The following is a 71470-nucleotide window of genomic DNA, read 5'->3' as shown; positions in this document are numbered from 1 at the left end:
TACAAGAATTTGATTTGCATATTATTGATAGAAAGGGAGCTGAGAACCCCGTTGCAGACAACTTGTCTAGGTTAGAGAACGTTCTTGATGACCCACTACCTATTGATGATAGCTTTCCTGATGAACAATTAGCTGTCATAAATGCTTCTCGTACTGCTCCATGGTATGCTGATTATGCTAATTATATTGCTGCTAAATTTATACCACCTAGTTTCACATACCAGCAAAAGAAAAAGTTCTTCTATGATTTAAGACATTACTTCTGGGATGACCCACATCTTTATTAAGAAGGAGTAGATGGTGTTATTAGACGTTGTGTACCTGAGCATGAACATTAATAGATCCTACTCAAGTGTCACTCCGAGGCTTATGGAGGACACCACGCTGGAGATAGAACTGCACATAAGGTATTGCAATCTGGTTTTTATTGGCCTACTCTCTTCAAGGATGCTCGTAAGTTTGTCTTATCTTGTGATGAATGTCAAAGAATTGGTAATATTAGTAGACGCCAAGAAATGCCTATGAATTATTCACTTCTTATTGAACCATTTGATATTTGGGGCTTTGATTATATGGGACCGTTTCCTACCTCTAATGGATATACACATATTTTAGTTGCTGTTGATTACGTTACTAAGTGGGTAGAAGCTATTCCAACTAGTAGTGCTGATCATAACACCTCCATTAAGATGCTTAAAGAAGTTATTTTTCCGAGGTTTGGAGTCCCTAGATACTTAATGACTAATGGTGGTTCACACTTTATTCATGGTGCTTTCCGTAAAATGCTTGCTAAGTATGACGTTAATCATAGAATTGCATCTCCATACCATCCATAGTCTAGTGGTCAAGTAGAATTGAGTAATAGAGAGCTCAAATTAATTTTGCAAAAGACTGTTAATAGATCTAGAAAGAATTGGTCTAAGAAACTTGATGATGCATTATGGGCTTATAGAACTGCATACAAAAATCCTATGGGTATGTCTCCATATAAAATGGTTTATGGAAAAGCATGTCACTTACCTCTCGAACTTGAACATAAGGCATATTGGGCTATTAAAGAGCTCAATTATGATTTCAAACATGCCGGTGAGAAGAGGCTATTTGATATTAGCTCACTTGATGAATGGAGAACCCAGGCTTATGAAAATGCCAAGCTGTTTAAAGAAAAAGTTAAAATATGGCATGACAAAAGGATACAAAAGCGTGAGTTTAATGTAGGTGATTATGTGTTGCTATTCAACTCTCGTTTAAGATTTTTTGCAGGAAAACTTCTCTCTAAATGGGAAGGCCCTTACGTTATCGAGGAAGTCTATCGTTCCGGTGCCATAAAAATCAACAACTTCGAAGGCACGAATCCGAAGGTGGTGAATGGTCAAAGAATCAAACATTATATCTCAGGTAATCCCATAAATGTTGAAACCAATATTATCGAAACCGTAACCCCGGAGGAATATATAAGGGACACTTTCCGGAACGTTTCAGACTCCGAAAAGGAATAGGTAAGTGGTACGGTAAGTAAACCGACTCCAAAACAGTTCTAATGGCAATTTTTATCTGTTTTGGAATATTTAAGAAAAATAGGAAAATAAGAAGCAGTCTGGGAAGGACACGGGGCTTCCACGAGGGTGGGAGGCGCGCCCTACCCCCCTGGGCGCGCCCCCCTACCTCGTGGGCACCCCGTGCGCTCTCCGGACTCCGTTTTATTGCACGATACTTCTTTCGGTCGGTAAAAATTCTTTATATAATCTCCCAAGGGTTTTGATCACCGTATCATGCAAATATCCTCTGTCTTTGTTTCGGGTTGTTTTCTGCCAGATTTGTCAAGGCCAAGCATCATGTCGTCCCCCTCCTCCAACAATGGCGACAACAATGCTTGGCTAATGAAGATAGAGCTGAAGAGAGAGGAACCCGGGGAGATCAACAAGGATGATGGGACTAAGAAGGCCATGGAGGAGCAAGCTCCTGCAGCAGAAGACATCCTTCCACCTCTCTTCACCCCGACTAAGATTGAAGCTTTCAAGATGATTGAGTTAGCTCGTATACAAAACAAGTATCTCACAAGTGAAAATATTTTGTTGAAGGAGCATATCGTCGCACTCAAGGGCATCATTCGCAAGTTGGAAGATCTCTTACGCTCGATGTGCGACTATCCACCATCACCACCATCTTCTCCGTCTCCAAAGATGGAGACATAATCACATGGGTATGGGCACTCCCCTTGGCAACTGCCAAACTTGGGGGAGTTGCCCCGGTATCGTATCACCATCACACTCCTATCTTTACTGTTTTTCTTAGTTCGATCCTTTTGGTAATATCTTGATCTAGTAGAATAAAGTTTTTGTGTGATCTAGTTTTAAGTTTTGCTTTATGATCCTTCTATGTAATTGAGTCCATGAGTTATACAATAAAGATTAGTGTTGAGTCAAGGGCTTGATTATCTTGCTATGATCTTGGGTGAATAATAAGAAAAAGAAAGAGTAAAAAGAAATAAAGAGCTCATATTTATCTTATGGAGAATAATGACTTCACATATAAAGAGTATGATGATTAAAAGTTGTTGAGAGTTGACAAACATGGTTTGGTCATCGTTGCAATTAATAGGAAGTAATAAAGAAAGAGAGGCTTCACATATAAATATACTATCTTGGACATCTTTTATGATTGTGAGCACTCATTAAAATATGACATGCTAAAGAGTTGATGTTGGACAAGGAAGATAGCGTAATGGGTTATGTTTTCTTATATCTGAAATAAAGTATATTGTCATGGATTATCCAACATGTTGAGCATGCCTTTCCCCCTCATGCTAGCCAATTCTTTACACCAAGTAGAGATACTACTTGTGCTTCCAAATTCCCTTAAACCCAGTTGTGCCATGAGAGTCCACCATATCTACCTATGGATTGAGTAAGATCCTTCAAGTAAGTTGTCATTGTTGTAAGCAATAAAAATTGCTCTCTAAATATGTATGATTTATTAGTGAGGGAGAAAATAAGCTTTATACGATCTTGTGATGTAGAAGTAATAAAAGCGACGGACTGCATAATAAAGGTCTATATCACAAGTGGCAATATAAAGTGACGTTCTTTCGCATTAAGATTTTGTGCATCCAACCCTTAAGCACATGACAACCTCTGCTTCCCTGTGCGAAGGGCCTATCTTTTACTTTTATCTTCTACCTTATGCAAGAGTCATGGTGATCTTCACCTTTCCTTTTTACATTTTATCCTTTGGCAAGCACATTGTGTTGGAACGATCCTGATATATATATATATATCCAATTGGATGTAAGTTAGCATGAGCTATTATTGTTGACATTATCCTTGAGGTAAAAGGTTGGGAGGCGAAACTATAAGCCCCTATCTTTCTCTGTGTCCGATTAAAACTCCATAACCATAAGTATTGCGTGAGTGTTAGCAATTGTGAAAGACTAAATGATAGTTGAGTATGTGGACTTGCTGAAAAGCTCTTACATAGACTCTTTCCGATGTTATGATAAATTGCAATTGCCTCAATGACTGAGATTATAGTTTGTTAGTTCTCAATAAAGTTTCTGATTCATACTTGACATTGTGAATAGATTGTTACTTTATCATAAGAATTCATATGACAATATTCATATATGTTGTTGTTATAAGAATGATCATGATGCCCTCATGTCCGTATTTTATTTTATCGACACCTCTATCTCTAAACATGTGGACATATTTTTCGATTTCAGCTTTCGCTTGAGGACGAGCGAGGTCTAAGCTTGGGGGAGTTGATACGTCCATTTTGCATCATGCTTTGATATTGATATTTATCGCATTATGGACTGTTATTACACATTATGTCACAATACTTATGCCTTTTCTCTCTTATTTTACAAGGTTTACATGAAGAGGGAGAATGCCGGCAGCTGGAATTCTGGGCTGGATAAGGAGCAAATATTAGAGACCTATTCTGCGCAACTCCAAAAGTCCTGAAACTCCACGGAAGTTATTTTTGGGAATTATAAAAAATACTGAGCGAAGAAAATATCAGAGGGGCCCACACCCTGGCCACGAGGGAGGGGGGCGCGCCCTACCCCCCTGGGCATGCCCCCTGCCTCGTGGGCCCCCTGGTGGCCTCCCGGTACCCATCTTCTTCTATATGAAGTCTTTCGTCCGAGAAAAATTCATAAGAAAGCTTGCGGGACGAAACTCCGCCGCCACGAGGCAGAACCAATCTAGGGCTCCGGCGGAGCTGTTCTGCCGGGGAAACTTCCCTCCGGGAGGGGGAAATCATCACCATCGTCATCACCAACGATCCTCTCATCGGGAGGGGGTCAATCTTCATCAACATCTTCACCAGCATCATCTCCTCTCAAACCCCAGTTCATCTCTTGTATCCAATCTTTGTCTCATAGCCTGAGATTGGTACCTGTAGGTTGCTAGTAGTGTTGATTACTCCTTGTAGTTGATGCTTGTTGTTTTACTTGGTGGAAGATTATATGTTCAAATCCTTAATGCATATTAATACCCCTCTGATTATGAACATGAATATGATTTGTGAGTAGTTACGTTTGTTCCTGAGGACATGGGAGAAGTCTTGCTATTAGTAGTCATGTGAATTTGGTATTCGTTCGATATTTTGATGAGATGTATGTTGTCTCTCCTCTAGTGGTGTTATGTGAACGTCGACTACATGACACTTCACCATTATTTGGGCCTAGAGGAAGGCATTGGGAAGTAATAAGTAGATGATGGGTTGCTAGAGTGAAAGAAGCTTAAACCCCAGTTTATGCGTTGCTTCGTAAGGGGCTGATTTGGATCCATATGTTTCATGCTATGGTTAGGTTTACCTTAATACTTCTTTTGTAGTTGCGGATGCTTGCATTAGGAGTTAATCATAAGTGGGATGCTTGTCCAAGTAAGGGCAGCACCCAAGCACCGGTCCACCCACATATCAAATTATCAAAGTACCGACGCGAATCATATGAGCGTGATGAAAACTAGCTTGACGATAATTCCCATGTGTCCTCAGGAGCATTTTCCTCTATATAAGAAATTGTCCAGGCTTGTCCTTTGCTACAAAAAGGATTGGGCCACCTTGTTGCACCTTATTTACTTTTGTTACTTGTTGCTCGTTACCAATTACCTTATCACAAAACTATCTGTTACCGATAATTTTAGTGCTTGCAGAGAATACCTTACTGAAAACCGCTTGTCATTTCCTTCTGCTCCTCGTTGGGTTCGACACTCTTACTTATCGAAAGGACTACGATAGATCCCCTACACTTGTGGGTCATCAGGTCACGGCGAAGAAGATAGGGGAGATCAAACCGCTCCTGGACCCTTGGGTTCCTTGTAATGATGTTATTAGTTGAGTCAAGAATGGTCTTGAACGAATCTGCCATGCTAGCCGAGGTGATGACGTCGCACCGATCAATGATTCCTCCACCACGTCATCTTTCAGATCGGGGCAAGAATAACGGGGTCATTTCCGGCCTGTTCCCTCCATGGAGAAGATGATCGAACAATGGCAGAAGGAAGGGTGGAGGCAAATGGAGGGAGGAAGAGCGTGCGACAGCAGTTCCAAATCGAGAGGGAAAGGTGAAGAGGCGGTGGACGGTTGCCACGGTACAAGAAGAGGCTAGTGGGGAGCGAACAATTGCCACAGAGGTCAGACACTGACAACAAGGCCGAGTGAACCGCATGCCGTATATCGCACACACCTTGATCTGGCTGACCGTTTCTTTTGTGTTGCCTAATCACAAACAGTTCATCCGAGTGAACCGTATGCTGTACATCACACACACCTTCATATGGCTGCCCATTTCTTTTGTGTTGCCTAATCACAAACAGTTCATCCGAGTGAACCGTATGCTGTATATCGCACACACCTTCGTATGGATGCCCGTTTCTTTTGTTCCTCCTCATCGCAAACAGTTAATTGAACTGAACCGTATGCCATGCATCGCACACGCAACTAAAATCCGGACCATGTTTGATGCATCCGTCATCACAAACATTTTGCACCTTTTTTGACGGGTTTTTTACACCACCGTTTGCGATTATTGCATCGCCCACAGTTTCATCGAAGGGTCTCTGATCGTAGTGTCGCGTTAGCAGCATCCTGCAGTAGTGGTCGTCCATTCCGTCGATGTCTTCGGAGGCGTAATCTAGCATGTCGGTTAAGTCTTTGACAGTGGCTACTAAGTGGGTGGTGGGTGGGACGCAAAATTCCCAGCGCTCAGCCCCTAGTTCAGACTGGTCGTGGTTCGGAAGTGATACTTCTGTGATGGCGAGGGATCGCATCAAGTCCAATGCCTCGCTTAGGGGCAAAGGCCGGACGGGGAGTCGAGGGCCTGCGGGGCTGGGCATGGCAGGTTCTACCAGGCTGTACTCGCTAGACGTAGACCTTGAGAGTCCGGGGTCGACATCAGAGGAGAGTTCGGCTCTCCGATGACAAGGAGAGTCCTGCTTGATCCCAGGCTCGCCGAAGACATAGTTGCCTCTAGGTCTTCGAGGAATAGCTCTGTGGTACGAGAGAGTCCGGTGGGTTCTAAATTCCCATCCTCGGACGAGGTGATCTTCTTGGGATCTACAGCCAGAGCAGGGCTGATAGTTGGTCTTTGAGTGGAGCCTGATGATGGGCCTGATGGGTTCCCTTCTTGGAGATATGGAGCGGGATCAAGTCTCCTCGGACATCGGAAATGTAACTCAAGCTCCCAAATCTGATCTGATGACCCGAGGCATAGTTGTCGATCTGTTCAAGGTGGCCAACTGAATTGGCACGCAGTGCGAAGCCGCCAAACACGAAAAATTGACCGGGGGAAGGTTTCCCCAGAAACAGCATCGTTGGTGATGATTAAACGAGCCATAGAACCTTTTGCTGATGACACGGTGGAACTCTCAATGAAAGCACCAATGTCGGTGTCAAAACCGGCCAATCTCGGGTAGGGGGTCCCGAACTGTGCGTCTGAGGATCGAAGGTAACAGGAGACCAAGGGGACATGATGTTTTACCCAGGTTCGGGCCCTCTTAATGGAGGTAAAACCCTACGTCCTGCTTGATTGACTTTGATGAGTATAGAGGTTACAGGAGTTGATCTACCTCGAGATCGTAATGGCTAAACCCTAGATGTTTAGCCTGTATGAATTCTGATAGACTCTACGGACTAAACCCTCATGTTTATATACACACCGGAGGGGCCTAGGGTTGTACTAAGTCGGTTTACAGAGGAAGGAAACTATACATCCGGACGCCAAGCTTGCCATCCACGCAAAGCAGAGTCCCGTCCAGACACGGGGGGGGAGGCCTTCCACCTTGTATCTTGACGGCCCATTAGTCCAGCCCACATCACACAGCCCGGACACCCAAGGACCCCTTAATCCAGGACTCCCTCACTACTCCCTCCTCCCATGGTCGGCTGTGCTGCCGCGCAGGCCTCACCGCCCCACCCTACTCCCATCGCTAGCCTGGCCATCCCTCTACTCACCCACACCTGTTGTTATTCTCCAGCGATGGCAGATGAACCAGTAAACCCTCGTACTCCCCTCCACATGGGAAACAACTGTCGAGTCTTCCCTGGCTCCATGTCATTCCCTTCCTAGGCCTCGCCGTCGTCCACCGCCCTGGTGCTCTCGGTGCGGCGTGGTCAACGAACGACATCCATCGGAAGTGGAATGTACGTGGAGAGGCTGACAGCTGGGTCCACGGCCGCACGCAAGGAAATGCCTCCTTATTACGCGCAAAATAATGATTCCTCCACCTGACAGTTGGGACCCACCGAAAGGGCCTCTATATTTCACGAAAAAAGTGTTCCCCTCGCTGACAGCTCGGACCCACCAGCTATATCTTCGCACGCAAGGAAGTGCCTCCTTATTACGCAAAAAAAATTGAATACTCCCCCCACTAGCTGGGACCCGCCATAGTGGGAGGCTGACTTGTGAGCCTACTAAGTTGACGGGGACGGAGGGCTTTGTCAACTTAGTCAATATGAACGATTCTAGCTCCAGTGACCGTACGATGTCCATCCAACGGCCGTAGTGCTTCTTCAACCTCTGGTCTTCTTGCTCCAGCCGCCCAAACCAGCGCCGGTCGTGCCGCGTGCTCCTGCCTCCCGTGGCCAGCTGTGCTGCCGCGGAGGCCTCACCACCCCGACTACTCCCACCGCTGGCCAGGCCATTCCTCTACTCACCCACACCCCCTGTTATTCTGCGGCGACGGCAGCCTCACACCGCAGCCGAACCAGTGAACCCTCGTACTCCTCTCCGCGTGGGCATCCAGTGCCGCGTCTTCCCCGGCTCCGTGTTGTCCCCTTCCTAGGCCTCGCCGTCGTCCACTGCCCTCGTGCTCTCGGCATGACGTGGTCAATGTGGTCAACGAATGACATCCATTGGAAGTGGACTGTACATGGAGAGGCTGACAGCTGGGTCCACGGTCGCACACAAGGAAATGCCTCCTTATTACGTGGAAAATAATGATTCCTCCACCTGACAACTGGGACCCACCGGACAGGCCACCGTATTTCGCGAAAAAAATGTTTCCCCCCTGACTGCTGGGACCCACCAGCTACATCTTCGCACGCAAGGAAGTGCGTCCATATTACGGGCAAAAAAATGATTCGCCCCTGACTGCTGGGACCCACCAGCTACATCTTCGCACGCAAGGAAGTGCCTGACAGTCGGGACCCATCTGGTCGAAGTGTACGTAGCATTGTCATTCTGGTCGCGAATGTGTACGTACATACGATCGGTCTGTCTGCAGGCTGCAGCGATGAACCGTGGCCGTGTAAGGAAGGGCACATGTCGTAGTATAGGCGCCCATGTGTTGTAGTAGAGGCGCGCACGTAGCATGTACACGTACGTACAGCCAGGTGCTACCTCTTGAGCACTGCGTTGGTTTCCCCTTGAAGAGGAAAGGGTGATGCAGTAGAGTAGCGTAAGTATTTCCCTCGGTTTTTGAGAACCAAGGTATCAATCCAGTAGGAGATCACGCACGAGTCCCTCACACCTACACAAACAAATAAGAACCTCGCAACCAACGCGATAAATGGGTTGTCAATCCCTCAACGGTCACTTACGAGAGTGAGATCTGATAGATATGATAAGATAATATTTTTGGTATTTTTATGATAAAGATGCAAAGTAAAATAAAAGGCAATAAAAATAGCTAAGTGTTGGAAGATTAATATGATGGAAAATAGACCCGGGGGCCATAGGTTTCACCAATGGCTTCTCTCAAGAGCATAAGTATTACGGTGGGTGAACAAATTACTGTTGAGCAATTGATAGAATTGAGCATAGTTATGAGAATATCTAGGTATGATCATGTATATAGGCATCACGTCCGCGACAAGTAGACCGACTCCTGCCTGCATCTACTACTATTACTCCACACATCGACCGCTATCCAGCATGCATCTAGAGTATTAAGTTCATAAGAACGGAGTAACGCTTTAAGCAAGATGACATGATGTAGAGGGATAAACTCATGCAATATGATATAAACCCCATCTTGTTATCCTCGATGGCAACAATACAATACGTGCCTTGCTGCCCCTGCTGTCACTGGGAAAGGACACCGCAAGATTGAACCCAAAGCTAAGCACTTCTCCCATTGCAAGAAAGATCAATCTAGTAGGCCAAACCAAACTGATAATTCGAAGAGACTTGCAAAGATAACCAATCATACATAAAAGAATTCAGAGAAGATTCAAATATTGTTCATAGATAAACTTGATCATAAACCCACAATTCATCGGTCTCAACAAACACACCGCAAAAGAAGATTACATCGAATAGATCTCCACGAGAATCGTGGAGAACTTTGTATTGAGATCCAAAGAGAGAGAAGAAGCCATCTAGCTAATAACTATGGACCCGAAGGTCTGAGGTAAACTACTCACACATCATCGGAGAGGCTATGGTGTTGATGTAGAAGCCCTCCGTGCAATGCCCCCTCCGGCAGGACGCCGGAAAAGGCCCCAAGAAGGGATCTCACGGGTACAGAAGGTTGCGGCGGTGGAATTAGGTTTTCGTGGATGCCTCTGTTGGTTTGGGGGTACGTAGGTATATATAGGAGGAAGAAGTATGTCGGTGGAGCAACGTGGGCCCCACGAGGGTGGAGGGCGCGCCCAGGGGGGTAGGCGCGCCCCCTGCCTCGTGCTCTCCTGGTTGCTTTCTTGAGGTGGACTCCAAGTCCTCTGGATCACGTTCGTTCCGAAAATCACGTTCCCGAAGGTTTCATTCCGTTTGGACTCCGTTTGATATTCTTTTTCTGCGAAACACTGAAATAGGCAAAAAAACAGCAAGTTGGGCTGGGCCTCCGGTTAATAGGTTAGTCCCAAAAATAATATAAAACTGTATAATAAAGCCCATTAAACATCCAAAACAGAATATAATATAGCATGGAATAATAAAAAATTATAGATACGTTGGAGACGTATCACCAGGGTGCAAGAAAGTAAATACAGCCACGTACGTACATACGGGTGGGGTATCGAACGCCTACTCGCGCATATGTATGGCCAGGGCTCGTGTACATGGCTGGGATGGAACAGAGAAACTGCATCATCATGTTCATCGGTAGCCAACCGGCTTGGACGGAACAGGCGATGGAAACGAGGCCTGGCGTACCGCAGAACGGAGGAAACGGCCTTGTGTTCGACCGGCCACGGTCGAAACGGGATCCTGTTCATCGAGAGGCGTTTGGCGTACCGCAAAACGGAGGAAACAGACTTCTCTTGGACCTCCTACGGTCGAAACGGGGTCCTCTTGATCGGGAGGGGTGTGGCGTACCGCAAAACAGAGGAAACGGACTTGTGTTGGAGCGCTATGGTCGAAATGGGGGTCCTATTCATCGGGAGGTGTGTGGCGTACCGCAAAACGGGACTCCACGGGCTACTGTTCATCTCCACCGTCGACCTCCTCCAGCCTCCACCTGCGACTGTTCATCCACGGGCTCCTGTTCATCCAGCCTCCACTGCTCCTCCACCGGCTACTGTTCAACCAGCCCTCTCCACGGGCTCCTGTTCAACCACCCCTCCACGGGCTACTGTTCATCCAGCCCTCCACCGGCTACTATTCAACCAGCCCTCCATGGGGTCATGTTCATCCAGCCCTCCACGGGGTCCTGTTCATCCAGCGACAACGACCTCTACTACCATGGGGTCCTGTTCATCCACCCCCCCCACCGGGAACTGTTCATCCAACCCCCCCCCCCCAACAACACTCACTGTTCATCAAGAGGCATCATCGATCGGCTTCAGTTAGCATCAGTAGCGAAGGAATCACTCGGGTTCAGTTAACAGCAAGGATCGATCGGGTTCAGTAACGTAGCTAGTGCAATCGCTCAGGTTCAGTTAGAGCCCAATGCCTTGCTCGGGTTCAGTTAGAGCGCAACGCCTCGCACACACGCGCGTACGTGTACGAGAGAAACGCGCAAACCTCTGTGCATCGCTCGGCCCCGACCACCCACCGTAAGCGGGAACTCCCCAATATTTTCCTCGCCCTCGCTTCTACCACATTTTTTTCTGTCATGGACGGCCCAAAGAATGTCATGCAGCTGCGTCTCCGGCCCGCCCAGGACGAAAAGCCCATTTTCTGTCATGATTTTTTGTCATAGAAGTAGGAGCCCACCACATCTATGATGATACCGGGTTTTGTCACAATTATCATCATAGAAGTGTCATAAGCATGACAGAAAAAAAATCGTTCGGCCCAAAATGTCACGGATGTGTCTTTCTTTGTAGTGCAACTCGTGATTCCTATTACAAGAACATGATCAATCTCATACATCACATATATAATTCATCACATCCTTTTGGCCATATCACATCACATAGCATACCCTGCAAAAACAAGTTAGACGTCCTCTAATTGTTGTTGCATGTTTTACGTGGCTGCTATGGGTTTCTAGCAAGAAAGTTTCTTACCTACGCAAAAGCCACAACGGTGATATGCCAATTGCTATTTGCCCTTCATAAGGACCCTCTTCATCGAATCCGATCCGACTAAAGTGGGAGAGAGAGACACCCGCTAGCCACCTTATGCAACAAGTGCATGTCAGTCGCTGGAACCTGTCTCACGTAAGCGTACGTGTAAGGTCGGTCCGGGCCGCTTCATCCCACAATGCCGCCGAATCAAGATAGGAATAGTAATGGCAAGCAAATTGACCAAATCATCGCCCACAACTACTTGTGTTCTACTCGTGCATAGAATCTATGCATAGACCTAGATCTGATACCACTGTTGGGAATGTAGTAATAATTCAAAAAAATCCTACGTGTCACCAAGATCAATCTAGGAGATGCTAGCAACGAGAGAGCGAGAGTGCATCTTCATACCCTTGAAGATCGCTAAGCGGAAGCGTTACAAGAACGCGGTTGATGGAGTCGTACTCGCGGTGATTCAAATCGCAAAAGATCTGATCCAAGCGCCGAACGGGCGGCGCCTCCATGTTCAACAAACGTACAGCCTGGGGACATTTCCTCCTTCTTGATCTAACAAGGGGGAGGAGAAGTTGAGGGAGAACTCCGGCAGCACGACGGCGTGGTGCTGGAGCTCGTGGTTCTCCGACAGGGCTTCACCAAGCTCAACGGAGTAGGAGGAGGCGTAGGGGGAGAGCTGCGCCAGGGGCTGAGGTTGGCTGCCCTCCCACCCCCTCTATTTATAGGGTGAAGGGGAGAGGGGGCCGGCCCTCCTAGATGCATGTAGAGGGGGCCAGCGGCCAAGGGGGGTGCTTGCCCCCCAAGTTGGTGGGGGGCGCCCCCACCCCTAGGGTTTCCAACCCTAGGCACCTTGGGCCATTGGGGGGCGCACCAGCCCACTAAGGGGCTGGTCCCCACCCATATTCAGCCCACTTTGTCCCCCGGGGTAGGTGGACCCTTGGAACCCTTTCCGTGGTCCCGGTACAATACCGATAACTCCCGAAAATTTTCCGGGGACTGAAACTGGACTTCCCGTATATAAATCTTCACCTCCGGACCATTCCGGAACTCTTCCTGACGTCCTTGATCTCATCCAGGACTCCAAACAACTTTCGGTGACCACATACAATTCCTATTACAACTCTAGCATCACCGAACCTTAAGTGTGTAGACCCTACGGGTTCGGGAACCATGCAGACATGACCGAGACACCTCTCCGGCCAATAACCTACAGCGGGATCTGGATACCCATATTGGCTCCCACATGTTCCATGATGATCTCATCGGATGAACCACAATGTCGGGGATTCAATCAATCCCGTATACAATTCCCTTTGTCCATCGGTATGTTCCTTGCCCGAGATTCGATCGTCGGTATCCCTATACCTTGTTCAATCTCGTTACCGGCAAGTCTCTTTACTCGTTCCGTAACACATGATCCCGTGACGAACTCCTTAGTCACATTGAGCTCATTATGATGATGCATTACCGAGTGGGCCCAGAGATACCTCTCCGTCATACGGAGTGACAAATCCCAGTCTCGATCCGTGCCAACCCAACAGACACTTTTGGAGATACCTGTAGTGCACCTTTATGGTCACCCAGTTACGTTGTGACGTTTGATACACCCAAAGCATTCCTACAGCATCCGGGATTTGCACAATCTCATGGTCTAAGGAAATGATACTTGACATTGGAAAAGCCCTAGCAAGCGAACTACACGATCTTGTGCTATGCTTAGGATTGGGTCTTGTCCATCACATCATTCTCCTAATGATGTGATCCCATTATCAACGACATCCAATGTCCATGGTCAGGAAACCACAACCATCTATTGATCAACGAGTTAGTCAACTAGAGGCTCACTAGGGACATGTTGTGGTCTATGTATTCACACATGTATTATGGTTTCCGATTAATACAATTATAGCATGAACAATAGACAATTATCATGAACAAGGAAATATAATAATAACCATTTTATTATTGCCTCTAGGGCATATTTCCAATAGGTACAACCGTGCTGGAGGTGGTGTACACCAACGACCCAAAGACCGTGGATCGAAACATCAAAAAGTATGAGGAATGGCTAAAGGAGGAGAAGAACAAGTTCGTCGGCCTCGACCTCGAGTACACACGTAAGAGCAGTTACATACGACAAGGGATCACCGTCATCCAACTTGCCATGCGCAAGCATGTGCTCGTATACCACTACTGCAGGTCCGAGCGCTCCCAGGCGTTACTTGACTTCCTGCAACGCAAAGTGGTAACTTTCACTAGCGTCGACACCAGGGCGACAAGACCATGCTTGCCCGTGCATGGATTAAAATTCCAGACGAGCACCACGTCGACATCCAAAGGCAATTCTGTATCAAGGGTGGTGGAGAAAGGGACTCCATGAGTGACCTTGCAGCAGCCATCATCGACCCCTCCTACAAGAACATGAAGAAATCATTCCCAAAGGAGAAGCACCAGTTCTGGGAGTGGAAGCCGCTTTCCCCGCTACACCTTGAGTACGCAGCAAAAGACGGGTATGTTAGCTACGAGTTGTACCGTAGAATCCTAATCATCAAGCATGGCCTACGTCACCTCCACTAACAACCAATGAAGGAAAGACTCCGCCCACGTAAGAACAAAGACGACGGATGTTCCAGCGGCTGGAAGCGCGGGAAGGGAAACAGTGGGTGGTAAATTGCGAGAAAATGGATGTCTAAATTAAACTAGTAGTAACTACTATTATGATAATTTAGGTTGAAAGAACCTATGTTCTAAATATGATTTGTTGTTGCTCAAAGATGTTGTGTGTAGTGTATTACTATTTTACGTTTGAACACAGTGGTGTGCTCATGTACAAATGCATAGTACGGTTTGCATGTCTAAATGCAAATTACTAAGTTATTTCCTAGTATTGAGCAAACATGTGTTGTAACTATGATTATAGAACGACAAATATATCACACGGTATTGTATTATAATTTTCAATTTTCATACTTACCCTGTACAAGATGCATCATGCATTTACAAGAATATGTGATTGTATCATTGTTAACTTTCTGTAAAATGCTTATTCAACATTGGCGTGAACAATTCATAAATACTGCAGAAGAACATTCGGTACACAGACACAAGGGACAAGCACTTTGTTAGTTTAACCACATTGAAAAAAAATAAAAATCACACAACAACCATTTTCACATCAAACACCGCTCTGTCCATTCAGAACTTCCTTGCTTATTGCACACAGGTTCCTCTACGTACACCCGTTCTGCAGGATGCCACAAACTAAACTGCTGTGTGCAACTGACCTATGTACAGCCATGGTTCTGCAGGATGCCACAAAACTAAACTGTTGTGTGCAACTGACTTCAACCGTGGCTCTCTAAATATCTATTCGAAACCATGCCTATGGTGCCACACGCCCGTGACCCTAGAGACTTCACACTTGTGCTTGTGGTGCCACACGCCCGTGACCCTCTCTAACCAAGTATTCGCACCGATGCCTCTCCTGCCAAACTCCCATGCCTCTAGAAAATTCACACCTTTGGTAGATCAAGAGGGTTGATACCCGTGCCTCCAGAAGCCACACAAACGTGCCTGTAGTGACTTCACCTTCGTGCCTGTACCGACTTCACTTCTGTGCCTCCGTTTACTCAATCCACGAGCCTCACATGAAACTCACAGTGACTCTACTTGCTCCGCACACGTGATCACCCGTGCAACTTTGGTGTTGCACACACGTTCCTCTCAGTACAACCATATGCTGCCGAATGCCACCAACCTATACATGTGCCTCCTGCCTATAGAGGCTTCACTCACGTGACTCTGGTGCCCACACACCCGTGCCTCCCGTAACACGCACCGTGACTCTACAGTCTATTCATGCGTCATCGTCCGTGCCTCTTTGCTGTTGCACAGACGTTCCTGTCTCTACAACCCATGTCAGAGGAAACATAGAAAAAACAAAGGCACACACGTGCCTCTAATCTATGTATAACTACCCCTCCAATTAACTAACATCCGTCCAGAAAACATCTAAAAAAGAGATGCACATCCATGCCTCTTCTACAAACGAAGTACAACAACGAACAGTTAGGTTCATATCGTTTCATATATCTAAAGAACATTACACGGTAGCATAGATTTTTAAACAAAATCCATTATGTTCAAAGCCTATAACTAATATCACTGCGGCAGAACATTGAAGATAACAACAAGCCTCCCATCACGCTCTTTGAAAGTTATGAGCGCCAAGCTGTTTACTTCAATAGACGATGTCTGGAGAAAATCACTGAATCCTTCCTTTTTGAACACCATTCTATTACCCAAGCCAATGAAGTAGCAGCAAGGTGTGCTCACATGTATATCATCATCACGAGACTCTGAAGTAACTTCAAGAGTTAAAACGTCAGTCCTGGGAAATGTCACAAACTCCTTCAAACTACTCACAACAATACCAGGAATAACCTAACAAAAACACCAAGCTATTAGAAAATAGAACAAAAATTAAAAAACTATAAATAGAGGAAATAAATAAATAAACATAAACAAAGAAAGGTAGTGGAAAAAAATATGACCATATGATGACCATTAACATTCATGAAATTAATCATGTGAACAAAAGGACAACAAGGTATGTACTCGTCATCAAAGAGTTGGCACGTCATGAAATACATCTGCTAATAATTGAGATAAACACCACGGGTGTAATAACAACTCCCAACAAGTCCCTTCTCGGAGTCGCTCAAACCATCAAGAGCTACAAAATAAAATTACACGCGTTCAAGGGAACAGAAAAATCATGTGAAATAAAACAAGCTAAACACTTCCTTAAAAATAAACCTTACCAATAGAAGGTAAAGGAGACAACACATCTCCACCCCGATAAAAGTCAACACTAATCAACGTTCCATAGCACTCAAGCCTAACGGTCATTCTATCACGATGACTAAGACCATAATCAATGACCAAATCTTTCCAGAAAGGACCATGGAATTTGCTCCTCACACGACCATGACTAAACAGAACACCATACAAAAAACCCTCACTGGAGTGAAGAACAAGATCAGTATGTCCTTCACCCCTCCTTATGGCTAAAGCCTTACACTCCTCGATGTAACGAGCAAGATGAGCTCTAACACTGCACGAAACAGACTGCAAAAACGAATGATCATGATCAAAAAAAGAAGACCTAGAATAATTTCCATTCAAAACAGCAACAACACAACCAAAAGATATAAGTATGGGTGCCAAAAATTGATCAAATATAAAATGTTATTCTTACAACACGACTCGAACAACGCCGATCCAGAACCATAGTGAACACATCTACAGAAGAATCAACAGACGAACATGGGCCACCCGGCATACGGCAAAAAGGACAATCCATACCTGCAAAGGACGCAATGATTATGAAACCGAGTTGAAATTTGACATCTGATAGTATTGAAAGCCCCCACCCATAACTACCCCATAAATCTCCATATCCCGGAAATAGAATGGGTACAGAAAGGGAAACAAAAATAAAACAGAGAACCAATGAATGCAACCGGTAGGAAACGACGACCGTGCGAACGGGGAAGCACCGTTCACGGTCAAGAAGGACCGTCGTAAGCAGGCGACAAGCGCGGCGGGGCCACCGTAAGCACGCGACAAGAGCGGCGGGCGCCACGGGCGGAGACGACGGCAACGAAGAACAGTCTGTGACGATGGCAACGAAGAACAGTCTGCGGCGACGGTTCAACGACAGCAAACAGAAACAGATTTCAAAACAGATCAAAAGTGTATTACAAAACACTAAAAATATAAGGACTAAAATGAAAAAAGAAAAAACCAGAAAGAAAAATCGGAAACCGGAAATCACGGGAAAAGTCTCACAAGCGCCACGCGCGTGACACTTGTCACGCGCGGAGCGCTCCCCGACTAATCGTTGCGGAGAGCGCTCCTCAACTAGTGATCTTGGACAAGATGCGCGTGACATGTACCAAGTAAATCGAGTAGCCCAGAAGGCCCGGTCAAAGCGGCAACAGCTGCGAATCAAAGCGGCGGAGGAGAGAAACGTGCAAAATTGTTTAACCAGTTAAAAAAAGCTATGCACAGAAGTAACCCAGTCACACGTGTCAAATTGACAAGAGCCGCAAAAAAATCAAAAAATCCAGGAAAAAGAATCCCTTACGGGCCTAGTATTCTTAGTATGCGTGCGCCGGAAGAATAGATATGGTGGCGGCCGGCTGCAAGACCTTGCCGGACGAGTGCAAGAGCCTGTGGCGCATCGCCGGGCCGGTGATCCTCACCGGGCTCTTCCAGTTCCTCATCGAGTTCGTCACCGTGGCCTTCGCCGGCCACATCGGCAAGGTCGAGCTCGCCGCCGTCTCCACCGTCATCAACGTCATCCAAGGCCTCAGCTTGGGTCTTACCCAGTAGCAGAATAATCGCGTTGCTCGTTAGTTAAGCTACTGCTCCCTCCATTTCAAAAAAGATGATTCAACTTTGTACTAACTTTAGTATAAAGTTAGTATAAAATTGGGTTATCTATTTTGAAACGGAGGGAGTACCTTGTATTTTTTTGCTGTAGCTTAGAGATGTGGTACTAACACTACTATACAGCAGCACTCATTCTTGTGGGTTGCTTGAATAACCCAGTGATTCAAGTTTTTTTAAGCATCAACCGTAGAACAATTGTTCTACAGTATTTTCTATTAATATATCAAATATGTACAAAATTACAAAGAAGCAAATCGTAAGAGTCTATCCTATTCCAGCTGCTCCCCTCGCGTCGCCTCCCCTGGGCGGCGCCAGGGGCCCCTCAACCCTAGTGCCGCAGGCCACCACTCGCGCCTCCTCCTACCGCCACTGCCGCCAGCGTGGGCCGCGGTGGCGGCAGGCCCGGCGCCGAAGGCACCTGGGTGGGCGAAGGCTGCGGGATCCCATCTGAGGCGGCAGGGGCGGCACCTCTCGTGGGAGTCCTAGGGCGGCGGCCCTATGCCGCGTGGCGGTGGCCACAGTTCCATGGCCGGCGGAGCGGCGACCCTGAGATGGACGGCGGCGGTGGCAGCGCCCCATCCGGCGGGGTTGGCTGATCTGTGCGGAGATGGTGACGGCTGTGACGCCCGGATAATCAACCTACAGTAACCTCTGCTAATAATGCCACGTCACCTCGATTACTGTTGCTAATCTCGCGTTAGTTCGAAACCGATTCAAATTCAAATTCAAAATAAAGGCAAACCTCAAAAGTTTTCAAATATTAAAACCAAAATGTTCGGGTTGTGCTAGTTAATGCATAGGTGATTAGGGTGAAGAAACCAACATTTTTAAAAGTGTTTGAATGCGCTAAAATAAATAAAACAGTGACTGAAACAATAACTTAAATACTTTTTAACTAATAAAGAATACAAGGTATTTTACTTTTGTCCCAAAAATTTTGTGAGAACGGTTGATTTTTACAAATCTAATTTAGGAGTGGGTTTCACTTTTTGTAAAACTATAAACTATTAATTAAGTAAAATAAAACAGAAAAGGTAAATAAATAAAAGAAAAGCAAACACAAAGAAAAATAAAACAGAAAACCCCCAGGCCAACTTGGCCTCGACCCAGCCAATGGCGTGCCAGGCCGGCCCACTTCCTCCCCTGGCCTATAACCCCTATGGGCGACCAAACCCTAACCCCCACCGACACCACTTCCCTCCCCACTCGTCCCACTCCTCCCCCTCTCCCGAACCAGATCGGATCGGGACACGACGACCCGACGCCGTCGCCGCCGCCCGGTGCCCGCGCCTAGCCCTGCGCCCTGCCGACGCCCTGGCTCCGTGCTCGAGCCCCGCACCGCCCGGCGACCCTGCTGCGGTGGACGAGCCACCCGCCGGCGACGACCCCCCTCCCTCGCGCCCGTGCCACGGCCTCCTCCTCACCGGACCCCGCCACCGCCCGTCGCCTCGTCCTCCTCGTCTCCTCCTCGCCGACGACGCGTCCTCGTCCTCCTCCCCAAAGGCTCCACCGAGCCTCGCCGCCCCCCTGCTCACCAACGCAGGTGAGGACCCCGGTCCTCCTCCTCCTCCCCGTGCCCTCACGCCGGCGCTCGTCCGCGCCACTCCTCCGCCCGCGCCAGGCAACGCCCTACTGCCGTTCGCGCGCGCCCGGCGACCTCCCGTGGCCGCGCCCGGAGTTTTGCTCCCCTGCGCCTGCTCCACTCCCTCCGCCGCGTTGTGCCACTCCGGCCGGCCGTGCCTCGCCGGCACCGAACGCAAGCCCCACCCCGTGGCTGGCCTGGGCCAGTGCCCAGTCGGGCTAGCGGCCGCGCGCCCGTGCCGCTATGGCCAGGGCCACTTACCACTGGGCCAGTGCCCCCTGGCCCTATGACATATGGGGCCCACCCCCAGAACGAAAAAAAAGAATAAAAATAATATAATTAATTAATTAAGATAATTAATTTACTTACTTAATCTCGTTAATTAATCTAATTAAGCCTAATTAATTAATCTAATCACTTAAATTAAATTAACTAATCCTGTTTAGTTAACTAAGTCGATGACATGCGGGACCCACACATCAGTTTGACTAGTCAACACCTCTGTTGACTGCTGACGTCATGCCGATGCAATAATACTAATTTCAAATTAATTTAATAATAATAATTTGGAAAATGATTTAAAACTTTAAAAAATTAATATAAAATAAACCGTAACTCAGATGAAAATACTTTGTACATGAAAGTTGCTCAGAACGACGAGACGAATCCGGATACGCAACCCGTTCGTCCACCACAAATCCCTAGCATAGCAAACTCGCAACTTTCCCCATCCGGTTCATCTGTCCGAAAACGCGGAACACCGGGAATACTTTCTCGGATGTTTCCTCCCTTCGCCGGTATCACCTATCCCTGCGTTAGATTACCCTAGCACCACGTATTGCCTTGTTATGTTTTGTGATGCTGTGTTTGCTCCGTATTTACTGTTTTCTTCCCCCTCTTCTTCTCCGTTAGACACCGAGACCGACGCCGCTGCTATCCAGTACGACTACGGTGTTGACGACCCCTCCTACTTGCCAGAGCAACCAGGCAAGCCCCCCCTTGATCACCAGATATCGCCTATTCTTCTCTATACTGCTTGCATTAGAGTAGTGTAGCATGTTACTGCTTTCGGTTAATCCTATTCTGCTGCATAGCCTGTCATTGTTGCTATAGTTGTTACCGTTACCTGCTATCCTACTGCTTAGTATAGGATGCTAGTGTTCCATCAGTGGCCCTACACTCTTGTCCGTCTGCCATGTTATACTATCGGGTCGTGATCACTAGGGAGGTGATCACGGGTATATACTAAATACTTTATATACATGACACATGTGGTGACTAAAGTCGGGTCAGCTCATTCAGTACCCGCAAGTGATTCTGATGAGGAGGCTGAAAAGACAGGTGGCTCCATCCCGATAGAGGTGGGCCTGGGTTCCTGACGGCCCCCGACTGTTACTTTGTGGCGGAGCGACAGGGCAGGTTGAGACCACCTAGGAGAGAGGTGGGCCTGGCCCTGGTCGGCGTTCGCGGATACTTAACACGCTTAACGAGATCTTGGTATTTGATCTGAGTCTGGCCATTTGGTCTATACGGACTAACCAACTACGCGGGAACAGTTATGGGCACTCGACGTCGTGGTATCAGCCGAAGCCTTCGTGACGTCAGCGATGGAGCGGCGCGCGCCGGATTGGACTGGAACGCCTGCTAGGCTAGGTCTGCTTCCGGCCGCGTACGCAACGTGCAGGTGTGCAATGGGCGATGGGCCCAGACCCCTGCGCGCATAGGATTTAGACCGGCGTGCTGACCTCTCTGTTGAGCCTAGGTGGGGCTACGACGTGTTGATCTTCCGCGGCCGGGCATGACCCAGAAAAGTGTGTCCGGCCAAATGGGATCGAGCGTGTTGGGTTATGTGGTGCACCCCTGCAGGGAAGTTTATCTATTCGAATAGCCGTGTCCCTCGGTAAAAGGACGACCCGGAGTTGTACCTTGACCTTATGACAACTAGAACCGGATACTTAATAAAACACACCCTTCCAAGTGCCAGATATAGCCCGGTGATCGCTCTCTAACAGGGCGACGAGGAGGGGATCGCCGGGTAGGATTATGCTATGCGATGCTACTTGGTGAACTTACCATCTACTCTCTTCTACATGCTGCAAGATGGAGGTGGCCAGAAGCGTAGTCTTCGACAGGATTAGTTATCCCCCTCGTATTCTGGCATTCTGCAGTTCAGTCCACCGATATGGCCCTTTACACATATACCCATGCATATGTAGTGTAGCTCCTTGCTTGCGAGTACTTTGGATGAGTACTCACGGTTGCTTTTCTCCCTCTTTTCCCCTTTCTATACCTGGTTGTCGCAACCAGATGCTGGAGTCCAGGAGCTAGAGATCTCGAGGATGATTCTACATGGAGTTCGGCTTCGAGGAGTAGTTAGGAGGTCCCAGGCAGGAGGCCTTGCCTTTTCGATCGTTGCTACTTTTGTGCTAGCCTTCTTAAGGCAAACTTGTTTAACTTATGTCTGTACTCAGATATTGTTGCTTCCGCTGACTCGTCTATGATCGAGCACTTGTATTCGAGCCCTCGAGGCCCCTGGCTTGTATTATGATGCTTGTATGACTTATTTATGTTGTAGAGTTGTGTTGTGATATCTTCCCGTGAGTCCCTGATCTTGATCGCACACATTTGTGTGCATGATTAGTGTACGATTGAATCGGGGGCGTCACAAGTTGGTATCAGAGCCGACTGCCTGTAGGAATCCCCCTTTCCAACTCCTTGGCCGAAGTCGAGTCTAGTCATTGAAAAACATTTACTAACATGGCTGTGTGGCTTACGGGCCCACGTCGCCATTGGGTGGTATTAGGATCTTTTACTCCTTGTCTATACTCTGGGACTTTGATCTCTCTTCTATTCGGGTTAAATGAATTTTGCTAATTCTAACATTAGGATCTCGTTATCACTTTCACCCGGAGAGCCCCTTATTACTGATGATCGTCTGCTGCACGTGAGGACCCTGAAGACACTTTCCGCTGTTAACCCGAGAACTTGTGTTCATCGCTTTTGCAATTCCCTTCCATCGATAAACTCCTATGGATAACCACGTATACTCGCCATTCATACAATGTTTCCCAGTTGATCTTGTTATTACAAGATACCCCGAAATTCTCTCTGTTGTTCCGAGAATCCTTTGAGCTTACTGCCTTGCTGTTCTTTGTCACCTGAATACCCCTACGGATAATTCTCGCACTTACCGAGTATCCGCTCACCCTCAGTTGATTCAAGTATTTCACAAAAGTGTTCAAAATACCATTCGATCTTCCGAAAATCCTCAGGAGCCTTTTTGCTCTTGAAATTCTTGCTTACTTGCATTATGATTAATCTTAAGTCTCGTAATCTTATTGGCATCTCTTGTCATTATCATTTTGAGTCCGTTGATTCAATTTGTTGCGAATGCTCGCAATCATCAATCAGAGCCTAGAATTCATCCTTCCGGCTCAGACGTCATTTGAAACGTGAACTGGTTATCGACCAATCAAATTGACGTCGATTGTACCCCTAAGTCTATTCAACTTATCCATTCTTAATCAGACCATTGGCTTCTTATCCCTTGATTTGGAAATGATAATTCCTTTGCATTGAGCTTTGAATTACTCAGTTGTTTTTATAGTCCGATGCCCTTTCGTTCCTTCTTCCTCTGATAGAGTACCGATACTCGCATCAGCTCCGTTGTAGACCACAAGACCCCTTGTTGGGTTATTATCCGACAGTGTCCTTCATATTCAATAACCTTGTGATCATTTCCATGGATATATAATGCCTTTGGTAATTTGTATCCTCTGCTTGATAACCATACTCTACTTTTGAGCTAGTGATTTTACTCTTGAAGTTTGAGGTATATGTTTCTAAGATGCCCCGATGGATTGAACCTATACCTTCCCTAAAAACCGTATGAACCCGAAGGTTTTCACAAGCCATACCCTTCTGGTATTTTACCAGATAATTTTCTACCATACAACTTCATCGAATGCGAGAAGTGAATGAAAGGTTATGCATTGGAGAAGTGGGAGTCGACCTTGAACTTTGTGTTCATGCCCATGGACACGATGTAGATCTTATCATTAAAACTTCTCTTAAATTAATTATTCCCTGGGTATAAGTTCATCTTATATCTCGGATCTGGCCTTTTTCAATCGTGATTTTGACCATGTTCTCCTTTAAATACCATTTCTCGTGCAAGTTTAAGCACTTGTCCTCTGCAGAGCAATACCCCCGTCCAACCTCTACTTTGGTCTGTCGTCGAGTATTACCCCCCTGGTATCTCGAGAATGCCAAGGAACTACTTAACTTCTTATGAGTTCTTCATCAACTAATATTCTTGCTGATTCCATTTTTCCAACGGGTTCTGAGTTGTTAGAACCCCTCAAGGACACCGATAAGTGAATCAATTCCGCACTCCGATTCAATAACTCTAAGTAATTTTTTTTGCTTACGAGTTTAATAATCCTTCAAGTCATTCCTAGCCTGCTCGGCTATGTCATTATCGTGCCGATTTTAACTGTGCTACCTGGACCTTCCCGGCGCACAAATTTCGACAGTGAGCTAATCTTGCGTCGATCTTCCTCGTCATATCATTTCTCCTTGAACAGCAAACTTGATTTCGAGTTTGTGTCCTACCCGTGGTTCCAATAACCTTTCGCTTTCATCATTCCTTTGACTTGATGTCATCGTCGATCAATTACATCTTCTTAAAAACCGCTCGACAAATTTGTCGTCATCATTGTCAACAATTTGACTTCTTCCAAGTTGTGTGTCGAAATTCAGGATGAGAAATACCATCCTTGCCCCTCGATGAATTGTGTTATCATCGACAACATTCTTGCCTCCCCCCAACACAAACTTGTTCATATTTTGTGTTGTATCTTGATTTCCCTGCAATCCAACTTATGTTATGTTCTACCGTGGAGTATTACCATCTTTGATGTCAAGAATGTCGTGAGCATTACTCCACCTCTTAAAAATTCTTGGTACAGTGATACTTCTCACCATCACCATTCTTTCTTGGTCCCCGTGTTGTTTCTAAACAAAATACCAACAAATGGTCTATGATGTGTAAAATTCAAAAATTCTAGCAACCCTATTTGCTTTGACGTTAATGGTCGATAGCTTCATTCTAAGTCTATTGCTTATTGAATCATCATTCAAACATTGATCGTGCTACCTAGTCCAGATTTTCGGGTGCACTTTTCAACCAATGTTTAATTGTGTATGTCTTCTTCGAGCATACATCATTATATCATTTGATCTGGCAAATGTTATCTCCTTGTTCACAAAATTGTGGAAATCCATCCTTTGGAAATCTCGATGATTTGTCGCTGAGTCCATCAGCCACCTCCTCATCCTCTCATTGGTTTACTGATGAACTCTTATTTTGGAACTCGCTCCCATAGTTCATTTCCCGAGGACCTTAAAATGTTGTCTCGTCAAATTGTGTCGCACCTTTTCTTCCCAGACATCCTGAGTCTGAGGTATCCTAACACCGACCAGATCTGAATCTCGGTCAGATATGATGGTTGGAACACTTTCCAAGAGTCACAACATTGGTCTTTATATGACCCGGTAAGGTGATGTCATGTCTAGCACACCTGACCGGAGGACCTATTGTTATAGTTTTCTTTTTAGCAAGCTTAGCGATTCTTCCATGAGGAAATTGTAACACTTATTCTATAAGTTGTTCTTGATGGATCCTTTGTGAATCCAAATTCTGATCTTACCCAATGACCATGTCAATGCTATCTCGAAGCATGTCTGTGGTACTCCGATTTTCAAAAAGAACATTTGTAGCACAATGCTAAATTTTTCTTTATCATTTATCCTAACACCGTTGTATGGGTAATATCATGAGATTCCTCCCCCTTACCTAATTGGTTTTCTACTTTCTATCATGTCATGGATATCATGCTCTGCTTGTCCTTGGGAAGGATATACCCCCGAAATATGTGTGTATACACATTTTCCTTTCCATTGTTCTGTTTAAACCTGATAATCACTTTTCCTTTCCATTGGTTTGTTTAAACCTTCTTGTGTTCTATATAATATAAGCAGTAATATTTCCCTGCTTATGTAAACACCTCGTTGTACCACTCGGTCAGTAAGACCCTGTTACTATTGTTAATGATATCCCGGTAGCCACCGATGGACGAGAACTTTGCCTATTGGTCCGCCTCGTTCAACAAGCAGGAAAATGGTTCTCTTAGTCCCTCGCCTTTGGTACCGACATTGTTGCCAAAATAAATGGCAGGCTACCCTCTGACATACCTTACTATCGTGACCGTGCAAGATGTCAGCACCCTTTCTACTTTTAACCCACGTGGTGGGCCCATAACCCACAGTTCCATAGGATCGAAACCTGACTCTCTTGTACACCCTGTTGCCAAAGTTATTCCTCGCGCTTGACCTCATATGTAATTCACGGGTCACCTGCCTAGTGCTCTATTTTGGTATCAGACGCAATACTTACTCTCGCTGCTTTGAACCCCTTTCTCACTCTGGTTCAGACTTCGAGCAACTATCTATCCGTTTGGAACCTCGTATTGTACCTTCGTACCTTACTCTCAATGTATTTTATATGTTCAACTCGAGAGATAATCTTATGCTCATTCATGGGTTAACCCCAGATGGATTCCCTCATAAGCATTATGTCGTAGCCGAGCTGTCCCTTACCTATTCGTAAGCACGTTGGAGTTCCCGAAGAAAAGGACGACTTCACCATCATGACCTGAAGCAAAGAAATGAAGACGTCAATGTAAGGGATCGACCTCTTCGAGAAGAGCAACCAAGGCCGAGAAGATTCGTTAGAATTCGTAACCAGACTTTTCCCCCGTTTTCCACCTCTTAAATCTTGGGACGAAATTTCTTGTAGTGGAGGAGAATTGTGACGCCCGGATAATCAACCTACAGTAACCTCTGCTAATGATGCCACGTCATCTCGATTACTGTTGCTAATCTCGCGTTAGTTCGAAACCGATTCAAATTCAAATTCAAAATAAAGGCAAACCTCAAAAGTTTTCAAATATTAAAACCAAAATGTTCGGGTTGTGCTAGTTAATGCATAGGTGATTAGGGTGAAGAAACCAACATTTTTAAAAGTGTTTGAATGCGCTAAAATAAATAAAACAGTGACTGAAACAATAACTTAAATACTTTTTAATTAATAAAGAATACAAGGTACTTTACTTTTGTCCCAAACTTTTTGTGAGAATAGTTGATTTTTACAAATCTAATTTAGGAGTGGGTTTCACTTTTTGTAAAACTATAAACTATTAATTAAGTAAAATAAAACAGAAAAGGTAAATAAATAAAAGAAAAGCAAACACAAAGAACAATAAAACAGAAAACCCCCAGGCCAACTTGGCCTCGACCCAGCCAATGGCGTGCCAGGCCGGCCCACTTCCTCCCCTGGCCTATAACCCCTGTGGGCGACCAAACCCTAACCCCCACCAACACCACTTCCCTCCCCACTCGTCCCACTCCTCCCCCTCCCCGATCTAGATCGGATCGGGACACGACGGCCCAACGCTGTCGCCGCCGCCCGGTGCCCGCGCCTCGCCCTGCGCCCTGCCGACGCCCTGGCTCCGTGCTCGAGCCCCGCGCCGCCCGGTGACCCTGCTGCGGTGGACGAGCCACCCGCCGACGACGACCCCCCTCCCTCGCGCCCGTGCCACGGCCTCCTCCTCACCGGACCCCGCCACCACCCGTCGCCTCATCCTCCTCGTCTCCTCCTCGCCGACGACGCGTCCTCGTCCTCCTCCCCAAAGGCTCCACCGAGCCTCGCCGCCCCCCTGCTCACCAACGTAGGTGAGGACCCCGGTCCTCCTCCTCCTCCCCGTGCCCTCACGCCGGCGCTCGTCCGCGCCACTGCTCCGCCCGCGCCACGCAGCGCCCTGCTGCCGTTCGCGCGCGCCCCGCGACCTCCCGTGGCCGCGCCCGTCGCGCTCGCGACCTCCCGTGGCCGCGCCCGGAGTTCTGCTCCCCTGCGCCTGCTCCACTCCCTCCGTCGCGCTGCGCCACTCCGGCCGGCCGTGCCTCGCCGGCACCGAACGCAAGCCCCACCCCGTGGCTGGCCTGGGCCCGTGCCCAGTCGGGCTAGCGCCCGCGTGCCCGTGCCCGCTATGGCTAGGGCCACTTACCACTGGGCCAGTGCCCACTGGCCCTATGACATATGGGGCCCACCCCCAGAACGAAAAAAAAGAAGAATAAAAATAAATAAAAATAATATAATTAATTAATTAAGATAATTAATTTACTTACTTAATCTTGTTAATTAATCTAATTAAGCCTAATTAATTAATCTAATCACTTAAATTAAATTAACTAATCCTGTTTAGTTAACTAAGTCGATGACATGCGGGACCCACACATCAGTTTGACTAGTCAACACCTCTGTTGATTGCTGACGTCATGCCGATGCAATAATACTAATTTCAAATTAATTTAATAATAATAATTTGGAAAATGATTTAAAACTTTAAAAAATTAATATAAAATAAACCGTAACTCAGATGAAAATACTTTGTACATGAAAGTTGCTCAGAACGACGAGACGAATCCGGATACGCAACCCGTTCGTCCACCACAAATCCCTAGCATAGCAAACTCGCAACTTTCCCCATCCGGTTCATTTGTCCGAAAACGCGGAACACCGGGAATACTTTCTCGGATGTTTCCTCCCTTCGCCGGTATCACCTATCCCTGCGTTAGATTACCCTAGCACCACGTATTGCCTTGTTATGTTTTGTGATGCTGTGTTTGCTCCGTATTTACTGTTTTCTTCCCCCTCTTCTTCTCCGTTAGACACCGAGACCGACGCCGCTGCTATCCAGTATGACTACGGTGTTGACGACCCCTCCTACTTGCCAGAGCAACCAGGCAAGCCCCCCCTTGATCACCAGATATCGCCTATTCTTCTCTATACTGCTTGCATTAGAGTAGTGTAGCATGTTACTGCTTTCGGTTAATCCTATTCTGCTGCATAGCCTGTCATTGTTGCTATAGTTGTTACCGTTACCTGCTATCCTACTGCTTAGTATAGGATGCTAGTGTTTCATCAGTGGCCCTACACTCTTGTCCGTCTGCCATGTTATACTATCGGGCCGTGATCACTAGGGAGGTGATCACGGGTATATACTAAATACTTTATATACATGACACATGTGGTGACTAAAGTCGGGTCAGCTCGTTCAGTACCCGCAAGTGATTCTGATGAGGAGGCTGAAAAGACAGGTGGCTCCATCCCGATAGAGGTGGGCCTGGGTTCCTGACGGCCCCCGACTGTTACTTTGTGGCGGAGCGACAGGGCAGGTTGAGACCACCTAGGAGAGAGGTGGGCCTGGCCCTGGTCGGCGTTCGCGGATACTTAACACGCTTAACGAGATCTTGGTATTTGATCTGAGTCTGGCCATTTGGTCTATACGGACTAACCAACTACGCGGGAACAGTTATGGGCACTCGACGTCGTGGTATCAGCCGAAGCCTTCGTGACGTCAGCGATGGAGCGGCGCGCGCCGGATTGGACTGGAACGCCTGCTAGGCTAGGTCTGCTTCCGGCCGCGTACGCAACGTGCAGGTGTGCAATGGGCGATGGGCCCAGACCCCTGCGCGCATAGGATTTAGACCGGCGTGCTGACCTCTCTGTTGAGCCTAGGTGGGGCTACGACGTGTTGATCTTCCGCGGCCGGGCATGACCCAGAAAAGTGTGTCCGGCCAAATGGGATCGAGCGTGTTGGGTTATGTGGTGCACCCCTGCAGGGAAGTTTATCTATTCGAATAGCCGTGTCCCTCGGTAAAAGGACGACCCGGAGTTGTACCTTGACCTTATGACAACTAGAACCGGATACTTAATAAAACACACCCTTCCAAGTGCCAGATATAACCCGGTGATCGCTCTCTAACAGGGCGACGAGGAGGGGATCGCCGGGTAGGATTATGCTATGCGATGCTACTTGGTGAACTTACCATCTACTCTCTTCTACATGCTGCAAGATGGAGGTGGCCAGAAGCGTAGTCTTCGACAGGATTAGTTATCCCCCTCGTATTCTGGCATTCTGCAGTTCAGTCCACCGATATGGCCCTTTACACATATACCCATGCATATGTAGTGTAGCTCCTTGCTTGCGAGTACTTTGGATGAGTACTCACGGTTGCTTTTCTCCCTCTTTTCCCCTTTCTATACCTGGTTGTCGCAACCAGATGCTGGAGTCCAGGAGCTAGAGATCCCGAGGATGATTCTACATGGAGTGCGGCTTCGAGGAGTAGTTAGGAGGTCCCAGGCAGGAGGCCTTGCCTTTTCGATCGTTGCTACTTTTGTGCTAGCCTTCTTAAGGCAAACTTGTTTAACTTATGTCTGTACTCAGATATTGTTGCTTCCGCTGACTCGTCTATGATCGAGCACTTGTATTCGAGCCCTCGAGGCCCCTGGCTTGTATTATGATGCTTGTATGACTTATTTATGTTGTAGAGTTGTGTTGTGATATCTTCCCGTGAGTCCCTGATCTTGATCGTACACATTTGCGTGCATGATTAGTGTACGATTGAATCGGGAGCGTCACAACGGCGGTGGCTGCGGATCCAACGCCCTGATCGGATCAGCCGCGGGGTGGCCTTGCACCGACCGGCGGCGCGTGGAGGGACCGTTGAGGAGATGACGGATTTTCGCCGGAGTACTGATGGCGGCGTACGTCTTCGTGGCGAGGCTCCGCTCGGTTCCAGCCAGCCGAGAGAGATCGGGACGACGTGGCTTCCGGTGAAAATCGCGCCTGACTGCAGTCTTAGCGGACGATGGCGGCGTCTCGGACGTCATTCCCTTCTCGAGGCATCGTCGTTGCAGGTCACGTCAACCTGATCCGGATGTTTTGGGGGAAACCCTAGATCTGGGTCTACCGGATCGGACGATGACGACGCTTTCGGTGTCGTTCTCCCTCCTGGGGGCATCGTTTTGGAGCAAGTGCTGGCTGGAGGGGGCAAGAGGAAGAGCTGTGTTTCATCTTGCGCATTTATGGCGGCGGATCTTGGCGGCGTGGCGCAGTAGAGACTCGGCGCCCGATGCGCGGAGATGCACTCGCGCAGGATGGTGGCATTGTCTGGCGTCGTGGTGGCGTCGATGGCAGCTAGACCTGGCAAGGTAGATGCAACAGTACAACACTTACAATGGATTGGTGGCAGGTGGCTGCGGCGGCCTCATACTCGGCAGGCGTCCTGGTTGAGGAGTGCGCCGGACTGGTGGGTGCCCCATGCCCGGCAGGCGTCCTGGTTGGGACCTCAGGTCATAGATGTTAGGTTTGGCTGAGAGGTCTGTTTGGTATTAAGCCCAGACTATCAGCATCCCTTCATCAATTGGATAGAAGTGGCGACAGTTTCTTGCCTAGACGGTAGCTTCAGTCTTACTGTTATATGACTTTATAAGGTCTTGTGTTAATAATTAATAAAGTGGTTGTATGCATCGTCCAGATGCAGAGGCCGGGGGTCCTCCTCCATTTATAAAAAAAATCCTATTCCAGCTTTTTTCAATATGTGAATAAATAATATTCTAGATACTTCTTAAAGGCATCATTCTAGATGATCCTTAATCCACTTTTGCAAGGTGCTTAGATGCTTAGATTTTATCCTATGAATCACCAGACTGAGATCTTTCTTTAGTCTGAACTTCCAGCATCTAACACTGTGTGCTTCACTTCTGAAAAAAGTTCCATTTCTCTGGCACCAAATTGCCCACCCAGTGATTCAAGTTGGGGCCGTTATCATATGGTTAGTGCACCTGTCAATTTTTCTCTTGCCACAGTGTCTGTTTTTAGTGATTTTGCTTTTCACTCAAAGTTGAAATGAACATACATAATCTCTACCGATGCTTGCTCGAATTTTGTTTTAACAACATGAACTACAACATCTGGACATTGACGGTAGCATTCGGTTGCAATGCCGCAGTGAGGTACGCGCGCGTCTCCTCTGACTCTGATGATTTTCTGTGCGCTCTCAAACAGCAGAAGAAATGACTCTCACCTGTCCTGTCTCTAGTGTTTGGTTTTGTGCCAACGAGCTTGGCGCCAGACACCCGAAAGCGGCCAAGTTATCGGCCGTGGTGGCCGTGACCAGGTCGGCCACCATCGGGCTATCTTCACGCTGGTCGCCCTCGTGGCGGGCTTTTCACCGACGACGACTTACTCGTCAGGGAGACTGCAAGACTGGCTATCTTCTGGCTGCCACCATATTCCTCAACAGCATCCGGTCGTTGCTGTCACGTAAATACATGCATCATCCTCCAGAGCTTCACGCTTTTTGTTAAGTACGTCAATCTGTTCAGAGCAAATTGGCGATGTCACTTGTGTGCGTGTGTGCCACCGGACGCAAGCCGAAAGGGACGTGACGCTTATCAGCTAGTGCCATATCACACATCAGCTTCGCACAGACCCTCGCGTCGCCCTCCCGGGCGACTCGGGGGCGATCAGATCTTTGGCCACGCCACCTCCCCTCATCCCCTTCCCTCCCTCGCCCCCATCAGAGACGGCCGCGGACAAAGCCCGCGTGGGCGCCAGGGAAGGTGGCGGCAGGGATCCCGGCGCCCGCATCGATCACGTCGGCCTGTGGGCCGGAGTATCGCATTGGTGTCCTGCGGATCCTTGGGCGACGGTGTCGGTGAGCCATCGTCGTTCGGCGGCTGGCGACGTCTGCAGGCTGCGCTGGCCAGCGTGCTTGGCCGCGCGGGCGGCGGGTCGCTGGTGTAGTCCGGTCGTGGCGCGGTGCTCCGTAGCGTCAGATCTGGAGGTTCCCCTTTCTTCTGCCGCCTCTCTTTCCGTCCCGGTGGTTTGCAGCTGCAGGCTTCGGTGATAGTGAGCCATGGTGGTGTACTTTGGGTCTGGGGGAAGCCTTGGCCGGTCTGGCCGGCCCGGCGGCGGCGACGCCCATGGACGCCGCTTTCCTTCATAAAGGCGCAACTCATGGCCCAATCTACCCAACCCGATCCCCGATCGAGTGAAAGCCTTCAATCATCTTCGGATTTGGCGGCAGCGGCGCTGTTCGCGTCGTGACCTTCCTGAAGGTGTCGTCAAGGGCACTAGGGCTCGGTTGGGAGTGCAGAGGATCTACAGGTGGAGGGAATGGGACCAGTGGCAGCAGGTGGTGTTCGCGAAGGAGGAGCGGCGTTGCATCTGACACGTTGATAACAGCAGGTCTCAGCGGCATGGAGCAGCGGGGTCTCGCTGCTGGGCGTGTGTTGATGGACGAGTGCAGGATGGTGGTGTTGTCTAGCGGCATGGTGGCATCGACGGCAGCTAGAGCGGGGCAATGTTGATGCGTCAGTACATCTCTAAAGATGGAGTGGTGGCAGTTGGCGGCGGCGACTGCTAAGAGTGCGCCGGACCGGAGTGTGTCCCATATCCGGCAAGTGGCTTGGAAGGGGCCTTAGGTCTTAGATGTTAGGCTTGGCTGTGAGGTCTGTATGGTATTAGGCGCGGACTATCAACATCCCTTTATTAACTGGATAGAAGTAACGACAGATGTTGTCTAGACGGTGGCTTCAGACTTACTGCTGTATTTTTTTGTAAGGTCTTTCGTAAATAATTAATAAAGTGGTTGCATGTATCGCTCAGATGTAGAGGTTGGGGTCTTTCTCATTTTTTTTAAAAGAAAAAGAAAAAAAATCTTATGTGCGTGTGTGATTTCAGGAGTGGCTATTGGTGTTGGGTTGGGTTGCAATCCTTGGTGGCCTTGTTGAGTGTCGGCTGCTACTATCTCGTTGGCCTGCACCGAATAAGTAAATTAACAGGAACTACGATGTACCCATGAAGCATCCGCTGTCCATGTCAACATCGAGATGCATATTGTCCTTTGATTAATAAACTAAGGAATCTTTTCTGGGATGATATACATCTCTATACTGGTCTGAACCAATACTTGAACATGCCTCACAACCTTTTCATTTAGTTATGCATGTGCACTCTCAGACCACTCAACATATAGTACCAATATTTTACTTTCTTGTTATATCGTCTTAATAAAAAAAGTTATTTTTAAATCTTTTTATATATTTGAATTCCTAAAGACGAGATCTTTAAAACAAGACCAATATTCAATATATTTTAGCGTAGTTTGAATTTTACCGTTTCATTCGCTTTGGCATTTCAAAAAATTGGTTGTAACTCATTTCAAAAAACTCGTTCACTTTATTTAAAAAAACTGGTTTCGCAATTAAGAAAAAAAACGAGTCATTCAAAAATAAAGATTTAACTCATTTTAGAAAACTAATTTTATTCATTTTAGACCACTGATTTCATTCGTATCGAAACACATATTTAAGTCATTTCAAAGAATTGGTTTCGCTCATTTCAAAAAGGTGATTTCACTCATTTCAAAAAACGGAATTCACTCATTTTGGAACTCCGGTCTTAGTTATTCCGAAACACATATTTCACTCATTTACAGAAACAATTTTACTCATTTTAGAAAACGTATTACAGCGTGTAAAAAAGCAAATTTAACTAAATTTAAACACCGATTTCACATATTTGAAAACACATATTTCATTCGTTACAAAGAACAGGCTACACTAATTTCATCAAACTGATTTCACTCATTTCACTATGTTAAAAAAATGATTTCACATATGAAAAAACTGATGTCACTTGTTTCAGAAAAATAATTTCACTAAATTGAGAAAACAGATTTCACTCATTTTCACTATTTTAAATAACCAGTTTGGCTAGTTTGAATTTAACCGTTTCACTCATTTCAGAAAATGGATTTCAGTGAGTTTCACATTTCACTAGTTTCAGAAAACCTTTCAGTCACTTTCACATTTTACTAGATTCAGAAAACACATTACACCCGTTTACAAAAGTTAGATTTCACTCATTTTAGAAATCACATTTCACTATATTTAACGTATTTCACACCGAAATATGTGCATGTGTATGGAAAACAAATTTCACTCGTCTAAAAATAATAATTTCACACGGTTTAGAGAACATACTTCACTCAGTTGAGAAAACATATTTCAAAATTGATTTCACTCAATGAAAAAAAAATTCAATTATTTCAAAATACCTATTTGGCTTGTTTCAGAAACCCAATTTTAGTCATTTGAAATGTTGAAATTAAAACATGTTTGAAATGCATCCAAATTTGGTCTTATTCTAAAGCTTTTGGCTTCAAGAATTCAAATATATAAAATATTTCAAAAATAACAATATGGTTTAAAAGATAGAAATGATTGAAAATCCTAAAGAGAAAATAAAAGGAAAGGATTTGTACCATGGCACGACATGCAACGTCAGGATAGACTGTCTCTCTCACCTGACATGGGTCCCATCGATCTAACCTTGATTTGACTTAAAACAAAAATACAAAAAAAATATTTACATCAATACTTTGATATACACATGCATGTGGCCCCACACCTTTACACATGGCAGCAAGACATTGGTGAGAGAATTACCGGTAGGTCTCAGCACTCAACCCGGCAATCCGACCCATGGGCGGCCGCGCCCATGGGTATCCGACCCTAATGGGTAGGGTATGGGTCGACATATTCACCCATGGGTAAGCCCAATGGGTAACCCGATTAGTCATGGGTAGGGTATGGGTGCGAGGTCCTGCCCGTGGGTCACCCGATGGGTCGCCCGATTAACTGACATGTGGACCCCCACCTAAATAGTAGTGGCCTCCCGCAGTGCCAGGCTGCCAGTGCCAGCCCAACATCCCCGGCCCAATCCAGTAAGCTAGCACCTTAGGCTTAGGCAGAGTCGCAGAGAGAGGTCAATCGCGTCCTCCACTCCACTCCTCCACAACCCTAGCCGCCGCATTCTCTCTCGATCCCATCCGCAAGCCGCCGCCGCCGCACTCTCTCGCTCTCGCTCCCATCCGCAAGCCGCCGTCGCCGCCCACCGTCCCATCCCCGTCGCCGCAAGCTGCCGGATCCCCGGACCGCTATCCTCACGGGCCACAGGATCCCCGCCGCCTCCATCCTCACGGGACGCGGGATCCCCACCGCAGGCCACCTCCGTCCTCGTCGGCTGCTGGATCCCCTGCCAAGCACCGCCGCTGCCGTCTCCAGCAAGCACTGCCGCCGTCGTCTCCATCTCGTTCTTCCTCCAAGGCTTCACCGCCGCCGTCTCCAGCAAGCACTACCGCCGTCGTCTCCATCTCGTATTCCTCCAAGGCTTGACCGCCGCCGTCTCCAGCAAGCAGTACCGCCGTCGTCTCCATCTCGTATTCCTCCAAGGCTTCACGTCACCGGAGCAGCACCGCCGCCATCACCACGCCGGAGCAGCACCGCCGCCATCCTCTGTCTCTGCAAGGTGACTCTCATTTCTTTCTCCCGGTTCCCAGCCTTTTTATTTGGTTCACAACAGTAGAAGTGTAGAATAGCCGAGAGATGTGTTGAACTAGCTATTTTGTGTGATCACCGAGCTATTCTCAGGGACTAAATATGTTACAGCAAATCTGTTCTTCCCCAAAATATCTTCTATTCGTCTAGCAATACGAAAATGGTCTACTAGTGAGCATGTTCCTTTGCAAAAGATGTCTGAGGAAATGAAGACAAAGTTTGAGAAGTATTGGAAAGAAGTCCATGGTCTTATGTCTGTGGCAACAGTCCTTGATCCAAGATATAAGCTTCATATGTTGCAAGCTTTGTTTGGCTCTCTCTATGGGTTTGAACATGCAACTGCAGAAGTGGAGAAAATTAGAAAGTTAATGGGTGATCTGTTGCTAGAATATCAAGCATCTGATGGTGGTGTGGGTACCTCGGAGTCACAGGTAGGTAGGAGTGTTTCTACCCAAGGTGGGGCTGCAGTAGATGAAATGGAGAATATTTTTAAACAATATATGTCCTCGAAGCCTGTTATGAGTGCTTCTCGTGTGCGGACAGAACTGGACTTATATTTGTGGAAGAGGAAATTATCCATAGGCCAGAGGGTCTCGACATCATCAATTGGTGGCAGTTTGGAGGTATCAAGTATCCTACATTGCGAAGAATGGCTCATGATATACTAGCCATTCCTGTAACAACCGTGGCATCGGAATCTGCCTTCAGTACTAGTGGGAGAATACTAAGTGCACATAGATGTTCACCTGCACCAAACATGACCGAAGCTCTTATGTGCATGCAAGCTTGGTCCCGTGCAGACATGTTAGGTAATAATCTAGTTGAATCATGACTCTTCTTTCCATACACAATATTATTTCCTTGCTATATGTTAATATCTAAATCTATGCATCAGGGGATTGCAATTCTACTCTCTTTGCGGACTTTGAAACTGTTCTTAAGGATGACACAGAAATGATGGTAACATATTCTACTTTTAGCAACTTAGCATGCCTTTTAATCTTAGATTTTAATGCAAATCTTGTTCTTTACTTTGAATGCTTTTACTTTCTTATGTTTCAGGAGGTTGATGATCAATCCATCTTAACCGAAGCCTGAAACATGACTCTATGATGGTGTTGTTGCTGCTTGGTTGTGACGAGAAGGCCGACGACCCGGCGTGCTACACTACTACATGCTGCTATTTACATTTATCCATGGGCTGCTACACTACTACTTGCTAGTGCTAGCTTGTTGGCACACAACTACTCAACCTGAACCTTGTATTTGTGTATTTGTGCTGCTGCTGAACCTTGTATTTCTGCTGCTATTTGTGCACCTGAAGGTCCTGAACCTTGTATTTCTGCTCCTGAACCTTGTATTTGTGCTTCTGGGACCTGCACCATGTATTTGTGATGCTATTTGTGCTCCTGAACCTTGTATTTGGCTTCCTGATACTGTGTTTTCTATTTGTTCTATCATATATTCACATTGATGGTTAGTAACTGAAGCTATTTGTGCATTTTTGCTACTGTGTAAACCAATATTTGTTATATGAATTTTGCCACTACTCTGTTGTACACTGTACAAGAACACTGTACAGCAACCCGATGGGTAACCCATCGGGTTCGGGCGTGGGTCTGATCCTTCGCCCATGGGCAGGGTCGTGGGCGACTGGGTAGACCCATTTAGTAATCGGGCATGGGTTTGGTAGACCTCGACCCGGGCAAACCCGACCCGACTGCCAGGTTGACTCAGCACCGTAAAAAACACTTTGTGGGCCTGCACCTCGCAGCGGTTTTCGGCTTCAAGCTCAAGCTTGACGTACAGAGGATTTGGGTGGGGTGCTGATGGGCACGATTCTGCAGACCGGGATCCCGTTTGTGATCCTCTTCAGATCAGAGCCAAATGGAAGAAAGAGGTAATGTTCAGAAATTAAGACATGTTTAGCATGCTGCTTGCAGCAATTAGAAAGTAATTACCCGTACATTTTCTTTTTTAAAAAACATCCAAAAAGCATCTTAGATCTGATTAATATCAGGTTTTTGGGTTTCTGATGAAGAGTTTTGCGTGCGCCCGTGATGCAGGCTATGATCGTGATAGAGCGGGTACGGAGCATGGGAGGAGACGTCGAGCTGCTGGCCATGCAAGAAACGAAATGAAACGTGGGGAACGGCTCGTTGCACACACCGTACACATCACACAAATTTGACAGAACGGGAAGGCACAAAGAATAAATAACTTCCATCCTACTAAGATGAAGAAGGCTACATCGTCATCCATGATTACACCACGCACTCGACCTTCTTGAACCTTGCCTGCCCCGCGGGCGACGCCAGAGGCAGCTTGAGCGGGCAGGTGGCCTCCAGCCTGCGCGTGCGGTGCGGCGGGTACCTGACCTCGCCGGCAAGCTTCAGCTCCAGCCGGAACCCGCCACCCGCCACACTCTCCTTCACGAGCGTTGCCACCCCGGCACTCCTCAGCGGCGCGGTGCCCTCGCCCGCCGCCACGACATTGTAGACCTCGGTATTTCCCGGACAGATACACCGGCGCGAGCTCCCCTGGATCCTGACGCGGGCGAAGTGCTCGCCGGCGAAGTGCTCGCCGGCGAAGAAGAGCTCAGCGTCGAGCGGCGCGTCAGCCCCGAGCACGGCGCGCATGGCCCAGTTGCGGTTGTGCACGGAGACAGCAAGGGACACATCGTAAGAGAGCCTGGTGCCATTGGGCCCGGCGAGGGCGAGGCGGGCGAGGGAGGCGTCTTCCACGGCCACATGGACGGGGCGGACAGCGGTGAGTAACGTGAGGGTCAATAGCTCATGTGCGACGTTTTTGATGTGAATTGGAAGGAGTGCGGCGTTGTTGGAATGAATGGCTGTGATGCGACACATTTGAGCGTGCAAATAGCCCAGGGCCACATGGCGTGTTAAATGTGGTTAAATTGGTCGTCAACCAAGCCCGCCCATTTATGTTAGGACATGTGGGTCCAACTTAATTGTTTCTCAAAACAGCTGACCGTGCCCTGCCGCCCGACCGTGCCGGGCCCGCCACTCTGCCCCCTTCTTCTCCGGTGGCGGCAGATCTTGCGTTCTCGGTGGCGGCGGCGGAGCCCTCGTTCTCAACGGCGGCGGAGCCTTCGTCCTCAGAAAATGGTGAGTGAATTCAAACCCTAGTCACCCTCCCGTTCCTCTCTCGGGCCCGTAGATCTCAGCTCGTTTCCTCTGTTTTCGCTTGTGGAATCGATAGGTTGTGAGGGGAGCCCGTGGGCATACTGAGATGGAGCCGCCAGATTCAACTTCGAATAGGTAATGCGCCTCTCTCCGATCCAATTTTGCATGCAATTAGGGGGTGGCCTCGTCTGCTCTTTCTCACGGGCTCACACTGTCCGCCACTGACAGAGGGGATGCTGCCGCTCGGACCTTCGAATTGACAGTCAATTTCTTTCCATCAAAGGCAAAATTAGTTGATGGTAGCATACAGAACATTGAGAGAGACACAATTGTTAAATGGGAGGTTGAGTTTACAGAGATTGATCCACAAGTTCTACAGAACATGGGAGAGACGACAGTGAAGAAATGGGTGGAAAAAATTAGAATATTGTTTGGGGACTAGAGCAAGAAGTATCACTGTTGCGGTTTGACGATTGAAAAGGAGAGTATGTGAGAATAAAAGATGGTGAACAGATTGTTGAAGAAATCGATCGGCAAAACGGCTGGACAAGCAAACGGGCTAATTTTTTTGCTGAGCTCGTTGATCTGAACATTTTTTCGAAGGTTGGATATGTGCCATCACAATTGGCTGCGCAGATGATAGATGATGATTGGGCTACACAGAGGCCATTGATCCCATGTGTACTGAACTTACAGTAATAGCCGAAGAGGGACAGGTGACTGGAACTGAAACTGAAACTGCAGCAACTGTTGATTGGAATGTAGTTGAATTAGATGAGCCTACTGATTTGGTCATTTCACCAATGCCTGACATTGAGATGGCCAAACTTTTTGGCATTCCAGTCGATGACAGAGATAAGCAGGAGAGGGGCGAATCTAGTTTGCCTGCTAATGCTGATGAAGAAGTAGATGGACAGTTGATGGAACAAGCTGCAGATGAAGTAGATGATGCACATGATGATGAGCTGGTGCATGTGTATGACAAAGAAAACCCTGTCATTGAAGTACGCAAATTGTTCCCAAGCATGAAGGAGTTTAGGATATGTTTCAAAACTTATGCAGTGAAACATGAGTTTGATGCCAAGACTGTTTGGAATGATAGAAAGAAGTTTTATGCGAGGTGCAGAGGATTTGATGGTAGTGTGAAGCCTTGCAAGTGGTACATATCTGCTAGACTGCAACCTGATGGAAGTACTGTCAGGGTTAACCAAATCCCAATCAACATACTTGTATTACAAGTTCACAGAGAGTATCAACCATGACATCACAACTTTGGGTTGCAGAAAAGACCACCCCAATTTTAGCCAAAACACCAAACACTACTGCCAAGAAACTCAAAGTAGACTTGGAAAAGATGTACCCCATTAAACTGAAATATACCACAGTGTGGAAGGCAAAACAAAGGGCAATGAAAATTTTATATGGTGATTGGGCAAATACATTTAGGATGCTTTACAACTTCAAAGCAGAGGTGGAAAAGAGGTCACCTGGCAGTGTTGTGGAGATAGATACAGAGGTATCAGCCGAAGGTGAAGTCAAGTTCTCCAAGTTTTTTTATGGCTTTGAAGCCTTGCATCGATGGGTTCAAAGCAGGGTGCCGTCCATATTTGAGCATAGACTCATCATTTTTGACAGGCAAGTGGAATGGTCAGTTGGCAGCATGCAATGCTCTAGATGGACACAACTGGATATTTCCTATTGCTGTTAGCTTGTTTCAGTCAGAAACAGAGGCTTCATGGACATGGTTCATGATCCAGTTGAAAAGATGCCTAGGGCCAGTGTCACCTTTGGCTATACACACAGATGCATGTAAGGGGCTTGAAAATTCAGTGAAAAATGTTTTCCCACATGCTGAGCAGAGGGAGTGCTTCGGTCATTTGTGGATGAATTTGATAAAAAAAATAGAGGAGAAGAATTTGGGCGCATGTGGCCAGCAGCAAGATCTTACACTAGACAGACACACAAATATCATCTTGATAAGATAATGGCAGCATGTGGTGAGTTTGGTCCATGGCTGAACACCTACCATTCTTTGGTATGGTACAGGTCAGCATTCAACACTGCCATCAAGTGTGACCACATCAACAATAATTTGGCAGAGAGTTTCAACAACAAGGTGAAGGGGTTAAAAGATTTGCCTGTGCATGACATGGTTGACCAAATCAGGATCATGCTCATGCGGTTGTGGGAATTGAGAAGAAGGATAGGTGATTGTCTGCAAGGTTATAAGCTTCCAGCAGTGGTACAACAGGTGGTCAATAGGAGCAGATGTCTTTCACATTTGTTTGTTGAAAAATCTTCACCTTGGGGTGCTGAAGTTAGAGATAACAAAACTGGAAGGAGACATGTCGTTAACACTGAATTGCATGATTGCACTTGCCTCGAGTGGCAACACACTGGTAAACCATGTGAGCATGCCATTCTCTTCTTAGCATCCCAACCGAAGATAAACATGCACCCATATTTGCATGAATATTATTCGGTAGCAAAAGATTCAAAGCTGCATATGCTACTCCAATTTCAGCACTTACAGATCAGTCTCAGTGGCCTGAAGTGGACATTGAATTTTCCATGTGTCCTCCCTTGACAAAAAAAAGGCTGGCAGGCCTAAACAGAGTAGATTCAAGGCATGGTTTGAGAAATGTGGGAGTAGTAAGAAGGGAAAGAAAGATGGAAAGCCAAAAAGGGCCCAAAAAGGTAACAAAAACAGATGCAAGTTGTGCGAGGAACTTGGGCACAGAGTGGGATCTGTCAAATGCCGTTACACTCCTGATAAGCCAAAGTATGTTCTTATTTATTTGTCTGTGTTTTGATTTGGTGCTTTTTTCTAATTACTATATCTATAACATTTTCCCAATGGCCAGGAGGAAGCGAGCAAGTCAGCCTCTTGTTGTTGAACAGTGTTGGCCAACAAAAAAAGCAAAAGTCAATGGCGGTAGAAAGAAGAGAAGTGTGCCTGAGCCTGAGCAGACTGAAGAAAATCCTGCTGCAGTCAACATTCAGACTGAAGAAACTGATGTGGAGGTGCACACCGAAGAAACTGAAATTGCAGTCAACATTCAGACTGAAGAAACTGCTCTCGAGGTTGAAACTGAACCTGAGCGTGTCGAGGTTCAGACTGAAGAAACCCATGTTGAGGTACACACCGAAGAAACTGAAACTGCTGTCAACATTGAGACTGAAGACACTGATCACGAGGGTGTTGGCGAGGTGTTGAAAAGACCAGTGAAGAAAACCAAGATGATCAGTGAACTTGTGTGTGTAGTAGAACCAAAAACAAGAAGTGCTAAGGCGAAGAAAGGCACACGACGTGGTAGGAAAAGGTAGAACAGAGAACAGTTTGAAAATTTGGGGCATGTAATAATATTTGTAACTTGGTGCGTACTGGTAGTCACTATGTATCCCCGTATTTCTATTCGAACTTGTTTGTTGGTACCTTGTCTAAACCAGCCAAATAAAATTCAAATTTGGGCTCAAATTTAAATTAGGAATGGGGTATTGATATTTTAATGCTATCTAAAGTACCTCAACTGAAATATGTTTGCTTGCTGATCATTTCGAGCCCTTTTGGTAAGTTGAACTCATAGTCATGAAAAGTGTGTCTCAAATGACCTCCAAAGGTAGGGTAAACGGCCTCATATTTAAGCAAGTTTTTTTGGCACATCTATTCTACCAGCCAAATAATTTTTTTACACATCTATTCTACCTATATAGTGTAAATCTAAAGTCTCACTATTTATTGAATTAATTTTCTATTATTTTCTTTTTAAAAAAAAACAAAGTTTAATAGAAAATTATATATAAAACAAGTTTAAAACATGAAAAATGAGAAAAGTAAGTTGAGATCTTTCTTAGTCAATCCAAAATGAAGTTTTGATGAGGTTTTCACACTTTTCATTTTCAAAACCCCACCTACTCTCGGGTGCCCACTACTCTCTCCCTTGAACTCCATACTACATTGTTCGAGGAATGACAATTTTGTGAAGGATTTTTCGTAAAAATGTATGTAAATGATATTTTTTTTCGTTACTATACGACATAATAAGACTATGTGCGCAAGTTTTATATTTTTTTGATTTTTTTTGAATTAGTTATGCTCAACCCTAATCAGTCAAAACCCCTCAAAACCCCGCACACTACCGGGTCGTCGATCGTTGTGCGTGGACGGTTGAGATCAGGCGCTAGGGTTAGCTGCAGTGTGCATCGATCCGCATGAGACGCGCTGATTGGTTGAATCAATGTGCATCGATCCGCATGAGACGCGCTGATTGGTTGAATCGGTGGGGTTTGGATCAGCCTTTCTCGTTGGGGCATCAGGACCGTTCATTTGAATCCAACGGCAAGAGTTGACGCGGTGCATGGATTAAGCCTACGCAGTGCCCTTTCCATCGTTGCATGCGTGCCCGTGCCTACCTGCAGCATGCATGCCCACCCGCGGAACTAGGCCCGTGCGTTGCATGCATGCCCTCGACGTAGCCCTGCTCCGCCACCCCTATCGATGCAGTAAGCTGTCGCATGCCTACCATTAGAACTGATGCAACGTCGCATCAAAGCATGCACCCGGCCACAATGCAGCAGCCCAATGAAGACAACCAAAAAGCCAACGCTGCATGGCGTGTTGTACATGGTGTGCTCCTCTTTGAGGACGCAATACTGGCATGGGGTATCGATGTGGGTATCGATGCAGTTCAAACGGCGTGTTGCCCGTTACAAGATGGGCAAATGAAGGCGTCCATTATTTTCACGTCTCCCATCGACCAAATCGATGGGCAAATGAATGCACGGGCGGCACACACAGAGAACCCGGGGCAGGCGTGTCCCCTTGACCCACGACAGCACAGACGCGTGCGTGAGCCCGTCCCCCTTGACCCGTGACCGGTGGCACAGAAGGATCGCAGCCCGTTTCCCACGCTTGTGTACACACTTTCATGGGGCGCCACCAAACACCGCCCGCCCATTAATTCTACGGGGTGAAACCACGTCGCACTTGGGCTATTTAAGCCGGGCACTATCGTCTTCCTCTCCCTTCTCATCCACACCCCATCCTCTGCCTCCTCTGCCTTCCTTCTTCCTTCTTCTCCATCAAACCCGATCGAGCCCTCGAGCCACCCCGCCACCATGCAGTACAATGCCCCCACCTACCGCTTCCCCCCAACCGTGCCGGAAAGGCTCTACCCAGCCGGAGTGTATGTAGAGGGAACCCTTAGGGTTTGGGCGATCTCAAGGTGGAGGGGCGCAAGGGAGTTAACGGAGTTCTTCCTTGCAGCCGGCTTCCGCCACCTCCCCCGCGGCTCTCCTCGGATGTACCATCTTGAGGAGGTCAACCACAACGGCGTTGTGGTTGGGCTCCTCGCCACGTTCACTAACCCTTTCGATGCTTTCCATCTCCTCGGGCGAGCGTATTGGGTTGGTTGTGAGTTCATAGCTTTCACAACCTACAATATCTTCACCGACTTCAACGGCATCTTCCCCAACAACGGCGTTATGCACACGCTCCTGTACCCCATCAACAATGGGGAGGAGTGAAGGGCGGCGCCCGGAGGAGCGAGGTGGCCCCGGAGGAGGAGGAGAATAAGAACCCGAAGAACCCGCGTTTGGTGCCCCCCTATCTATCTAGCTTGCTATAGATCTATCGTATTATTTTTTTAAGTTGTAATCGTTATGCTACTATTATTAAGTTTTATTAGTACTTTAAGTTGTAAGGCTATCATGGAGTTGTAAGGCTATCGTGGAACTATGGGTTGCAATCGTTATGCTTCTATATAATCGTTATGCTACTATATATATTGTGTGTTTCGTGCTATTATTTGTGGATTGCTATGGGTTGTTTTTGCTTATTATTCGTGTATTGCTATGGGTTGCTACGGGCCCGGGTTTCTACTCCCCAATCACCACACACACCATCTTCAAAATATTGACCAAACCATGGACATGCAACTAGGAGCCAAATGCAAACCCACTATGGACATGGGTGCAACTAGGAAATGCAAACTAATTTACTTCGGGCACTTCATGCAAGCATGCAACTCATTTAATTCATGGAACTGTAGACATGCATAAAAACAATTAACATTTAGTTTTAGTGCATCAAAAAATGATCCATCACAAAATTTAGTGCAAGAAAAAGGCCAAAATAAAAACAAGTAACATTTTATTGGGCCCCATTTTATTTGCCGAAGTTAGAGGTGGGCTGGTGTCCCTACGCGGGTGGGCTGGTCTTGGGCATGGTTATTTTCTCACGGCCCATTTTCTCACGGCCCAACATCTATTCGGCAGCCCAGTTTTGTTTTTTACTAGAAACTGAATTTGGGTGTGTACTCTGTTAACTGAAGAACAAAAACAGAGGAAACAGAGCATGAACACTGAATAGGGCCCCTGAGAATATCATTACAATAATTCAAGCAAGTTTTGCTTCACACTAATTCAAATTCATCTAACAAATGATCCCTGGCTAACTCAAACTACTAGGCACCCCTGAAACTAGTTTTGACACACTAACTGAAACTCTAACAAATTCTAGCGATTGATGAACATCAAGTAAAATAAACCCATAGCAATGACACAACAATAAAATGCTCCAGCCATCATATTTGCTTGCTGCTTCAAATCGATCAGATGCTTTAGTTGCTTGCCAATTTTCTTCAATTCACACTTCAGTTCTGCACTGTGCATCATCGGATTGGCTCTGTCCGCCAAATTGGGGGCTTGTTCCACGGCAAGCCGCCCCCCAAAATTGAGCTCTTGGGTTCCGGTTGATCCCTCCAATTTCAACCTTTCAACATAGTCATCGAGCCACTCAAAATGCCCACATTTCTTCAGAACCTGAAAAACAGGGGGCCGGCGGCGCATGAATCCTAGATCCACCACCCAGATCCACCGCCCTAATTCGAGGAAAAAAGAAAGAAATCGGGAGAAATTAGACCATAAGATTGGTCAAGAACACAGATCTAACCTGCCCCGGCTGTGGCCTGCTCAAGCATTTCACAAACTCGCGCCCACGGTTGCCATTTTCTTCCCTCACACAAGTCAAACGCTTCAGAGGCTCCATGCGCGGGCAATCGGGGCATCTTGTCAACGGCAGTGGACTGTACTGCGTCCATGATTGGCGGGAGGCCGAAGTCGAGCTAGACATCACTCGCCGGCGGCGCGCTTCGTTGCCGGAGCAGAGGAAGAAGAAGGTGGGAAAGGAAAGGGGCAGGGCAAGCAATGGAGGGGGGTGGGGTGGGCTGGCTCGGGCTCGTGGCTGGCTCAGGTCGGGGCACGCTGATGAGCACGGGCATGCTTGCGTGGATAAGTTGTGGGTCCCACCCGCATGCGAGTAACTGCTAGGTCCCGCGTGTCATAACTCGAATCGCTAACCCCTCGTGTTTTTCATTTCATGGTTAAACAGAGCCATGTCGCATTGGAGCTATTGTTTGTTTCTAAAACGTCGCATCACAGCCATTCATTCCAACAACGTCGCACTCCTTTCAATTCGCATGAAAAACGTCACACAGGAGCTATTGACCCGTAACATGACGAGGAGGCCCAAGAAGGCGGCCACGAGGAGGATCATGATAAACGGCCATGGGTACCAGGGGAGGAATTTGCGCCAGTAGCCGATTTCGTCGCGAAAGGAACGCATCGTGGTTGTACGTACATGATTCAGCGGCAAGGCAAAGGCTGTTTATATAGACTCGGGAGGTGCGCGGGCAGGCAAAAGGCTTGGAAAATCAACCACTATGTACTAGAGTAGCATAGAGCAACGATCGGACTCGGATTGGACTCCAAGCCGGATTGTTTTTTCTATTTTTTGAGGCAAAGCCGGATTGTTTAAATATCGTATACACAACACAAGGAATGTGTTGTTAGGCCCAATGATCGAGCGAACCAGCAATATTGATTCTCCACAGGATTCGCTACAGCCAGATTTCAGCGCGAGAGTTTTTCTTTTTTTGAGGGGTAGCGCGAGTTACGTGTCTCGCTTCCCGCGAGACTGACTTCCGACTCGCCTGAAGCGCCCCGCAGCCGCGCACGCGCACTGTCGGTCCGTCCGGAGTGAAGTCTGTTTTATACATGTAGAGCGCGACGCAAATGAACTCCGACATTTAAATCTCTAAGAGCATCTACAACAATGGCTGCAAAAAACGCGTGTGTGGTAAAATGCGATTTTAGCGTGCGCGGGACAGTTTCACGTGCTCCAACGTAGGCGGGAAACGGTTTTGTGCGCGCGAAAAAAAGCGGCCAGTCGCGCGCTAGATTTGGCGTGCCGCTTCCGGCGCGCCGATAAAATGCAGCGCCTGCCACGCGCCCTCTGCCGCTCTCTCGTCACTTCCTCTGCCGCTTTCTCGCCTCGCCGCCGACGTGCCACCACCGCGCCACCATGCCGTCGCGCCGCCGGGGAGCTTCGGGCTACCGCGCGCGTCCGTCCGGCACCTTCTCCGTTGAGATTCGGTCCGGCGACGTGCGCCTCGACCTCGGCACCTTCGAGAACGCCCACGAGGCCGCCCGCACGTACGACGCGGCGGCGTGGCGCCTCTCGCGGTCTCGCCGGGATATGAACTCCCCGGAGGTGTCGACGCGGGAGATGGCACAGGAGCTGGCGCCTCCCCCGCGGCTTCTCACCGACAAGGGTCGTCGCGAGAACCGGAGGCGGGAGCGTCGTCTCAGCCTCGACGAGATGGACGAGGAAGCCATGGCGTTGTGGCGCCAACGCTTCCCGCAGGACGTCATCAACGAGCAGCAGTTCTTCGCGGAAAAGAGGGCAGAGAGGGAGGAGAGGAGGGCGGAGCGAGCCGCCTATCGCGAGGACCGGCGTACGCGGAAGGCGGCCGCTCAGTTCAACATCGAGCTAGGAGCAGCGTCGTCCTGGGACTCCGAGGATGATCGGTTCCTTGACGCCTTCATTATGACGTCGGAGGACGACATCACCGAGGTGGAGTCCGAGTCGGAGGAGGACGACGAGTAGTTTTCTATCTATCGTTTTATCTATCGTAGGAGGAGGCTACTATCTATACACTATCTATGTATCGTTTATCTATCGTTTTAATTTATCTATGTACTATCTATCAATCTCTCTATGCCTATATGTGTACTGAGTCGTAGTATAAAAAATAACAAATATAGCGCGTCTGCTGGAGCGGCTTACGCGCACTCTATTTTGCAGCGGCCGCTGGAGCTAGCGCTCCGCCGCACGCAAAAACTCGCGTAAACGGCGCTGTAAACGCTTTTTTTGCGTGCCTGTTGGAGATGCTCTAAAGTCCATACCCTATGCTCATCGATCCTGGTTAATTGTAACCCTAAACCTATTGTTTAGAAGGCCAGTCCATTTACAACATTGCCAGTTCTGCTTTCCCCTCTCCTGCAGGGGCGGAACCAGAGGCGAACCGTCTGCCAGCGTTCTCCATGAGCGAAAGGAGGGGTTTCTTCATCCTTCGCCGTCCGCTCTGGCGACGGGAGGGGAGAGGAGCCTCTCCATCTTGTCGATGTAGTGTAGATAGGTTAGGGCTAGGTGTGTGCTCGTCCGCTAGTACGTTTTCAATGATGATGGCGGCGGCGGCCAATAAATATGCCTTGGTTCTGTCTCTGGTGGCTTCCTATGGTGCGGTCAACGACGGATCTGGTGGCTGGTTTGCCAATCGGGGCTGGGGCAGCGACGGTGCTGGCCCTAATGTGGCTTTTCTGCTCTGACCTCGTCGTCACGGCGGCGACCTGTTGGAATCGGAGCTCCGGGGACCCAACAAGGTTCGAACTGTGGGGTATGCTTGATGTACCCGCTACGCTTTGCCTCGCGACTCACAAACTCACGGCAATGCTCCGGCGTGCTCGAGCTAGGGAGGATCAACGAAGACACGACAGTTTACCTAGGTTCGGGCCACCTTGCTGTATGAAATCCTACTCCTGCCTTTTGGTTGGATTGCCTCGGGAGAAAGGATGAACACGAGTATACCAGGGGGAATCGACCCCTTCCTACGGTGGCACCGTGTCCTAACTTATACTAGCTCTGGTTCTCTTCACCTTGTCCTTACTTATATCTGCCTTCAATTTGAACAGCAATTGCCGGCTTCGGCTTCCCGCGGCCGATCTGCCCGGCGTCGGCTTGCCGATGGGATCGGGCGACGCCGCGATGGGCGAACAGAGAGACGAAACGAGAAGTTGTCTAGTCGGGGAATCAAACAGTACAAACGAGAGGCGTGCGGCATGTAGCCATCGAGAGGCTGCGGTTTCTTTTTTTCTTTTAGGGAAGAGCTTGCTGCGTGTATAGCTTCTGGGCTTCTGGACTAAGAGGCTGTGGCCTTTCTCTGTTTTTTATAAGAAGAAAAAGGATAGACGCGGGCTTGCATGAACCGTGGGCCTCTGGAACCGGGGCCCATCTTTATTCTGCTCACCAGGGTGCCGCCCAAACCAACGAAGAGACCACCAGTTCACCAGCGCGGGACGTGGCGACTGCTCTGAAACCCCCAAACCCAACCATGGAGCAAGCCACCCCGCCCGCCGCCGCCGGCATCGACCTTTCCCCGGCGGCAACCGACCTCGGCCGGGTGCACCTCCTGCCCTGCGGCATCAGGCACAACAGCGCCGCCGCCGTCTCCGACTACTTCAAGCCGAGGGACACTGGTCCGTTCGCTCGTTTCCCCTCCTCTCTCCGTTCATCCGTCTACCTTCTGTCTGTTTGGTTGACGAATTGGTGGGTGCGTGCGTGCGTGCGCGCAGGTGTGGAGGTGGACGGGGTGAAGGTGGAGGAGGCCTTCTTCCGGGGGAGGAACCTGCAGGGCGCCACCGTCGCGCTCCCCGATGGCTACCGAGGTGAGCTCCGGCGATCTGATTCTGTTCGGTGGAAAGGGTGGCGATACTTAAATTTGGAAGCTCTGGCACAGATTTGAAAAACTGCGCAAAACAAACTTCTCTCTTGGAATTACGCTGTCCTTCTATCCATATATGAGAAATGTGCGCGCTACTGCTTTTCATTGAGATCTGAATATTTAAAGATGAATCATGGCCTGATAATGTGCCAAAGTGTACTTACTTAGATAGGCGTAATTCATTTCAACAGGGTAGTGCTTATAATGAAAACCTACGCAAGGAACGTGAAATTCGGTTTAGCTTACCACAGAAACGGCCATTGAATTGTGACATGGTCTTTTACTATTTTATTATCTTGTATCAAACCTGCATGGAAACAAGAATCTGACATGCCTTACTCCTGGCAGAATGTAAATTTGTCTAGGGATACTAGGTTTGCATATATAACAATGTATATCTGGACTATAGTGATGGTATGATATGATGTTGGTCTGTTATGACCGGCATATTAGGGGCTTAGCCCAGTGGGCTGTGGCCCAAGTTATCTTATCGTTATTAGGGGCTTAGCCCAATTATCTTATCGTTATTAGGGTCTTTTGCTTAGGAGTCAAGTAAACCTCTCTATATAAGAAGAAGAGATGTATCAATCTAATCAAGCAAGAAGCAATCAGTATTTGCTCGGCTTCCCTTAGGGAGCCGGGAGACCTAACCCTAGCCGCCTCTTGCGCCGCCGCCGCCTCTTCTCCACCACGCGAGGACGACGCCCAGCCGCCGCGCCCTCGACCTCGTCTTCCTCCATCTTTCCCCTACAATCTCCGCCCTAGAACCGGCAGAACCCTAACTCCTAACACCCTGGTATCAGGTAGCTCAGTTCCGATCATGTCTTCACCGCCGCCCATCCTGTCGCTTCCGCTGCCGACCGTCACCACTGCGCCGCTGGCCTTCTCCACCACGCCGTTGCCCTCCCCGTCCGCGCCGCTGGTCGCATCCTCCGGCGCCGCCACCACCCAGATTACGGCGCCCTCCACCGCACCACCGGCTGCCGTCTACTCCCCGGCGGAGATCACCGGGGTCCTCAACGATCTCGTCACCGCCGTCCAGGGGATACAGCTATACCTAGCCGGCCCCTACGGGCCGCCGCCGCCGCCCTTGCCGCCGGCCGCCGCGACCGGGCCAGCTGCCCTGCCGTGGTTCCGTGGTATTCGGCACCCGCGGCGCTGACCGGGCCTCTACACCACCACTGGCCGCTTCAACCGTCGCCCGCCGCCGCGCCCCAATGGCCGCAGTGGCCGGCGCCGGCCCTCGCCGTGTCACCCACGCCACCCGGGTCCTCGCTGCCACCGCCCTGGCAGCCGCCGCACCCCGGGGCCATCGCGACGCTGGTCGGGCCACTGCAGCCCTCGCTGCAGCTACAGCCATCCCCCTCCACCGCCCCGATCTGGCCACAATGGCCGGCCGCGGCGATGGCCACGCCCGCCGCCTCCGCCGTTTCCAGGCAGCAGCAGCTGCCGGCGCCTCCGCCGCCCAACACCGAGCTGACTACAACCGCGCCAGCGGGCATGCCGATTCAGCACGTGCGGTTCCTGCCCTCGCCGTCCCAGCTTCCGGCCTGGTTGGCCGGGACGTCACCGCCGCCAGTCTACACCATGGCCGCGGACCAGCCGGCGCCCTCCTAGCCGTACGACGGGCCCTTCGGCTCCGCGGGTTTCCACGCTGGCTTCGACGGGCCACCGCTTTCCTGCGGACCACCTGTGCACACCGGACTAACGCCATCCTCTTCGCTGCTCCGTACCGCCGAGCCGTACACTCACGGCGGTCATGCTCAGACACCGCCGCGCTTCGCCAAGCTCGCCTTCGCCACCTACGACGGCGCCGAGGACCCCCTCAACTGGCTCAACCAGTGCGAGCAGTTCTTCCGGGGGCAACGGACGCTCGCGTCGGACCGCACCTGGCTCGCCTCTTATCACCTCCGCGGCGCCGCACAGACGTGGTACTACGCCCTCGAGCAGGACGAGGGCGGCATGCCCCCATGGGAGCGTTTTCGCGAGTTCTGCCTCCTTCGATTCGGACTGCCGATACGTGGGAGCCGGCTGGCGGAGTTGGGCCGCCTTCCCTTCACCTCTACGGTGCAGGACTACACCGACCGCTTTCAGGCCCTGGCGTGCCACGCGTCCGGCGTGACGGCTCACCAGCGGGCCGAACTCTTCGTCGGCGGTCTGCCAGATCATATCCGCGTGGACGTCGAGCTGCAGGGACCCCAGGACCTCCAGACGGCCATGTACTACGCCCGCGCGTTCGAGCGCCGCGCGGTGGCCATCCAGCAGGCATCACCGTCCCGGGCCGCTGGGCCGCCACCCTGGCCGGATGTTCCTGCGCAGGGTCGGCCTGCTCAGGCTTCCGCGGCACCCCTTGCCGCGACCATGGCGCGCCCGTTCCGCTGGCTCACCTCGGCCGAGCTACTCGAGCGTCGCCGCCAAGGGTTGTGCTTCAACCGCGACGAGGCCTACATGCCCGGCCACGTCTGCCCCCGACTCTTCTACCTGGAGGCTGCAGACTACATTGAGGAGGACGCCGTCGCCGCCGGGCTCGGCAACCTGGCCGCCCCAGCTGTCGCGGAGGTGTTTGACGCTGGTTGATCACCTCGAGGAGTTCAGCAAGCGCTTCCCGCCTTACAACTCGAGGACGAGCTGTTTGTGCAGGCGGGGAGAAGTGTTATGACCGGCATATTAGGGGCTTAGCCCAAGTTATCTTATCGTTATTAGGGGCTTAGCCCAATTATCTTATCGTTATTAGGGTCGTTTGCTTAGGAGTCAAGTAAACCTCTCTATATAAGAAGAGGAGATGTATCAATCTAATCAAGCAAGAAGCAATCAGTATTTGCTCGGCTTCCCTTAGGGAGCTGGGAGACCTAACCCTAGCCGCCTCTTGCGCCGCCGCCGCCTCTTCTCCACCACGCAAGGACGGCGCCCAGCCTCCGGCCGCCGCGCCCTCGACCTCGTCTTCCTCCATCTTTCCCCTACAATCTCCGCCCTAGAACCGGCAGAACCCTAGCTCCTAACATGGTCACACTCTACTCTTCCATGTTTCTGTACAATGCCTGAGTTTGGCACCATCTTACTGTATGTTAATCGAATTTGGTGGTCTGAAGCTTACCTGTAGGTTCTGTATTGGAGAAGAAGAAGAACGAAGAAAAGGATGCTCAGGGCATGGATGAGGAGGCTAGCAATTTTGTATCCCGTGCAGAATTCCAGAACATAACTTACTGGAATCATGATACCATGCCATCAGCGGAGGATCCTCTCCCACGGTGCTTTCATTGGTTAGCCATTGCGAATGCAGTGAGTGTTTTATCTTTTCTTTTCCAGAATCTGATTTATCTATTTTTTAGCAGATGACTGTTAAGCTTCTGTACTGTTTGGCTTGCATCCCTAAAATATTTAGTACATGACTGTTGACCATGTTAGTCAGGGTAAGATACATAGTAAAATATTTGGTTGATGACTGTTGACCATGTTAGTCAGGGTAAGGTACATTAGACAAAATTTTGGCTTGGTGAGTTTGACTATGTTAACCATTGCGAATGCAGTGAGTGTTATTTTTTGCCAGAATTTGTTTAATACATTTTTTAGCAGATGAGCTGTCATGCTTCTGTGCTGTTTAGGCCCTGTTTGGTTCATAGGTCCTAGGACTTTTTTTAGTCCCAACTTATAAGTCCCAAGTCCCTAAAAAGTCCCTACCTGTTTGGTTCCTGGGACTTAACATGGACTAAAAGACCATATTACAACTATAAGTCCCTATAAGACTCTCAAGGAGAGTCTTATTTCATAAGTCCCAAATGCCCACTTTAAGTCCCTATAAGTCCCTCCTGTTTGGTTTAGATGGGACTTATAGGGACTTTTTTAAGTCCCTAAACCAATAAGTCCCTGGAAACAAACACCCTCTTAGCCTCCATCCCTCAAATATGAGAAAATTCCTTATATAACACTCTTTTAAATGTTGTTTCCTTATCTAACACTGAATTTTTTTTCTTCCTTATCTAACACCCAAGTGTAAATTTTGTTCCTTTCTAACACTTCCGTTAGTTCTGTTAGCCTACACCGTTAAAAGATGCATGGAGTAATGTTAGTTTTCTGTAGCTGGATGAAATTGCCCCCTGCCCGTAATAATAAGCATGAGAAAATGGAAAAAAAAAATAGACCGAACCGGCCATCTCTCTTCTCTCCCGACCCGCGCCTCTCATCCCTTTCTCCCAACCCTAGCGGCGGCGGCGGTGGCGAACTTCCTAGTCCTATAGGCGGCGGTGACTCCGGGTAATGGATGGCGGCAGTGCTGCGGATGGGAACGGCGCTCTGCTGAGGGGGTCCGACCTCGGCGCTGCTGCGGATCAGCCGTTGGTGAGCGATGGCGACGGTGGGGCTGCGGAGGGGTTGGGCCAGCGCGCGACTTCGGCAGGTGGCGGTGTCTCGGCTGCAGCGGGCTCAAGTCCCTGCCGACGCCGGTGAACATATCCCTGATCCCCTGACTCCATCCGCTCCATGCCTTCCCCGTTGCTACGGCCACTGACAGCTTCGTACGCCGGGACCTTCACCGACCAGTGCTAGCCCTCACAAAGACAAGTCTGCGCCCTCCTCTTCCTCCTCTCAGGAAAGGGCTTAGTCTGTTATGTGATGCTTTATTTCTCTGAAAATGTTATGGATCTGAAAATATTCAGTTACTCTGTTATTGATCTGGTTTAACTCTAATGCTGATGCACTATTATTCACATTGCAGGTTATTCATGCATTTATTTATCTGTGAAAATGGTTATGAGTTCTCTGTGAAAATGCTTATTATTTCTCTATAAAGATGCTTCTTACTTCCCTGTGAAAATCTATATCAAAACTCTCTTTGAATTAGTCTGTTATATGCTTCAGTTAAGGAACAAGGTTTGTAGTAGGATAGTGTAAATTGTGACCTGTTTTTATTTTTGGACTCCAGAGCTGCTTGTTACTGGCCAACGACCTATTAGCAGGTAATGCTATTTGAATTTTGTCACAAGTTGCATGAGGGGTAAAATCGTCTTTTCAGGTGCCCTTTAACACCGTTAGTAGTCAAAATGGACGGAAGTGTTACAAAGGGAACAAATTTTAGAATTGGTGTTAGATAAGGAAGAAAAAGATTTCGGTGTCAAATAGGGCAAAAAGTTTTAGGCCAGTGTTAAATAAGGAATTCTCACCCCAAATATTTGGTAGACGACTACTGACCCTGTTAGTCAGGGTAAGGTGAATAAGTTATGTTCTACCCTTGCTTAGTGAGTTTGATCATGTTAGTAATTCTGCATTTCATTCTACTCTTCATGACTGTTCAATGGACACTGCTTAACAAACTAAACATTATTGTTTGTGATTGATTCTGTAGTGTGTTGTTCCTGGACGTACTTGTGCTGAGTTTACAGTTGATCAACATGATGTCTCTTTGTTTGGTCGATATTCCTTTCATGTAGTCAGCTGGTTAGGCACGGTAACATGTAGTAGGTATCTACTGAAAGACCTTTTGAAATTCTATCAGATTGCCCTAACTAGAGCTTCTTGTTCATGCAGATGCACAAGCCAGTTACTGCTGAAGACATGGCTAACATGTCAGCCAGGCAGAATCAGAACAGTTGACCAAGATCTATTGCATGGTGAATCTGTTATCTAGTTCCAGCTGGTGCATCATCCAACCAATCTAATAAGCAATCTACCAATACAATGAACTTGGAATGTCATTAGCTGCGAGCCTGTGTGGGCCAGGCACTCTGTGAGGGCTGCGAACTTGGAATGTTGGAGAGCCCGCTGTTGTTCTCTTCTTGAAGAGGGGATTCCTGCACCAAATGTACCAGTATTGCTCTTTCTTGTTCTACAGAGTAGTTCATTTGTCTGGTTATCAGATACATGTAATGTTGTGAATTTAAGTTGTCATGTCTTGATATGATGTGGAAATATTAATCCATCTCCCGGAAAATTCTCACAATTATAACTGTCAAGGTGCTACCGCTGCTCCCAACCTTAGAAAAGTGCCATAAAATCAGGTTATCATGATTAATTATGATTTTAGTTGTTTTTCTAAAGGATGCTTTGATAATTAAATCATATCTAACACCGAGATAGATTGTATCTATAAATTTGTTGCAAGACTATGTCATGACTATTTGTTGTTTTTCCAAGGTTGATATGATTGGTATTATCCCGGCAAAAGAAAAATAAGATATGAATTGTATAACTGTAAAAAAAGGATATGAATGGTACTACGAGGATATAATACCCCCCCCCCCCCCCCCCTCATATGGTCGGTATTATCCCAGCAAAAGAATAACTATTTGTTGTTAAACATGTTATGAATTGAATGACGTTTTTCCAAGTACTAACCCTCAACTCTAGAAAAACGGAGATACAAATTTGAATGGTACAGCTTAATATGTGGTACTATCATAACTACGAGGAGATGGTATAAATAAATAAAATCAACACTATTATGGCGTGACGGATTTTCTATTGCAAGCCATCAAAGAAACCAGGTCCAGCCTTTGATTTCAGTTCATGGCCGGCATCTTGACCTATCGCATCAAAGAAACCATATCTTGACCTATCAAGTCATCAAAGAATATGTTACACTTCTTGATGTCTCGTATACTGTAAGCAAAATCACGCACAAGCACACAAATTATTGTCTAATGAAATACAGCTAGTTCATATATATTTATATGGTCTTAACTGAACAGAAAATGATGATGCCAATAGCCCCTAGAATGAACAATTCCCATCCTTGTATAAGCATCGAGAACAGGCAATAATTCTCTTTCACATGAAACAGCTAATCTGGTATCTACAGTTTTTTATTTTTTATTGGAAAGGTGTGAACAAATAGAACTCAGCCAATCGGCTGGTGTGTTTTGTACAGCTCCAGGGCATCTATGCAATAGGAAATCAAAATGCCTTTGTATCCATTATCCCTTTAGTTTCGAATAAAAGACGTTCATCCTTTAGATTTTCTATTCGATCAATGCTATTTCAGGGTGTGAGGTATTTGAACCAAACCTAATCTGTTGGGAGCCAATTTTCCTTTGCTTGTCCCAGAAGCAGGGCTGGAGCACACTGCTCAAACCGTCGGGTTTTATCCGCAAACAGAAAAGGGTAGGATTTTCGACCAAGATTCATGAATTTGTTGCTAGGTTTGACGTATATGTTAGGAATATTCCCGCAAAAAAAAATATATGTTAGAATAGCAACTTGATATTATCTGGAAGCCGAAGCCATCATACATGTTAGGAATAACAACTTGATATTATCTGGAGGCCAAATCCATCATTATATACAAGTGCCATACAACGTCACAGTAGATATCAATGACCACAGTATCATGCATACAAGTTTAGATTTCAATGAAAAGTTGCACAACCATCGTATCTTGCCAAATAAGTGCTCTTAGGAGGCCATTATTCACCTGGAAAACCAACCCTTGGTGGATCCAGCATTTGACACAGAAGTTTTCAAAAATTGTGACGCCCCAACATTCCTGGACTACAACAAATCCATTACTTCTAGACAGAGACACCAGTGGACATGGAAAACTTAATGCCACAAATTATTCAGGTTTATTGGAAAATAAACACACTGCCTGGAACAGGAAAGGAAAGCACGAAGAGACACACTACTTGTGTCATAGATCATAACTTACATTGAATAAATAGAAGGATAAGGAGCACTAAATGAGAGGCCTGTAAGAAATGTGAGAAAATTCAGCCAAAAACTAGTTGAACAGCAGAGGAAGAAACCCCATCCATGATTTGCTTCAGCGTGTAGTCCTTCTCCTCGTCCGTCCATGATTGTTGCTGGGTAACCATCTCCCAGTCCCAGAGTCCCTTGCCCCTTGCATGACCGTTCTTGAACATGGCAACATGGCGCAACGCTGTGCATGCTCCCACGACGAGATTGACTAGGCAAATCTGCCTTTTAGTTCCCTGGAAACCAGCAACCACAAACTCCCTCAAGTTATGCAGCCCAAGCTTGCTGGGCTGCCAGGAAATTTCTTCACCGGGCTTCTCCTTGCAGGAGGCAATGTTGATGTGAAGGCTCTCCAGGGAAGGTGTCATCTCAAGAAAAAGACAAGGCCATGTGGCATCCCAGGAAGATGGAACATCCGCGACCAGCAGCCGCCTCAGGTTAGGCAAATATGACAAGGGAGGGCTAGACGGCACGATCCATCTGTCAGGACCAGTGAACCGGACAATGAGATTCATTATATTTGGTGTGCATCGAAGAAACGTGTCAAGCTCCAGCTTCAGCTGATGCGCAAAGTATTGACGCGCGCCTTCCATTGTGACACCTATGCGCAGTGCGAAGTTGCATTGCCTCATGGAGGGGAATGATGTATACTCGAAGAACACTCTGCTGGTTCCCAGGGAGGCTAGGCTCTCGAGACAGGGGAGAGCCCTTAGCCGTATCCACCGAAATGTGCAGCTGTCCACAACAAGTTCCCTGATCTCTGAACTGGGGGCGTTCACCACCACCGGCAAGCGTATGCCTGAGTCGCTGCTGCAGCCACAGGAGATGAGGTGCAGGGTGTAAAGCTTTGGGCACGAGGTGAAGACACCCTCGTAGGCGGCCGGGGGCGTGGATTCCGGTATGTCTCGCAGGACGAGCATGGTAAGTGAACTGTACTCGTGCAGAGGCGGGAGCACGCAGCCTCCAAGCTTGAGGCTTTGCAGGCGTGACGCACGGGGCTCCTTGCACAGGCCATGGCTCGGAAAGGCGTGGACGAGGTCTTGTTGCTTGTACAGTGGCTTGGCGATGGCCTCGAGGTCGTCGACGCCCCAAGCATCAATGGCCTCCGCGATGAGCCGATTGATGCAGCAGCCGTAGCCGTTACCGGTGGCGAAGAACTCGAGGTTCAGTCTCTTGACGCCGCAGCGAGGTCGAGCTCCTTCCAAGAAGCCCTGGACGGAGCTGTTCAGGGCGCGCATGGCACGGCGCTCGTACCTCTTGATGTTAGGCACGAGCTCCAGGCTCATGGGCTGGCGTCTGCTGTAGATGTCGCGGTGGAGGAGGACCCATCGGTGGTAGCGCGGCGGGAGTATGTCGCTAACCCTGAAGTCCAAGGCGGGGAGCTGGCGGGGCAGGTGCGCCCAGCGTCTGGAGATCAACCCGGCGCCGAGCGCCGTGCGGGTGTCGAGGCGGCGGAGGACGAGGAGGAGCAGATCGTCGGAGAGGTCGCTCATCCGGTCGTCACGGAGGGCCGGCAGCTGCCGTCGCCGGCGCAGGAATCGACTCACCCCGCTCGTGCTACTGCCCCTCGCCCTGTCCATGAGAAAGCTACCTCCGCCGGCGCGACGACGAATCGAGTAGCGAGCATCGCGACTGCGGTTGGGCTTAAACAGAGCCTTCGGCATCGACATTGGAAATTGCTCGGATCGGGGACGAGAGGTTTTCTAAACTATATATAGGGAGTATATCTGTGTTCTGGATCAACGACCGGCAACCGGAGTATAAAGCGTAATCCGAAACCGCCGGCGAGAAGGGGATTGCGTGAGATTTGGGGAAACGGAGCGCCGCCAGCGAGTGAGGGAGACGACAGAGACGAGGATTGAATATTGAGCGCACACGTTTGGAAATAGTAGTAGCCCTAGAATTTACAGAAACGGCCTCTTGGATGAGGTAGCTTTCAGACCAGCTTGGCGAGGTCGCCCGGATGGGGCCGAATGGGCTCGAGGATCCTTCAAGTTTTTTTTTCTTTTTCACTAATAGCAACTCCAATGTCTCAAAAACAAAAAACTTGAAAGCAACTAGTTAACGAGCACTCCTTCGACAGCCTCACAACAATCAGCGCCATTTGGCGCGCTCTCAGCCATTCGCCACGTGTCGCGCTCTGGACGCTTACTTCGGATTTTTTTCTCGCACGCGTTTTCGGCCTTTTAAACAGTTTTTTTTACGTTTTGGTTTTTCACCGGTCTTCCTTAGCTTTTCGACAAAAAAAAATTGCGCAAAAAACGTGTTTTTTTTTCCTTCGGGAGAGTTACGGTTTTGCTTCCGCGAGAGGCACGGTTTTGCTTTCGCGAGAGTCACGGCCGTGCCTCTTGGGTCACGAGAGTCACGCTTTTTGCTTTCACGAGAGTCACGGCCGTGCCTCTCGGAAACGAAAGAAAACGCGTTTTCTGTTTTTTCTTTCGCGAGAGTTACGGTTTTGCTTCCGCGAGAGGCATGGTTGTACTTTAGCGAGAGTCACGGCCGTGCCTATCGAAAACGAAAAAAAACGCGTTTTCAGTTTTTTTTTCTTTCGCGAGAGTCACGGTTTTGCTTCCGCGAGAGGCACCTTTGTGTTTCGCGAGAGTCACGGCCGTGCCTCTCGGAAACGAAAAAAATGCGTTTTCTGTTTTTTTTTCTTTCGCGAGAGTCACGGTCTTGCTTCCGCGAGAGGCACAGTTGTGCTTTCGCGAGAGTCACGGCCGTGCCTCTCGGAAACGAAAGAAAACACGTTTTCTATTTTTTTTTCTTTCGCGAGAGTCACGGTTTTGCTTCCGCGAGAGGCATGGTTGTGCTTTAGCGAGAGTCACGGCCGTGCCTCTCGGAAACGAAAAAAACGCGTTTTCTGTTTTTTTTTTCTTTCGCGAGAGTCACGGTTTTGCTTCCGCGAGAGGCACCTTTGTGCTTTCGTGAGAGTCACGGCCGTGCCTCTCGGAAACAAAAAAACGCGTTTTCTGTTTTTTCCTTACGCGAGAGTCACGGTCTTGCTTCCGTGAGAGGCACGGTTGTGCTTTCGTGAGAATCACGGCCATGCTTCCTCGGAAACGGAAAAAAACGTGTTTTCTCTTTTTTTCGCGAGAGTCACGGTTTTGCTTTCGCGAGAGGCACGGTTGTGATTGCGTGAGAGCACGGGCGTGCCTCTTTCGGAAAGGAAAAAAAACTCATGCTCTCGGTTCGGTTTTTTCGTCCGGCTTTTTTCGTGAAAAAAAAGTTCGCCAAAACCTATCAACATGACATCTAGTTCTGAAGATCTCGACGCGAGGAATCCAATGGTGAAAGCGGTTCGAGATTTGGACGCACGGTTTGAGAAATAAAACGTTTTGAATAAACGAATCTTAAAAAAAGGAAAACTCCCTGGTTGCGACAAGTGGCGCGCTGCATGTGCGCCACTTGTCGCAACCAGGGGAGTTGGATTAATCTTTGCAACGAGTACTCCTCAACTAGTGATTTCGCAAAAACTTATAGCAACTCCAACCGGCCGACCCAAACAGACATCGATTTTGTCCGTTTTTTGTCTGTTTAGGTCACCCGTCGGCTCATCCGTGTCCGCCTTTTCATTTAGGTCGGCCGATGTGCCCAACGGGAGCGGATTCATTTTGTGCATGTCCGTCCTGGCATTTCGTCGAACATCGTAGCAGGCAGGGACGCAGGTGCACGTTGACCATGGCCGGAACGAGCTGCACCCACGCGAGCATGTACGAGGGGCGCCTGCCGGGCGCGACCACCTGCTCCAGCAGCACCAGCCGGGCACGAGGCGAGGCAGGGTGAGCGCGGCTCGGCACGGCGAGCTCCAACACAGAGACGCGCTAGAGGGGCGGCACAACATGGCAAAGAGATGAGACAGGTGTTAGAGATAATCACGATTAGGAGAAAACTAGTCCGGGACGGACTTGTAGTCTTTTGCCGAGTCGGCTAGATGCTAGGTAGGATAGATACTATTTATACCTGTACCTAGTCCCCCTCTAATCATCAATATACAACAGGGCCGACACGTTCCTGGTTTTGCAATCAAGTCGCCGTATCCTGTTCACGTGTATAGCTAGTCTCCAAAGATCGATCAAGCTCCTTGCTTGGCTGCTTGCTAGCTTAGGCTAGTTCTGTACGCACAGTTTGCGTACGGCCGGAAAGTACTCGACCGGCTCGACAAACGGAAGTGCTCTCGACGGAAAGAACTCGTCTACGTGCGACGTACAGAGGTCTGTGCCAACAATTGGTATCTAGAGCTTTGGTATTGACGTGATTCTCGGCAAGCAATCGAAGGATCATGTCGACCACGGGCAAGGAGATCGTGACAGCGGCAGCGGGAGCACCGATGCCGATGGTGGGGGATCACAATTCCCCCGTCTGGATCTAGAGGACTACGCACTATGGGCGATGAACATGGAGGTCGCGATGGAGGGAGCTGAGTTCTGGGAAGCGGTCGACCCGGGCGGCGCCGAGTACGCAAAGGGCGCGTCGAAGTACCGGAAGGATCGTCAGGCGTTAACAACGATCTACTCCGCCATGCCGAAGGATGTGCTGCAACACCCCGTCGGAAAGAACTCGGTGAAGGAGGCATGGGAGACCATCAAGATCCTGCACCAGGGTCATGACTGTGTCAAGGAAGCACACCTTCAGTCCCTGATGAGAAGTTACGAGTGCCTGAAGATGGATGAAAGTGAGACGGTTGATCAGTTTGCCGCCCGTCTCAAGACCCTCGTCAACGGCATACGCAGCTATGGTTCAACCCTAGAAGAAGTTGCGATTGTCCGACGATTTTTGCGCGCCGCGCCTGCACGCTACATCCAGATCGTCACATCGATTGAACAATGTCTCGACCTAAAGACTCTCAAGGTCGAGGATCTCGTCGGAAGGTTCAAGGCCCACGACGAGAGAATTCGTTTCAGCTTCGGCGATTCGAAGGAGAGTGAGCATCTCATGATTACAATGGCTCAATGGATGGCCCTGATGAAAGAAAAGCAAGGTGGATCCTCGAGCGGCAATAAAGCAAAGGAGAAGCAACGCCCGGCGAGAAAGGACTTCGCTGGACAGGAAGAAAAGGCTAGAAAACCATGGAGAAAATTTGACATAAAGAAAGTAAAGTGTCACAATTGTGGAATCCTCGGTCACTTCAAGTCTGATTGCAAGAATCCACCGAAGGAAAGAGCTCTCATGGCCAAGGGAGGCGATGATAGCGACATGATGCTCATGGTCGAAGTATGCGAGCTTATGGACGAGGTGGGTCCAGCTCCAAAGGCGCCGGCTACCGAGGTTATCACGCTCAACGAAGAGAAGGTTTATCTTCATGACAAGCAGAGGACGAACACGGCGGGACACGTGTGGTACCTCGACATGGGAGCAAGCAACCACATGACCGGCGACAAGGACCAGTTTTCTGAGCTAAATCTCTCGGTGGGAGGCACGGTTCGGTTCGGTGACGGGCGAACCGTTGGCATCACAGGGCGAGGCACTGTCCTGTTTGAGCTGAAGAACGGCGGTCACAAGGTACTCACAGATGTGTACTATATTCCCAAACTAAAGAGCAACATCATAAGTCTCGGCCAGCTTGAGGAGCGTGGTTGCAAGATTGTGCTCGAAGATGGCTATCTTTGGGGGTATGACCGTCAAAGGATGTTGATCATGAAAGTGCAGAGGTCGCCGAACAGACTCTACATCCTCAACTTGGATCGTGTGGATCCAGTATGTCTCTTGTCAAGCATGGAAGACTCGGCATGGAAGTGGCACGTGCGCTACGGTCATCTAAATTTTCAAGCTCTTCGGCAACTTGGACAAAAGGAGATGGTACGTGGTCTACTTTGCATCGATCATGTTGAGCAAGTGTGCGACGGTTGCCTTGTTGGGAAACAAAGGCGGGCCTCGTTCCCTAGAGAGGGAAACTTTAGAGCAAGTAAGGCTCTTGAGTTGGTCCATGGAGATTTGTGCGGCCCTATTACTCCGGCTACCCCAGCTGGGAACAAATACTTCTTGCTCATCGTCGACGACTTCAGCAGATACATGTGGATTGTGTTGTTGAAGACGAAAGATCAAGCTTTGCAAGCCTTCAGGAAAGTAAAGATGGCGGCCGAAGTCGAGTCTGAAGCCAAGCTGAAGGCCCTCCGTACCGATCGGGGGGGGGGGGGGTGAGTTCAAGTCTCGTGAATTCACGGAATTTTGCGAAGCACATGGGATCAAGCGGTATCTTACGGCGCCATATTCACCGCAGCAAAACGGTGTTGTGGAACGGAGGAATCAAACCGTGGTGGCGATGGCACGAAGCATGATGAAGAGCAAAGGGATGCCGGGCAAGTTTTGGGGTGAGGCGGTCAACACGGCCGTTTATTTGCTGAATCGGGCTCCAACCAAGAGTGTGGTTGGGATGACGCCGTATGAAGCATGGTACGGGCACAAGCCCGCGGTTGATCATCTTCGCACTTTTGGGTGCATCGCGCATGTGAAGACGGTGGCCGGGCATACTAGCAAGTTGGCGGACCGGAGTACTCCAATGATGTTGGTTGGCTATGAAGCGGGCACGAAGGCATATCGTGCATGCAACCCCTCTAACAATAAGGTGGTTGTAACGCGTGACGTGGTCTTTGAAGAAGCAAGGTCATGGAATTGGAACTCCACCGAGCCGGTATACCCGATCTCTGATGAAATCTTTCACGTTTTTTACAACGATTCTGAGCGTGCAGATAATATTGATCAACCGGACACTTCGGCGGCACGGAGCGATGCTCGAGACGACGACGCGCGGCGAGACGCGTCAGGGAGTTCACCTATATCTGGTGGCGTCCCAGGAAGAGACGCTGCGAGCGGCGCTACAGGCAGCAGCAGCAGTGGAGAGAGAGCCACGTATCCTGCACCCGGCAGCCCAGCCAGGTGCGCTGGAGGCAGCAGCGGCCCAGCACCAGGCTCTCCACCAGGGAGTTCTTCCCACGAGCCAGAAAGCCCAGCCGCTACCCAATCTCCACAAGGCCACGTGACAGGAGGTCCAGAAGTGCATGCACGTGAAGCAACTTCAGATTTCGTGGCTGGTTCTTCTGGTGCACGTGCAGATAGCTCAGGAGAGCCCCAATCGCCAGAAAATAGAAGCTTGGCAACTTCAGATGAATTTTCTTCGTCTTCAACAGAACAGGAGAGGAGGGAACATCCGCCTACGCCAGTCCGTCTTCGACCAGTGTTAGATTTATATCCGAAGAAAGCGCTTCAGAAGGTAAATCCGGTGAAAATTAAAAGAAAAGGACGACAATGTTTGCTAAGTGTCGAGGAACCGACGAAATTTGAAGATGCAAACAAAGAGGAGTACTGGCGTCGTGCTATGGATGAAGAGTTGGGATCGATACGAGACAACAAAGTATGGGAGCTCGCGGATCTTCCCAACGGCCATAAAACCATAGGGCTCAAGTGGGTGTACAAAGTCAAGAAGGATGCCGAAGGGAACTTGCTGAAGCATAAAGCTCGGCTCGTAGCTAAAGGATTCGTGCAAGAGCAAGGTGTGGACTTTGAGGAAGTGTTCGCTCCAGTCACAAGGATGGAATCGGTGAGGCTAGTTATAGCTCTCGCGGCTCAAGAATCTTGGAAGCTACATCACATGGATGTAAAATCTGCATTTTTGAACGGGGAGTTGAAAGAAGAAGTTTACGTGAAGCAACCACCGGGGTACATCAAGGAAGGAGAGGAACACAAGGTGTTGAAGCTACACAAGGCATTGTACGGGCTACATCAAGCTCCTCGGGCGTGGAACATCAAGCTTGACCGTACATTGATTTCTCTTGGTTTTGAGAAAAGTCCACTCGAGCATGCTATGTACAAGCGAGGTAAAGGCAAGGATCGTCTCTTAGTGGGCATCTATGTTGATGATCTCTTGATAACTGGAGCAGACGAAGAGGAGATTGCGCGATTCAAGCTACAGATGAAGGAGCTATTCAAGATGAGTGATCTAGGGCTCTTGACTTACTACCTCGGGATCGAGGTACATCAAAAGCCGGAGGGGATCACACTATGCCAGGAGGCATATGCAAAGAAGATACTTGAAAGCTGTAGCATGGAGGATTGCAACCCAAGTTTTGTTCCAATGGAGCCTCGACTGAAACTTAGCAAAAGGAGTGAAGCCTCTGCGGTTGATGCAACGGAGTATAGAAGTGTGGTCGGAAGCCTAAGGTATCTTGTGAATACACGACCGGACTTGGCCTATTCCGTTGGCATAGTGAGTCGCTTCATGGAAGCGCCCACGACTGAACATTGGGCAGCTGTCAAACATATACTCAGGTACATCAAAGGGACAACAAACTTCGGTTGTGTCTATTTGAGAGAGAAGAAGGAGATGGTGGAGCTACTTGGCTATAGTGATAGCGACCTGGCAGGAGATGTGGACGACCGTAAAAGTACCTCGGGAGTGGCATATTTCTTGGGCGGGAGCATAGTGACTTGGCTATCACAAAAGCAAAAGGTGGTTGCATTATCATCATGCGAAGCGGAGTATATTGCAGCTGCGACCGCGGCGGGTCAAGGGGTGTGGCTAGGAAGGCTACTCGGTGACCTCACAGATAAGGAAGCAGAGAGTGTGGTGCTCAATGTTGATAACAAGTCTGCGATTGCCCTATGTAAGAATCCAGTGCATCATGATAGGACGAAGCACATCGACATACGGTATCATTACATACGGGAGTGTGTGGAAGAAAGCAAGATTGAAGTCAACTATGTTTGCACCGACGACCAGCTTGCAGATATCCTGACCAAGTCTTTGGGGCGGCAGAAGTTCACGGAGATGCGGGGAAGGATTGGCGTCCAAGCTGTGAAGTGAGGACATCGTGCTTAGGGGGGTGATTGTTAGAGATAATCACGATTAGGAGAAAACTAGTCCGGGACGGACTTGTAGTCTTTTGCCGAGTCGGCTAGATGCTAGGTAGGATAGATACTATTTATACCTGTACCTAGTCCCCCTGTAATCATCAGATTGAAAAAGCAATATACAACAGGGCCGACACGTTCCTGGTTTTGCAATCAAGTCGCCGTATCCTGTTCACGTGTATAGCTAGTCTCCAAAGATCGATCAAGCTCCTTGCTTGGCTGCTTGCTAGCTTAGGCTAGTTCTGTACGTACAGTTTGCGTACGGCCGGAAAGTACTCGACCGGCTCGACAAACGGAAGTGCTCTCGACAGAAAGAACTCGTCTACGAGCGACGTACAGGGGTCTGTGCCAACAACAGGGAGTGCGCGGCTCGACACGGCACGACGGGGGCGCTAGACGAGGCAGGGCGAGCACGGCTCGGCATGGCACAATGGGGGCGGTACGGCGAGCGCGGCAAGCATGGCGGCTAGGCGCGGCGAGCTCCAATGCGCGATCAAAAACTGCACGGTGGGGGCGCGACACGAGGCAGGGCGAGCGCGGCTTGACGCGGTATATATGGCGTGGGCGGCACGGCGAGCGCGGCAAGCATGGCGGCTAGACGCGACGAGCACGGCGCGGCCGGGCACGCGAGCTGCAATGGCGGGCGAGACGCGCGAGCTCCACCGCTCCAAACGCGCGAGCGGTGAGGCGCCCGGGCGCACGAGCTACAACGCTCCGGCGTGCCAGCTGGCTAGCTAGCACACGGCCACCGGCTGGCTAGCTAGCACAAGCGGCTGCGGGAGCCCTCACAAGCTAGCTAGCACATGGCTGCAGTGGCAGAGCCAGAGGGCCAGCGGGGTGTTAGAATAAATTCAAGGTTATCGTCGATCTATTGAGAACCAAGCAATCACAGGAGCACGACACCGAAATTTGTTAACGAGGTTCACCGATATGGCTACATTTTCGGGGCCTGACTGTGGGCGCTCCTTCCCATGATACCGCTACAATACCGCACCCGGTCGCCCTGGACGCTGGCACATGTCGCCGGCTTTCTCTGCGTTCTTGTGCTATTATGTTGGCATATGTTATATCGTGTGTCTATCCCCACTATATATGAGAGGGCTGGAATACAAGTGTCCTACTAGGACACAACTCCATACCCTGTAAACACAATACAACTCAGAGTCCAACTGTAACCTACCTTGGCGCATATTCTCCACCACCTTGAGTTCGTCCATGCGTCAAACTTCCATGTACATTGGACTTGAGCTTATCCCATGAGTATCGCTGCTACTCCAAAGACTCCATGTGACTCCAACTGCAACTTGTAGTCCCTCCTTTTCTCAACCATTGTCAAGATCGAGCGAAATTAAGTTACATTACTCTAGTTTGCGCTCCCAACTTCCAGAGTATCAGTCCAACGCCATCACACAATGATCACTGACCTGCGTGAAAGTGAACATCTCACATATTGGGTGTCATACATAAGCGTTACCTGAACTCAACATCATCGCTCTTCCTTGACCGTCTGTCTGAAACTTGAAGGAATTTCACCATTGCTAGTAGTCACATGAGTCAAATTCGCAGTTGTCTCATCACATGTATGGCCGCTAGAGCCCTGGCCCATCTCCATGTTCCGAACATACCGCACGCCTCGCCGCTACTACCGCATCGAGCCTCTGCTGTCCCGGTCGAGTCTCAAGGGCCGCGAACCCACACCACTCAACCCTCACTGCAGAGTACCATCGACATTTCTCGCGCTCTGTAATAGCGCCTATTCTTCTCGAAATTAAAGGGCTATCCTCAACTTTTCTTAGTTTTGATGTTCAACATGTAATGAGACAAGCCAACAATTCAGCTCACCTGTGTGTGAAGCATGGAAGCTCACCGGGTGTGGTTGATTGCTGGATGAACTCCCCTCCCGGTTTCCTCGTGACAAGCCTGTTGGCTGATCGTGCTGGAGCTGAAAATGATTGTATAAAGCTATATGATTCTCGCAAAAAAATGCCGACGCGGCGCACGACCCTCCTTGCGTGCATGTCTCAGGGTAGTTATAGGAGAAGGGCTGGGCGTAGACGGCATGGCATAACCGATCCTGACCGACGGCGATGGTGATGGCTGAAGCATTCAGGTTCTGTCCGCGTCCGGTGACTGCGGCGATGCTCAAGAAAATACTACGACTAGTCTCTCCTTCGTTGATTTATATCATATACACGTGTTACTAGTCTGCATCACGCAGCATCAATTTCATGATTTAGATGAATTAGTTAGGTCAGTGATTTCTTCTTTTATCCCGAGGTACCGGTACTGCAAATTAGTCATGATGCATTGATTATATAATTTAGATTTATTTTTTCATAGATTGTGTTTGTATTTGTGTAGTCATGAAGATGAAAACAGTATATTTTTGTCTATAAATGACATATTTGCATTGCCCCACTAATTGTAAGATATCACTATTGCAGGATGCTGCTAACGCGACACAACGATCAGAGACCCTTCGACGAAACTGTGTGCGATGCAATAATCGCAAACGGTGGTGTAAAAAGACCGCCAAAAAAGGTGCAAAACATTTGCGATGACGGATGCATCAAACACGGTTCGAATTTTAGTTGCGTGTGCGATGCAGGGCATACGGTTTAATTCAATTAACTGTTTGTGATGAGGAGGAACAAAAGAAACGGGCAGCCAGATGGAGGTGTGTGCGATATACAACATACGGTTCACTCGGATGAATTGTTTATGATTAGGCAACACAAAAGAAACGGTCAGCCAGATCAAGGTGTGTGCGATATACGGCATGTGGTTCACTCGGATGAACTGTTTGCGTTGAGACAAGAGAATAGAAATGGTCAGCCAGATTAAGATGTGTGCGATGTACAACATACGGCTCACTCAAATGAACTGTTTGTGATTAGGCAACACAAAAGAAACAGTCAGCCAGATCAAGGTGTGTGCGATATACGGCATGCGGTTCACTCGGCCTTGTCGTCAGTGTGTGACCTCTGTGGCAACCATTCGCTCCCCACTAGCCTCTTCTTATACCGTGGCAACCGTCCATCGCCTCTTCGCCTTTCCCTCTCGATTTGGAACTGCTGTCGCACGCTCTTCCTCCCTCCATTTGCCTTCACCCTTCCTTCTACCATTGTTCGATCATCTTCTCCATGGAGGGAACAGGCCGGAAATGACCCCGCTATTCTTGCCCCGATCAGAAAGATGACATGGTGGAGGAACTCATGGATCGGTGCGACGTCATCACCTTGGCTAGCATGACAGGTTCGTTCAAGACCATTCTCGACTCAACTAATAACATCATTATAAGGAACCCAAGGGTCCAAGAGCGGTTTGATCTCCCATATCTTCTTCGCCGTGACCCTGCTGACTGGCGCGGGGACGAGGGAAGCCTCGCCTTGTGCAAGTTGATGCCGCTTGATAATGATACGTATGATGTTAAGATGCCATCGCTTGAGGGAAAGGCTTGGGCAGGCGCAAATGGAGATTGGGTTGTTTATATTGGGTACAACTGCGAGTGGGAACTTGTGAATGTGTACACTCGTCACTGGGTTCCACTTCCAAAAATCTCAGACTGCCCAGAGGTTGAGTACACCGGTATTCTACGTGAGTTCAAATATGATCATGGTGACTGTCGTCTACGGAAGATAGCAATATGTCGAGTTCCCAACCGCTCTTGGGATTACACGAACTATGAAGTTGTTGCTATCTTCGACAAGCTTGTTACCTTCCTTACTTCCACGCCTCGATGGATATTGCTCAAAAATCAATTTCTGTACACTGATGAGTACTGTGATGCAATTCAATACGAGGGTCTTGTGTTTGCTGCCACCACTCGTGGCACTGTTTTTGCATGGAATCCTGATGCTTTTGGTACGTTTGTCTTCCACCGTAATTATAATTGTTTCATCCACATGCATGCGGGTTAGCTAGTTTCCCTTTACTAATTAACCTTCTTGTGTTTCCAAGGTCCTGTGAACATTCCACCACCTATACTTGAAAAAATTTATAACCAAGGGGGAGATGACGATGCTGATGATCACGAGCATGAGGACCCATATACTCAGTGGCGCCTGGCAACTTATTCCGATGGATCACCTCTTCTTGTCTGTATACAGGACATTGCTGATGTTACTAAGGAAGCAGGTATTGTCTCGCATGGTCGCACTCTCCGGACCTATTCCAACATCCGTTGCAGGGTATTCGGGACGGATACTAGTGTACTAGCACCAACACCTTCTGCCTGGTTCAGTATTGAAAGTCTTGGAGGAAACTCGCTCTTCCTTGGACAAAACTATCCAATGATGGTGGAAGGCGATCCAGCTGCTGTTGACACAACATTACTACCATTTATGAGAAGCAACTGTATATATACCTCGGACATTGCTATGCTTCCCTACCGTCCCAATATGGGTCCTGACATAGGCCGCTTCAGCCTGGATGATCAGTCCTGCGTCGGTCTCGAGATTGACAGTAGCTGGCCCTTCCCAGAGAATCACTTCTGGTTCAAAGCAACCGTATCCAACACCGACGAGTGGTTGAGCTGAAATTCATTTCATCGCTTTGTTATTTGTTGTGTGAGAAAAACTTTACTTTACTAGAATGTTTTGTTGGAAATGATCTATAATCCAACGTGTATCCTCGTTGTCATTGTGGGTTGATGACTTGTTGTATGTAATCAATGGTACATTTGCAT

General features: G+C 48.5%; 4 protein-coding genes across 4 annotated transcripts; 3 read left to right on the top strand and 1 right to left on the bottom strand.

Moving 5' to 3' along the window:
- The first annotated feature begins 18108 nt into the window (after positions 1 to 18108).
- On the top strand, positions 18109 to 37758 carry LOC109780851 (uncharacterized). The gene is made up of 5 exons (XM_045230357.1): positions 18109 to 18311; positions 35680 to 36240; positions 36813 to 37078; positions 37165 to 37229; positions 37332 to 37758. Exons 1-5 carry the CDS (start codon positions 18109 to 18111, stop codon positions 37365 to 37367), a joined length of 1131 nt encoding a protein of 376 aa, XP_045086292.1. The 3' UTR covers positions 37368 to 37758.
- Positions 37759 to 47777: 10019 nt separating this feature from the next.
- LOC109780853 (uncharacterized) lies at positions 47778 to 48362 on the top strand. The gene is made up of 2 exons (XM_020339441.1): positions 47778 to 47984; positions 48120 to 48362. The coding sequence occupies exons 1-2, from the start codon at positions 47778 to 47780 to the stop codon at positions 48360 to 48362; spliced, it is 450 nt and encodes a 149-aa protein (XP_020195030.1).
- A 1427-nt stretch (positions 48363 to 49789) lies between these two features.
- On the top strand, positions 49790 to 56260 carry LOC109780855 (uncharacterized). The gene is made up of 4 exons (XM_020339442.4): positions 49790 to 50011; positions 50108 to 50200; positions 53357 to 53535; positions 55777 to 56260. Exons 1-4 carry the CDS (start codon positions 49867 to 49869, stop codon positions 55840 to 55842), a joined length of 483 nt encoding a protein of 160 aa, XP_020195031.1. The 5' UTR covers positions 49790 to 49866; the 3' UTR covers positions 55843 to 56260.
- Positions 56261 to 57772: 1512 nt separating this feature from the next.
- Positions 57773 to 59868, bottom strand: LOC109780856 (FBD-associated F-box protein At1g66310). The gene has a single exon (XM_020339443.4). The coding sequence runs from the start codon at positions 59607 to 59609 to the stop codon at positions 57954 to 57956; it is 1656 nt and encodes a 551-aa protein (XP_020195032.1). The 5' UTR covers positions 59610 to 59868; the 3' UTR covers positions 57773 to 57953.
- Between the last annotated feature and the right edge of the window lie 11602 nt (positions 59869 to 71470).

The sequence above is a fragment of the Aegilops tauschii genome, chromosome 6, assembly GCF_002575655.3.
Source record: "Aegilops tauschii subsp. strangulata cultivar AL8/78 chromosome 6, Aet v6.0, whole genome shotgun sequence".
NCBI lineage: Eukaryota > Viridiplantae > Streptophyta > Magnoliopsida > Poales > Poaceae > Aegilops > Aegilops tauschii.
This window is presented reverse-complemented; position numbering and strand designations above follow the sequence as displayed.

Bases quoted from the DNA above. Each gene is read 5' to 3' on its own strand.
- LOC109780855 (XM_020339442.4), top strand. From the start codon at position 49,867: ATGGAGCAAGCCACCCCGCCCGCCGCCGCCGGCATCGACCTTTCCCCG. The intron at 50,201-53,356 runs GTGAGCTCCGGC...GCTTACCTGTAG, and splicing joins GCTCCCCGATGGCTACCGAG to GTTCTGTATTGGAGAAGAAG. The intron at 53,536-55,776 runs GTGAGTGTTTTA...TTGTTCATGCAG, and splicing joins GGTTAGCCATTGCGAATGCA to ATGCACAAGCCAGTTACTGC.
- LOC109780853 (XM_020339441.1), top strand. From the start codon at position 47,778: ATGCCGTCGCGCCGCCGGGGAGCTTCGGGCTACCGCGCGCGTCCGTCC. The intron at 47,985-48,119 runs GCACAGGAGCTG...CGCTTCCCGCAG, and splicing joins AGGTGTCGACGCGGGAGATG to GACGTCATCAACGAGCAGCA.
- LOC109780851 (XM_045230357.1), top strand. From the start codon at position 18,109: ATGGTGGCGGCCGGCTGCAAGACCTTGCCGGACGAGTGCAAGAGCCTG. The intron at 36,241-36,812 runs GTGACTCTCATT...GTGTGCGGACAG, and splicing joins CCATCCTCTGTCTCTGCAAG to AACTGGACTTATATTTGTGG. The intron at 37,079-37,164 runs GTAATAATCTAG...TCTATGCATCAG, and splicing joins GTCCCGTGCAGACATGTTAG to GGGATTGCAATTCTACTCTC.
- LOC109780856 (XM_020339443.4), bottom strand. From the start codon at position 59,609: ATGTCGATGCCGAAGGCTCTGTTTAAGCCCAACCGCAGTCGCGATGCT.